The sequence below is a fragment of the Hermetia illucens genome, chromosome 1, assembly GCF_905115235.1.
Source record: "Hermetia illucens chromosome 1, iHerIll2.2.curated.20191125, whole genome shotgun sequence".
Classification (NCBI taxonomy): Eukaryota; Metazoa; Arthropoda; class Insecta; order Diptera; family Stratiomyidae; genus Hermetia; species Hermetia illucens.
This window is the reverse complement of record NC_051849.1, coordinates 102,779,346-102,851,434: the sequence shown is the minus strand read 5'-3', so window position 1 is coordinate 102,851,434 and position 72,089 is coordinate 102,779,346. Positions and strand designations below refer to the sequence as shown.

The window sequence follows — 72,089 nt, the reverse complement described above, 5'->3', positions numbered from 1 at the left end:
GTTTCAGTACGTGTTGACGGAAAAACTACCTGCGCGTAGCTGTGAATGACGATATTATAGGTTTTTTCGCGAATAAGGACACAAAAGAAAAAATAATCAAGTTTTGTTTGAAACACAATAAAGTGGGATTGTCTTTGTCGTAGATGCACTTGGTTCTTTAGGTTTAACAATAATGACTCGTAGATAAACCCTAATTTTGACGAAAAATTCAAATATCTGGAGAATCTCATGCTGTCCTGTTATTGTGCTAATCCAGGTAATTGAAGGTGTTTGAAACAATGATTTGCCTATTCTAAAGCGTCTATAAAAGAAAATCGTCCAAAGCCTATAGAGACAAGTCGGGAAACCGGAAGCTGGGCGCTTCAGGTATGAAAGGTTTTGTTTGCTTCTTCTGTGAGTATATTTAAGTGTAAAACTATTCCATTTTTATGTAGCCCGTCATGTATTTGCATATAGCATATCTGACTACCCTCTTCAATATTATATTGATATTTAGTTGCATCCACATGATGGTGGACCGGACTAAATGAGAGCAACTTACTCCCGCGTTTTTTAGTCCATGGATCCCTAGTTTGGAGCGTAGCACCCCAAGCATTAAAAATTGAAAAAATCAAAAATGACTGACGGTTTCATCTAGGGCAGAGGCAACTCATCAGACGCTGCCTCACCTCTGCCCTGGGAGCAGCGTGACCGAAAGTGCCAACAGGTGGAAAGACGGAGCGTCTTTTATCAAAAAAAATTAAAAAATTACCAGCATATAGAAAAGAGGTTAACGTTCTAAATCACTTAAAGATTCTAGTGAGAGGATCAAAATAAGGAAAACATAAGAGATCTGTTTTTTACTTGGCGATGAGTAAACCGTTTATGCAGTTTAAACAACACTGCAGGCTCGAAAAATAGAATTTTTGTGAGAGCAACCTCGTTTCATTTGCGGTCCATATTATTACTTTCGACGACGTATGTCGTATGTAAGATTGTCTTTCAACTTTAACTTAAAAAATAGAAGCTGTAAAAATATTACAAGAATTAAGTAGCACTCCAAAGCGTACAGAAACGGCAATATTAAACAATAGGATAGCGCAAATGATGATAACACTAGTGGAAGATTCCGTGAAAATCCTCAATTAGTTACCAACATAACAAAAATAAATTCCTATTTAATACAGAGATTAAATGTTATACTGGAAACCATCTCCAACAATTCAATGAATATGCCATGGCGACTGCGAAACTATATGTAGATCTATATGGACGGCAACCAATAAGTCCTACCATGCATAAAGTATTCATTCACGGTTCAACTATAATATAAACGAATTGGGGACGTTTGCCCGAAAAGGTAGCAGAAGCTAAAAATAAACACTCTCGTGTATACCAAGGACTGCATTCTTGATTACACAATACATTATGATGAAGTTCAGATCCTCAATCAAACAAAGAAAAGGACCAAATCAAGATCATTTTGCTCTGAAGCAATCAAAATATTACTACTAACGGAACCAAATACCAAATTCGATATTTTAGACATGGACCAGGATTTATAGTGATTTTTGTTGCTTAAAACTGTAATCACTCTTTTAATTTATTTTGTTATTTTTTTCATTTTTTGGCTGGAAATATTATACATGGTAATTTTACAAGCAACAACATATATATATATACATTACGAAATAATTTTGACCAGCTAAATCGGGCAAATTGACCAATGTGCCCTTATCAAAAGCAAAGGCTGGTGAGAATTTCAGCCACCGAAAACCGACAAAGAAGCGGAGATCCACTGCAGTCCTACCAAAGACCCAGTAAGCGAAGGCCATACATACTCGGAGTGAGATTGCGAACAATAAGGAGGTCGGTGCTTTCGACGAGCGGAATGAAAAGAACCTTGTTAAATACCAGACGATTGTTAAAGGAGATATCAACAAACGCCTTCCAGGTAAGCAGAAGCCGAACCCCGCCGCGATCAAATGCAATCAATCTAAAAACGAGGTCGTACAAAAGTACAAGTGAAGCAGAGTGTGTGAGGACTCGGACGCCAAGCTCCCTCGGAAAACACATCGATAACAGCCAGCCGACCAGCTACGAACTGCGAAACCCTTCAACGAAGTGTTGAGGACAAGCTGTCGCAAATTGCCATCGAGCATCTCCTGGACGACAAAGATGAACACAAGAAATTCATCCCCTGCTTCGATTCCTTTCAGGTGGTCCGTATATTACACGCTAAAGCGTGTAAGACCAATTCTCCAAGGGCTATCTCGGTTCGTGCATCGCTAAGATGAATGACGCCTGACAGGAGCCCGGTCGATCGCATATGATTGCCGAAGATCCGCATGGATAAGGACAAGCTCATCCAATCCATACGCCTTGAAAACCCCAGGATTCCTATGGACAAGCAGGTAGTTATCAAGGTGGAGGAACTGCAGGCAAACAGCTGACCTTTTCTATTCCGTATAAACGGAGACTGATTATAGTCCTTATTACCTTGTTGAAAAATTAGTAAAATTACGCCTTCAAAAGAGAGCCAGATGCTGCTGTAGCACTTCAACATATTTAGTGCTGGCCATTCTTGATAATATGAAGGCTAATTATATCCACCAAAGTTTCGCTTTCTGAAGAATTTTAATTCTCTCCCCAAGTCGCACCAGTACCAATTGAAAGCATCCCGGCCATAGAAATTAAATTTCTTTTAGTCGCCAAAAACTACTACCATGAAATATCTTCTTAATTTTCGTGTGAGAAACCTCCTTCCATTTGCAGTCCATACATATTTTTATATTTTGTTACGACGACGAATGTCGTATGTAACATTTTCTTCCAACTTTAACTTAAGTCGGGCATCATTTTGAATTTTCCAAGGTGCGGTGAACTCTTTATGTCTGACAAATGTCTGTCTGATGTGTGAGACAGACAGAGACATTTGTCTGCTGCTGAAAAGGGTTTTGTCTGAAGCAGACATTTATCTGTCTGATGTCTAAAACATGCGCAGACATTTGACTGTATTTTGTCTAAGGCAGACGAAAGCATTTTCATATACCAAACATAAGTTAATAATAGTGTTTTCAATATGTTTACCTTGCAAGTACTCTAGGCAATACTCTGTCGTATAGTGTCTGTCCCAATGGACGTGTTTCTTTGGAGTGCAATCAATTTACGTGCAATGCGGTGTCGTTCCCAGTGGGCGTTAGCAAAACTTTCGCGTTGTGTCGGTCCCAATGGGCAGGCTCCTTTAGAGTCCAAAAAATTTGCGGGAAATGAAAAATGTTGACCTTCTATAACTTTGGTAATAGTCGTTGAATTTCATTCAAACTTCCCAAAGTTAAGCCTTATATTATCCCTTATACCAATGACATCCAAACCTTATACTGCTACGATAAACTTAATGTTGGTTTTCTGGTAAATTTCTAAAATAAAGTAATATACTATAATATTATTGCTTTTATTTGTGCAGATATCGGAATGGGATGTATTTTGAGGCCTAAATTTCGTATATATGCACTGTGATTTTCTTCACATTTTGTCGCCCGAATAGGTTCTATTTCTTTTTTACTCAAAAATTAACCCCCGCGAAGCGAAGCGAGTAAATCGGGTGTAATAGACAAACAGGCCTTAAATCGATTTGAATAAAGTTCTTTCTCATACAAAACCTTAAAAATATTATTGGCAGTTTTTGATATTTCAACAAAGTATTTAGATAGAATAGAGATACTAGATAGAGAAAAGAGAATGGATTTTCTCGTCAGCCCGTCGCAGGACAAACAGGCGCACAGTTATTTACATACTGCGACATCGCAGATACTTCAATGCGTATCCAACGAGACATCCTGACTTCTACTGTAAAAACTATGTATTTAGTTGCATATACTCGCCTGTATATGTCTTTAATGGGATTCGATTTCAGAAAAACTCCTTGCAGGAACACTCAAGTGTAACATTTTGTTGATTTTATGAAAATACACAGTAGCATCTCACACAAAACAATTTAAAACTCTCACTTTACCCACCAAGAAAAAAAAGATAGGTAAACATGTAAATGCACGGTATACGATGCACATTCAAAATATGTAATTGTTCATAAAAATGAATACATTGTTTTCACTGAAATTTTACTCAAGCAGTGAACAGACGAAAAACCCTAGAATGTCGCCCCATCCGTACAAACTCTGCACCACATGAGGCCATCATTTAACATCCTCCAGGAGGTAATTTTTTGCACACTGTCATAAATTTGCAGACAATCCGCAGCAGTTCAGTCGCAGTCAAGTCTTTTAAACTTCATTCAAATACACAAAGCAGAGATATGAATATTTGGCAAAAAAATATTCAAATATCGCTACATCCAAGTCCTCGCATTTCACTTGCATATCCTCCGCTACGGTAAATTGCACGACACTTCAATAAGGGTGGGATTCCACCGAATCACGTCTGTTTTCTCTGTCAAGGGGATTTCAATATGGAAATGCAATGGAAAATGAAATCACCTCAACCCCATATGTGGCCCAAGTGGCAGTCAATTTTATTTACTCCTGTACTGAGATTTCCACGTTCCTGTATAATTTTCCAATTTATCTGATTCCCAGAAAACAAAATGGAAAACGACAGTCACTTCCACGGGTAAATTTCGATTCGCTTCCGTGAAAATTCCCTTAATCGAACAATTCGATTGAAAGGAAAACTTCTTTCGTGCTAAGGATAAGAAAATCAACAAAGTCCTCGACGAAGCGTTTACAAAGTTTTGTCACGTCGTCCTGTTTATGAGTTTGAAATGACCTCATCTCGTTTCCCAGCACATTACCCGGGGAGAAATTTTGGAACGCGTATTATCCTAAATCCATAGTCCTTTCCCAGACGAGATCTAATCAAGTTTCGCCCTTCTTTAAGCAACTTTAATGCACAATTTAAAATTCCGTTTAGATCGAAATTCCCAGAGATATATCACCGATAATAATGCCATGAGCGTTAACTCACGGGACTTCGTCTTGAAACCCTCGCAAAGTGATACCAGCTGATAACAATGGAACAGTTGTGCTGCCCAAAAATGCTTACAAATTCAGGAAACTGTGGAGGCTTCACAATAAAGGTTTGAACATATTCTCCAGTTTCAAATAAAAAACTAAAAACTCATAAAAAAAATATTATCAAAAACAATGGATCCTGTAATTGTGCTCACCGCTCACTCAATGTGTAAGAACTATTGGATATCTTTGAAATTCTAAGTTATTGGCAACACAAGCAAGAAAGGAGGTAAGGTAAATCTAATGAAGGGAAAATGTACGAGCAATTTACTGGGGAGGGTAGTTCGAATTCTACCTACGGTGAACTGCTCTCATGGAACCCATCCTGAATGCTAAATAGATACCGGATAATCTACGGCTCAGAATATTTCCTCACAAATTTTATTTATTGCCAATATTTTCCTGACATTATTAACTATTTTCGCAATATACATGTAAGTGGTTTTCTAATACTACGGCCACACAATCACAGAATTTTTGGCAAAGCCAGAATGGTAAAAAATTCTTCCCGAGCTTACCATTTTACTGGTTAATTAGATTTTAAAAATACGAAAATCCTGCAAGAATTGGGCCCTATCATGTTTCCAATGCAAACTCACCCTCTGGATAAAAGATGAGGTGGTTGTCGGCCTGGCCCTTACAAAACTTTTTCTTGGAAATTGCTAAGTTAGATAAAACTGCATTAAATTTTCCAAAAACTGTATATGTGATTGCCATAAATGTCCATCGTAAAGCATCCCCTTTCGTGTTGGGAGATAATATGGCACCATTTCCAGTATCTGAAAGAATACCTTTAGGTTAAAATTTTATTGAAAATTACGTTCAATTAAACCATAATGTATTATTGAAATTTCTTAAGAAAAGAATTTAACAGTCCCCGAAACCATAATTAGCGTTAGCATCCATACTGTCAATAAAATATTCCACAATATTCCAATATAATTCCACAATATACTCCGCCTCGAGGAACGTCGGAGCGGGTACGTATGGGATTTCCACTCTTTAAAAATCACCCCCGTCATCGTTCTGCTCCTTTCTGCTTTCCTCCTTTTTAAGGTTTTATGTCAAACAAAACCTAATTAGAATCGAGTCGATGTCTCTCTGTCCGTCTGTCTGTCTTTTTTTTTCATCGTTGGAAGGTGGAAAGGTTCAAAACCTACTCCTTACTCCTGCCATGCAGTTATGTGAGACTCCTACTCATTAAAACCACCTCCTTCTTCCTCTCTCCCCAAGGGACTCCTATAAGCATTGAATCGCGGGGCTGGATCAATTCTTAACTGCGGCGCATTTTTGTTCTCTCCCTTTCGTGCTTTCTTCGCAGTTCTCCATGCCTTACCTGTTGATGAATCATTTTCAGCTCAATTACCACTTGATTCCAAGCCTCCGTTGATTCCAACATAAACTCCACTATATTCCCAGGTGTTAAGAGCCTGGTTGCAATCGCCTCCAGCCTAGTTCGGTGTGCTGTAAACCTTGGGCACTCAAATACAACACGCTCCGCATTCTCAGCCACGCTACCACATCTTGGGCAGCATGGTGACTCGTCGTGTCCAAATCGATATAGATAAGCCCGGTGACCTCCATGTCCACTTAAAAACTGTGTTAGCCCGTAGCTTAATTCCCCGTGGCTCCTTTCAACCCATCTTCGAATGTGTGAATGATACAGTAGGTCCAACGGCCAGTTTGTGCCTCGTTCCATCTCTTTTGCCATTTTGCGATGGATTCCCGCCGTGCTAGTTGCCGTCGAAACACAATAGACTCCCCGATTGCATACATTTTGTCGTAGAGACGCCGTTTGATTTATTTTCCAGAATGGTTGCCCAAACTGGAACTGCGTAGAGTAGCACGGAACTAACTACCCTTGAAATAAGACGACGTCGACTTTGTCTTAGTCCACCAATGTTCGGTAGTATCCTCAAAATCGTTACAGCGATGAAAGTTGCAGCGCACTCAATGTGTTCTTTAAAGTTGAGTCTTTTGTCAATCATTACTCCTAAATATTTAAGCGACTCTTGGGAGTAAATTGTTTTTTTCGCCAACTTTAATTTTCACGGTCATGTCTTTCCTTCTTTTGCTAATCAGCACTAGTTCCGTTTTATGTTCAGCAAATGATGGACCGGACTTTTTCAACCAGGAATTGATCTGCCATATCGCTTCATTTGCAACGATTTCGATCTCGTCTAAGCGTTTTGCCACTATTGTTACCCCGACATCCTCCGCAAAGCCAATGATTGTCACGCCATTAGGAAGGCGTAGTGTCAGCACTTCATTGTACATAATTAACCACAGTAAGGGACCTAAGACAGACCCCTGTAGTACGCCGCACGTCAATGGGAATAATTTCTGTCCATCGTCTGAGTCGGAATGTAATCTTCTTCCAAGAAGAAATGCAACAACGATGCGTACAATGTACTTCGAAGCTTGTAGTTTGGTTAGCGCCTCTACGATTTTCGTCCACTTTGCAGTGTTGAATGCATTTTTTACATCGAGTGTCACCACTGCGCATCATTTGTCATCTTGTATTGGAGTGCGAGCCAGGCCAGTCAGTTTATAGTTTAGTGTCCGTCTATCTGTCTGTCTGCCTGTCTGTCAGATCCGATTTATTCGGAAACAGCTGGACCGAAAATTGGTAGGAGCGTGTGATCTTTTGTTCGCTTTACATGCAGCAAGTGGTGCCATTTGGTGTTAAAGAGGTCATCCCGTGCGTCGGGTCCGAAGAATCGAATTTTTTTTGCGTTAATTGTATCTAGATATAGTGTAGAATATATGGAGAAGAAAATTTTTTGATATTCGGAGTCGTTCGGAAATTATAGTGTTAAATACGTAATAAATTACATGCCAGATTTATGTCGATCGCCGTAATAAAGCGCGTATTTATCGTTCCGAATGACTTTCGAATGACTTCGCTAAACAGAGAAGAATTGAAGCCAAAGCCCTGCATCTGTTTCTTGAAGACACCTAAGATTTATGGACTAGGTATACCAGATTAATGATCAGATAAGATTTTATTGCTAAAAATCACATTCTACTTTTTAAATGCGTTTTTCTCGAAACTGCATATTGAAAATCGGCTGCCACCATAGCTCAAAATCTACCAAACGAAATTCTTTGATAATTGGGATTCATTCAGTAGTTTTTTTTTAAATTTTGTTTGTAAAACAAAACCTTATTAAAATCGGTCTTTTTTTTTTTTTTTTTTTGAGGAGGTAGAAATCTTCAAAAGACACTGGCCTGGACACGCCAGCGTGTGGGATTCTTACCCACTAAAACCACCCCCGACTCCCTCCAAGCCCCGTGGAACCACCGTACGGTATTATATCACAGGGCGGAGTCAGCTCATTTTAGCTTCGTCCCCTTTCGTCTCTACGCGGCGTACGAAACCGCGCTTTTCTGATCTCCTCTGCCTTTCGCAGTTTGCTCTGGATAGATACCACCATGGAGTTAATCGCATCCCAGTCTTCTTGACCACCAGATTCTCTGGTACAAGCACCTCTGCTAGAGTCTCCTCTAGGCTCTTCCTTTCCTCCACAAACCTTGGACAGTGGAAGAATACATGCTCTGGGTCCTCTGGGACTCCATCGCAGTTTGGACAGTCGGGTGAGGTAACCAGTTTAAACCTGAACAGGTACTGGCGATATCCTCCATGCCCCGAGAAACTGAGTAAGATTATAATTAATCTCACCGTGCCGTCTCTCCAACCACTCCTTGATGGCAGGGATGAGCCTGTGTGTCCACCGACCCTTTCCCGAGCGTTCCCAACGCTCTTGCCATCTATTTAGCGATCTCTCTCTTTCGGCGTTCTTCGTCTGCGATAAAGGAGAGATAGACTTCGCATTATATATATTCGTCATCTCATCTGCCAAGATGTCAATGGGCATCATTCCAGAAATGCCGAATGCTGCATCATCTGAGACAGTCCAGAATGCCGAGCACACTCTTCGGGCTGTTCTTCTGTAGACTGAACTCAGTTTGTTACCGTTATATGTAACCTGCAATGCCTTTCCCCAAACTGGAGCTGCATGGAGCAAGATCGAACTCACTACCCTAGCTATAAGCAACCTGGAAGCATGCCGTGGCCCTCCCACGTTCGGCATCATTCTTGCCAGGGCCACACTCGCAGTGGATGCTTTGTCATAGACATATTGCACGTGTCACTTATAGCTAAGCTTCCCATCTATCATCACTCCCAAGTATTTGATCGCAGGTTTAGAAGTGATGATATGATTCCCAATTTGAATATGAGCGAAATTTCTTTTACGGCGCTTGGTGATAAGGACCGCTTCCGTTTTTTCCTCCGCAAGTGTCAGACCAGAACTCTGAAGCCAACCCTTAACAGCACTGATCGCTTCGCATGAGTATAACTCAGCATCTTCGAGATGCTTTGCGACAACAACCAGCGCTATATCATCGGCGTAGCCCACCACCGTGGCTTCCTCCGGAAGAAAAAAATTAAGAACATCGTTGTACATGATGTTCCACAGCAGTGGGCCCAGTGCGGAGCCCTGTGGGACACCCGCGGAGACAACGTACTCTTGGGGTCCGTCATCGGTGCCATACCAAAGCCTCCGTTCTTGTAAATAGCTGTTGACAATAGCTACAAAATAAGCGGGAACACCAATCTTCGCCAGAGATTCCCGTATTAGGTTCCAATTGGCCGAATTGAATGCATTTCTCACATCCAGGATCACTACTATGCAATATTTGCTAGTACTGCCCTTTCCGTGGATTGCATCTTCGGCCAAGCCAGTAACCATTTTGATGGCATCAATGGTTGATCTGGCTTTACGGAACCCATACTGTCGATCTGAGAGACCTCCCTGGCTCTCAACAACCGGGAGTAATCTATTATAGATTACTCGCTCTAGCATTTTGCCCACAGTGTCCAAAAGACAAATAGGTCTGTAGGAGGTTGGCTCACCTGGTGGTTTGCCAGCCTTAGGCAGTAGCACCAACATCTGTCGTTTCCATGATGCAGGAAATATCCCCTCGGACATGCACGCCTCGAACAACTTAGCGAACATGTCCGGTCTGGATTTCACGGCAAGCTTAAGGGCCTTATTCGGCACGCCATCCAGACCCGGAGCTTTATTATCTCCTATCCTAGTGCAGATCTCCAGCAGCTCGTCACTGGTGACTGGCGGTATTGCCGTGTCGTTCAGAGGTCGCTGGAAGCTGTCTATGCCCTCCTCTTGCTGAGGGAATAACCCCTGGGTAATTTTTAACAAGAGTGTGGGACACGTGATCCGCGGAAATGATCGGCCTCTGAATCGCCCCATCACGATTCTTCAGGCGTTCCCCCACGGGTTTACGTCCGCTTCTAAACAGAGTTCCTTAAAGCATTCCCTCTTGCTCCGTTGGATGGCGAGCTTGAGGGTTTTGCGGGCTTCCTTATAGGCGCGCTCTTTTTGCCCTTGGTCGATTCTGCCTACCGCTCTTTGAGCCGCTCTTCTGGCTCGATGACAGGCTGATCAAAGGCTGGCCAGTTCAGCATTCCACCAGTAGTTTGGTCTTCTACTGGGGAATGAGCACTTCCTCGGCATGGACGCGTCACACGCTTCGGCGATGCATTGGACCACATGGGCAGCTCTTTCCGTAGAGGCGCCTGCTTTATTAGGTTGGTCCAACCACACCTTCATGAAGATCTGCTCATCCAGAGCTTTAGCGGACCAGCCTGACATCTTTCTCGGTTTCGGGCATGATGACCTTATGCCCGGTGACTCCACCGATAGCCCAAAGAAGATCGCCTGGTGATCGCTGCGGGTGTAGTGGTTGCTGACGCACCAAGACTTACTACGTGCCAGTGCAGGGCTGGCAAAAGTTAGGTCTACGATTGAGGTAGACCCCCCTTTCTGAAAGGTGTTTACATATTCTTCGCTGGCCAGAACGACATCCAACTGTGCGAAACTGTCTAATAGACTGCGGCCCCTTGCATTTGTCTCTCTGCTACCCCACTCACGGGCCCAAGCATTGAAGTCACCAGCAATCACCCTTGGACTACGACCCCTTGCGTCGAGAACAAGGCTGTCAAGCGTTTCCCCGAATTCGGGCAGTGTGAGGCTTGGTGGGGTGTAACAGCTGTACACATATACCCCGTTTATTTTCGCCCACACAAAGCCGCTGTATGTCTGATTCCCAGTACATTGGATGGCTTGTCGACCGCATGCCCATATCGCCGCTCCACCAGACGAATCTATAACCCACACGCCACCGTGACGGTTTCTATAGGGTTCGCTAATGATGACAATTTCCACCTCGGATTCGTAGATGGTCTGCTCGAGTAAATCTTGAGCGACCCTACAATGATTGAGGTTTATTTGAATAAACCTCATTTTTTCATTGAAATCAGCGCCTTCCTAAATTCTGGGCATTTAGCACTTCCGACAATATGCCGGTAATCCCGTCCCTCACTTCCTTCGCATAATAAGCATTTGGGCTTTGACAATATGGCCTTTCTCCTCACACCTTCTGCATCGATCGGATCGATCAATGCCGCTGGTGTATGCCTTCGCGAAATGACCAAACGCGAAGCACTTGAAACACCTCTTTAGAGAAATCTGCTCTCTCAGACGGCAAACAAACCATCCGATTCGAACCTTCCCGGCCGCCAATCACTTCTGCGCGGCGTCCACTGGCAATCGCAATGTGGCCGTCTGAGTATTGCCATAAGCTTTCCACAAACACAATGGACTCTTCGGCAAGTTCCTCCAACTTGAACTGTTCCATCAAGGCAGTGCAAATTTCGCCTTTCTGTCAGTTCAAAGTCTGTCTGTCTGTCCGTCTGTCTGTCTGTCTTTTTATTTTTTTTTTTTTTTGAGGAGGTGGAAATCTTCAAAAGACACTGGTCTGGACACACCAGCGTGTGGGATTTTTACCCACTAAAACCACCCCCGACTCCCTCCCTGCCCCGCGGAACCACCATAAGGTATTACATCACGGGGCGGAGTCAGCTCACTAGCTTAATCCCATTTCTTCTATACGCGGCGCACGTGACCGCGTTTTTCTCCTTTCCTCTGCCTTTCGCAATTTATCTTGAATTGATGCGATCATGGAGTTGACCGCATCCCAATTCTCTTGATGTGCTAGCATTTTCGGCACCAGATTTTCTGGTACCAGCACCTCTCCTAGAGTCTCCTCTAGGTTCCTCCTTTCTTCCACAAATCTCGGACAGTGGAAGAATACATGCTCTGGGTCCTCTGGGACTCCATCGCAATTTGGACAGTCGGGTGAGGTCTCCAATTTAAACCTGTGAAGGTATTGGAGATATCCTCCATGTCCCGTGAGAAACTGGGTGAGATTATAATTAACCTCACCGTGTCGTCTCTCCAACCACTCCTTGATGGCAGGAATGAGCCTGTGAGTCCACCGACCCTTTCCCGAGCGTTCCCACCGCTCTTGCCATCTATTTATGGATCTCTCCCTCTCAGCGTTCTTCGTCTGCAATAAGGGAGAGATTGGCTTCGCATGGTATATATTCGCCATCTCATCTGCCAAGATGTCAATGGGCATCATTCCAGAGATGACGAATGCTGCATCATCTGAGACAGTCCTGAAGGCAGAGCATACCCTCAGAGCTGTCCTCCTGTAGACTGCATTCAGTTTGCTAGTATTAACTGACATCCGCAACGCCTCGCTCCAAACTGGGGTCGCATAGAGCATGATTGAGGTCACCACCCTGGCTATAAGCAACCTAGAGGTATGCCGTGGCCCTCCCACGTTCGGCATCATCCTGGCCAGGGCCATACTGGCAGTGGATGATTTATCACAAACATACTGTACGTGTTGCTTATAGCTGAGCTTCCTGTCTATCACCACCCCCAAGTATTTGATGGCCGGCTTGGAAGTGATGATATGATTCCCGACTCTAACACAGGCGTAATTTCTCTTCCGGCGCTTCGTGATGAGGACCGCTTCCGTTTTTTCCTCCGCAAGCGTCAGACCAGAGCTCTCCAACCAGCATTTGACAGCACCGATTGCCTCGCTTGAGTATAACTCAGCATCTTCGAGATGCTTTGCGACAACAACCAGTGCAATGTCGTCAGCGTAACCCACCACTGTGGCTTCCTCCGGAAGGGGAAGATTAAGTACATCGTTGTACATGATGTTCCACAGTAGTGGGCCCAATACGGAGCCCTGCGGGACACCCGCGGAGACGACGTACTCCTGCGGTCCGTCATCAGTGTCGTACCAGAGCCTCCTTTCAGTTAAATAACTGTCGACAATTGCGGCGAGGTAGGCGGGAATACCAACCTTCGCTAGGGATTTCCGGATTAGATTCCAATTGGCCGAATTGAATGCATTTTTCACGTCCAGGGTTACTACCACGCAATATTTGCTGGTACTACCCTTTCCGTGGATTGCATCTTCGGCCAAGCCAGTAACCAATTTGATGGCATCAATGGTTGATCTGGCTTTACGGAATCCATACTGCCGATCTGAAAGGCCGCCTTGGCTCTCAACTACTGGGAGTAATCCATTATAGATTACCCGCTCTAACATTTTCCCCACCGTGTCCAAAAGACATATGGGTCGGTATGAGGATGGTTCACCTGGTGCTTTACCAGGCTTAGGCAGAAGCACCAACTTCTGCCGCTTCCATACCGCTGGAAATATTCCCTCGGACATGCACGCTTCGAACAACCCAGCAAACATGTCCGGCCTGGATTTGACGGCAAGCTTAAGGGCCTTATTCGGTATTCCGTCCAGACCCGGTGCTTTGTTGTCTCCTATTCTGCCGCAGATCTCCAGGAGCTCGTCTCTGGTGACTGGCGGGATTGCCATCACATTCAGAGGTGGTTGGAATGTGTCGGTGTTCTCCTCTTGCTGGGGGAATAACCTCTGGATGATTTTCAACAAGAGGGCGGGGCACGTGATCTGCGGAGACGAACGGCCTCTAAATCGTCCCATCACGATTCCATAAGCTCTCCCCCACGAATTTACATCCGCTTCTGAGCAGAGCTCCCTAAAGCATTTCCTCTTGCTTCGCTGGATGGCCAGCTTGAGGGTTTTGCGGGCTGCCTTGTAGGCGCACTCTTTCTGCCCTTGATCGACTCTACCTACCGCCCTCTGAGCCGCTCTTCTCGCTCGGTGGCAGGCCGATCGAAGGCCGGTCAGTTCATCATTCCACCAGTAGTTTGGTCTTCTACGGGGGAATGCGCACCTCCTAGGCATGGACGCGTCACATGCTTTGGCGATGCATTGAGCCAGATGGACAGCTCTTTCCGTAGAGGCGCCTGCTATATCAGGTTGATCCAACCACACCTCTAAGAAGCTCTGCTCATCCAAAGATTTTGCAGACCAGCCTGAAATCCTTTTCGGTTTCGGGCATGATAGCTCTTTGCCCTGAGGTTCGATACATGTCTCAAAGAAAACTGCCTGGTGATCGCTGTGGGTGTAGCGTTCGCTGACGCACCAGGACATACCACGCGCCAGCGAAGGGCTGACAAAGGTCAGGTCTACAACCGAGCCTGATCCCCCTTTCTGGAAGGTGTTTACAGCACCTTCGTTAGCCAAAACTATGTCCATCTGCGCAAAAGCTTCTAATAAACTGCGCCCCCTAGAATTTGATTCCCTACTACCCCACTCTAGGGCCCAAGCATTGAAATCACCAGCAATCACCTTTGGACTTCGTCCCTTCGCGTCGAGAACAAGATTATCAAGCATTTGCTCGAATTCAGACAGTGTCAAACTTGGCGGGGCGTAGCAGCTGTATACATATACACCACTTATTTTCGCCCACGCGGAGCCACTGCCTGCCTGACTTGCAGTACATTGTATGGCTTGTCGACCGCAAGCCCATATCGCCGCTCCACCAGTCGAATCTTTGACCCATATGCCACCGTGACGGTGTCTATACAGTTCGCTTATGATGGAGATTTCCATCTCAGATTCGAACGTGGTCTGCTCAAGTAAATCCTGAGCGACCCTGCAATGATTCAGGTTTATTTGAATAAACCTCATTTTCTCATTGCAGTGAGCGCCTTCCTAAATTCTGGACATTTACCACTCCCGGCAATATGCCGGTTATCCTGTCCCTCTTTTACTTCGCACAATAGGCACTTGGGGTCCCTATTGCACTCTCTGGCAATATGGCCTTTCTCCCCACACCTTCTGCATCGATCGGATCGATCAATGCTGCTGGTGCATGCCTTCGCGAAGTGTCCAAACATGAGGCATTTAAAGCACCTCTTCAGTGAAATTTGTTCCCTTAAACGGCAGACAACCCATCCAATCCGAACCCTTCCGGCAGCCAATAACATCTGTGCTGCCTCCGCTGGTACTCGTATTGTGGCTGTTTGAGTACCACCATAAGCTTTTCGTAAGCCCACAATAGACTCCTCGGTGAGTTCTTTCAACTTGAATTGCTCCTTCAGAGCAATACAAATTTCTTCTTTCGATGTTACTTCATCGAGATCCTTACATTGAAGGTAGATCTCATGTTTTAGGGCACGCACTGCGGCATTCTCCCCAAGTGAGTTTTTCACTTGAGTGCGAAAGTCATCAGTTTTGGCCACGCTGGATCTTTTCAGCTCGAACATGAGATCCCCTTTCTGGGTTCTTCGGATTCGGTTTACATTTCCGCTCAGATCTTTTAGGTCGGGATCCGCTTTGACCTTTTTGAGTATCTCCGCGTAGGACAGATTGCCCTTACTGGAGATAACAATTACATCTGGACGAGTTCGCACTTTTGCCTTTCGTTCCGCTTTTTTGTTGGTAACTTTAGTCCATCCATCGTTTTCGCTGGTCTTAGGCTTCGCAACGCTGGTCGAGTTTCCTAGATTCTCTGTACGGTTTCCTCCTTCTGACCTGTTGGTGTTGGTTTTCCGGATGTCCTGTCCGCCTTTTTTTCTCTTAGCCGCCTGCTGATTACTTAAAGGATCCCCCTCTTTTTCACGTACTCGCTTATTTCGCTGGGATTCGATGGTAGTACGGTTAGGCGTCACTTGGGTCGCTTGTGATACTGTTGGCACAGCGGGGTTCGGCGTGTTCTTATTATTCTTTTCCTCCATCTGTGATCTATTATAGAGAACTCTAATAGCCCTCACCATATTCTTTATGGCTTGGTGCACGTTGTGCTTGTCCTTGATAAACTCGGACAGCTCAACTATTTTTGCCCCAAGCTGGGTGAAGGGTAATTCCTTCGGATCGGGACTCTGCTCCCTATAAGTCCCGGCAGGGTTACTCCTTTTACATGGTCCTTCACTTTTGGCCTGTACTTTATCCTTCATCGTCTTTGGCATTGGTGGAGATCTCAAAGTTGATGAGCTTCTTTTGAATGGATCTCTTCCTTGTTCCTGGAGCACCTCCTGCTGTCGAGCATCTTGAACATGTGCGGTGGGTGTTGTCACGGTTTTTGTTGTCCAAAAAGCTACTTTTAGTTCATCTTTGTTTGGTCTTGTTATTGGTGTTCTCGGTAAAGTCGTACTTCGCTTGAATACTTCCTTCTCCAGATCCAAATCACTTGTAGCATTATATGCCAAGGTGGCCAAGTTGTCCACCACCGAGGTACTGCGGTCGAGGGATATCGACGACCGGGAGCCCGCTTGCTCACTCCCAAAAGCCGCCGGTACTGGGGTTCCGAGCCCCTGCACCGTAAGTTTCCTCCTTCTCTCGTCTTCCATGGTGGTTTTATGTTCTGGGTATCCTTCCCATAGCCATTTTGGTCCGCGCACCAGAGATGAGCAAACACTAGCCCATGCACAATCAAAAAAGAAAAGTGCATGAACACATATTTACACATCAATAGGTATGCCCCTATCCGCCAGCTGGGGTCGCGCCTGATGGGAGATCTGGCCACTCCTCACAGGTCTGTCTGTCTGTCTGTCTGTCCATCCGTCTGTCTGTCTGTCTGTCACAGGCACTTTTCTCAGAAACGACTATACCGATTGACACAAAATTTGGTGAGAAGGTGGAAACTGTGGACCCCCAGACATGCAGTGAGTAATATCCACTTACGTTGAGATTTAGGGGGGGTTCCCATACATGTAAAAGGGGGGCGTAAAAATTTCTTCCACCAAATATAGTCATAGGTATGAAATGAAAGGTCTCGATTAGTACTTTTCGAAGCTGGTCTTAGTTTTGAGATTTGTTAAAAAGGCGGGGAGTGGGAGGGGTGCAAAGTGATGATTTCTTTAACGGAGCCATTCTCAGAAACTACAGAACCGAAAAATCTGAAAAAATCACGAAGATGCCTCTATACGGTACCCAGGCCTCAAAATACTCTCCATATCGATATCTGTTCAAATTAATTTAATAATAGCATATTACCATATTTTTGGAAAATTGAGTAAAACCCCATTATGTCTATCTCAGAGTTATAAAAGTTGGTAGTAGTATAAAATATAATATGAAGCATATTATCTCGAAGTTTGATCAAAATCATACTATTATTAAGAAAGTTACAGTAGCTCAAAGTTGCCTTACCGTGTAAATTTACAACCCGAAGTACTAAATCTGATATGCTAAATGCTATGTACAAATGGGATAGTTTGCGTGTAGTGTCTAACTGAGATAGATATAAGAAGTAAATCGGAAATATGGGTACGATCAATTTATATACGTATATATATATATATATGTACAGTATTCGGAAATAGGCAGTTTGTTTGTTTAGGGTAAGGATAATATCTATGTCTGTAATATGTACGTATGTCTTGTAGTTTGAAAAAATATGAATTGTATCCGAAGCGCGAGCTTCCGGTATTCCGATTTGTTTCCGTATTGCGGAGGAAACCGTAAGCCATCGACATCAGCATCTCCGCAACTGAATTCTCCGGACTCGCGCTTCTCCCCAACCTTGGGCAGTGAAATATCGCATGCTCTGGATCTTTCGGTATGCCACCGCATCTAGGACAATTTGATGGATCATCCAACCCAAAGTGGTGCAGATACTGCCTGTAGTACCCACCGTATACCGTGAAGAACTGGGCAATGTAATCTCCGCTCAGCAGGTAAACGAATTCACCTACTTCCATCTCTAAGAGTTTGGAAGTGCTACTGCAAGTGACATAGGTGACAAGTAAAACAATGAATCACACCACTTCGGCTAGAAGCATCCTCCGACAGTGCTTAAATCCGCCAGTATTCGGTAACATTTTTGCAAATTCCGTGATGGCACTGGCTACTTTTGGGCATGTATACTCTAGGTGCTCCCTAAAGCTCAGTTTCGTGTCAATTATCACTCCCCGGAATTTTCTTTCTTGATTTGACGAGACCTTATATCCACCGACTTCCAGTTTCACATTGTTCTTGTTTCTACGGTTTGTTATTAAGACCGCTTCCGTTTTCTCGTCCGCCTAGGTCAGCCTTGATCTTTCTAGCCAGGATGTTAACGCTTTGCGTATTCTGAGCAAGATTGCGAAGAAGAAGGAGGTCGGTACTGTCAACGAATGGGATGAAAAGGATCGTTAAATACCAGGCGATTGCTGGAAAATCAAACGCAAAAGCAAACGTCTATTGTTGGAGAAGATGAGGATCGACGGTCCGACGAGGGCTGCAGAACCCCCGACATAAGCAGATCATGTTGGGGGTAGCGCAGATAAATCTACAGCATTAAAGTGCAGGCATGGGACGAATATCCATTCAAATATTTTTATAAAAAAAATACACAAAACCTGTAATATCTGAAGGATGCAGCGTCCGACTGCCCTTGACTTGTTTTCACATTATAGAAGAAGAACCGTGGTGTAGTCCACACGTTATACTGCCGTTTATTTTGTTTCTCTAAGAGCAGACCGCCATTTAGTTTGGCACCCCAAAAACACCTTTTTTGCAGATGGATATACTTCAATTATGAGCGATGATATCGGTCTTAAAAAATTACTTCGTATGATCTAGATATTAATCATATTTGGTGGAAAATTCATGTTTGTATCTTTTTCAGTACTTCATAAAAAAAAAACCAAGAACAGCAAAAAACCGCCCTCACACGAGATGACCCCCTTAAGATAAAGAATTAAACTTTGTAAAGTTTGTCACTAATCGATCCAAATAAAGTTAACTTGTAAAATTAAACTCACAGTGTCTCAATCAATATATATCTACAAACGGCGCTCGATCGAATCGTTATTTTTTTATTTTTGTTTTAATTTTAATTTACAGCTTTAGTTCGCGTATCATATTCCCATTGATGTTGTTTGTTGTTTGATTTCAGGTCCCGGTGCAAACCCACGCATCGGTATAAGGACACGTGAAACTTTGTTAAATGGCACGTGAAGGATTGAAGTGTTCAAGGGACAGTTTACAGTTTTCAGGATAACTCTCCTCTCTTGGTCGGCTTCAGACTCATTGACCATCGATCAATACCCTTTTGTCATTACAAAATTGAGAACCATTTGGCGGAATCCTGATATTTATTTTGTTAATTCATATAATGAAAAATCAGATGAAAGGACGAAGTTGTTTTCGAAGATTAATCAAGAATTTCTGAAAACTGGTCCTAATATAATAAAAATTTAAGCACAAACAGTTCATTACTCTAAATTAAAAATGTCCATTATTTTTGAAAAGAGAAATAGGACTAAAACAAATATTTTTAGAAAACACAAAAAATTAATTCCAACTGTTAAAATAAATGTGCTCCCCAATAATTTATCATTGTCAAATAAAGTTCAGTCACAATAGCTTCTAATCCTCCGAAATTATCCCCTGACTTCAGATTAAACGTAAGTCAATTGCAAACATCCTTAGCGACGTATGCAAAATCAGCAGAAAGCAAAAGAAAGCCAATCAGGCTTCGGTCCAATAATTTTCCGAGAATAAATTTATGTGAGAAATGTTTTTCTCTGAATCAGGAATGATATACGCAAGTGTATAAATCCGACCCACACGAAAGTCGATGTGTAAGAGGTTTTCCCCTAAAGTATTTTTTGGAATGCTGTGATCCTGACAAAAACAGAAGCAAAAATAATATATACATACGTATCCCTATAATCTATAAAGACTCCCCAAAGCAACTTGTATAGATATATGCAGGCCTATACCTATTGTACATACAAATGATATTCGTGCAGGATAAAAGGATAAGAGACGTATCGTATGCAATTTAGAATTTTCGGAAAAAGGGGCTGACACAACGATAAATTATAGGATTGTGCTTACGGTATCATATCAGGAACCAGCATATGTTGCCAATGAGGTGAAATATTCAACAGTCTGGTTGTGCCACTGCAGTGGACGCAAAGTATTTATGCAGGGACAAACACACGCTAATCCATACTAACCATAATGCAAGCCACAGCATTCTGGTACCGAACAAACCCTTTTAATCCACGCCATGCATAGTGAATTGAATCCACACCGTAATTGCCAAAACCGAAATGGAATATTTAATTGGTGGCCAAGCTTTCATTTACAGTAAACAGTATTCATCGTATTTTGAAACTTTAAGGTGAACTTAAGGGCGGACAAATTGGAATAAATTATAAGATTAATAAAGCTACACAGAGAATATTTGATAAATTGAATTAATTTACTTACACATCCGCAATGCCACTTTCATGCTAATACAGATGAAAATGAAAATATATATATGTACGACAAGTTCAGTAGTTTCAAATGCGATTGAATAGTATTTTCTTTGTTATGTCAACTAAAATGAAAAAAAGAAAATGGTGTGTTCGGATTTCTCAGTGGGTAGCAGAGGGACTTGCATCCTGACTGGTGTCGGATCCGAGTCGACTCCTGTGAGTGATAACCTGAGTTACATCAAGGTAATAATCACGAGCAAGCGCAATACTGACCACATTGCCTCCTACTGTGTATTATAGTGCACCGCTGCAGTCTTGAATAGCCTTAACTATAATGAACGTAAGGCAGCGTTTAAGATTCCGCCTAACTTCCAAACGTGTTTTTCACAAAACACGATTTTTTCAAACTGCTGCCATGATATCTCAAAAACTATTTGATTAATCCTGCTCAAATTCATGGAACCTCTTTAGTAGATATATAACTAAAAGTTGAACTAAAATAATTAAGATTTCTTCATTATTTGTTTGAAAGATTTTGTTTACAAAGCAAAACCTTATTAAAATCAGTTCAATGTCTGTCTGTCACAAGCACTTTTCTCAGAAACGGCTATACCGATTGACACGAAATTTGGTGAGATGGTGGGAACTGTGGATCCCCATGCAACACGTTGAATTTAGGGGGGGGGGGGGGGGGGCTGATTAATATAAAATATATTATGAAGCATATTATCCCCCGCCTAAAAACAGGACAAATTGAACCAACCGGTCCTCCAAGTTCGGGGTTGGGTAGGGTTGACAACCCTACACGGAAAACTACTTGTTACGAAGCCACAACAGAAGCCTCGGACTGGACGGCAACGACAACGGAATAACGATTTGCGCATTTTCTCATGGAACGTGCGCTCCCTGTATAGAGATGAAGCTGATGAGCAGCTAGCCGATACCCTGTCCCAATATAGGGCTGATGTAACAACGTTACAGGAGATGCGTTGGACAGGGACCGGTTTCCTGGAGAAGAGCCGCTACACCACATATTATGGTGGCCATCCAGTAAACCATGTGCTCGGAGTAGGTTTCTTAGTCAGCCAAAAAATGAAACCTGCTGTTATCGGCTTTGAAAACATAAGCGAACGGCTATGCACTCTGCGCTTGCGAGGGAAGTTTAGAAATATAAGCCTCATTAACGTTCACGCCCCTACAGAGGAGACTGCAGAGTCGGAGAAGGATACCTTCTACGAGGCAGTAGAACGAACCCTCGAAGCCTGTCCCAGATATGATATTAAAATCATACTTGGGGATTTTAACAGCCAAGTAAGGAAGGAGCCCATATTCAGGTGATACGTTGGCTCCCATAGCTCACACCAAAATACAAATGATAACGGATTGCGGATTATTCAATTAGCAGTGTCACACGAAATGATTGTTGGAAGTACCTGATTTGCGCGGAATGCGGTTCATAAACATGCATGGACCTCTCCAGACGGGACCACTTTCAACCAAATTGACCACGTGCTGATCGAACGCCGCCACCTCTCTGCCTTGATGAATGTCCGAACATATAGGACGACCAATATAGACTCGGATCACTATCTCGTTGGCATGGTGCTCCGAGCTCAAATAACAATACCGCCTAGAATCCCCTCTGACAAACAGGTGAGAGTGAATACTGAAGCCATCCACAACACAACCCTCCGCGACACCTATAAGAGGGAAATGGATGCCGCAATAACCGCAGTCAACAGAGGACCTGGAGATGAAGCATCAACAAATGATTTTCACAACCACCTCAAGAACGTTATCATTGATACGCCAACAAACATACTTGGCTTCAGCCGCAAAAGTAGTCGGACCGGCTGGTTTGACGATGAATGTAAGCTAGCAACGGAACGAAAAAATGCCCAATACCGAGTAATGTTGCATTCTCAAAAAACGCGGGTACCCGCAGAAACTTGTCACGAACTCCGTCGAGCGGAGAAGCGACTTCACAGACGGTAAAGGGAAGCCTGGGATAACCAACAAGTCTGTGAACTCGGAAAGTACAGGGAGCAACCGCACCCGGCGCGGAAGTTTTACCAATAAGTCAACAGGATGAAGCCTTATACACCTTGATGCTCATCCTGCCGAGACAAAGAGGGAAATTTGATTTCCGACAGAATGGGCATATTAGAGCCATGGGTTGAGTACTTTGATGAGCTACTGAACAACCAGAACATCGGCCACCAAGTTTAGGAGAAACAGTCCGTGCAGTTCATCGGCTAAAAAATCATAAGTCGCCAGGAGCCGATGGAATTATAGCCGAATTGGTTAAATATGGAGGTGACCAGTTACACCAAGTGGTTCATCAACTTGTGCTCAAGGTATGGGACAACGAATCAATGCCTGACGATTGACAATGAGGCATTATATGTGTCATACATAAAAAGGGAGATATCACACAGTGCAGCAATTATAGAGGTATCACGTTGCTGAGTACCATCTATAAGATATTGTCCTCTATCTTGCTAGGCCGGATAGCCCCATACGCCCAGAACATCATTGGCCCATACCAAAGAGACTTCACTCCAGGCAAATCAGCAACAGATCAGATTTTCTCTCTGCGCCAAGCGATCGAAAAACTGTTGGAATATGGACAACAGTTGCACCATCTGTTCATCGATTTTAAAGCCGCCTATGATAGCATGGCCAGGGTAAAACTGTACATGGCCATGAGAGAATTCAGTATCCCGACGAAATGAATAAGACAGACTAGGCTGACCCTGACCAATTTGCGAAGCCAGATAAAAGCAGCAGGATCACTCTCAAGACCATTCGACATCAATAACGGTCTACGACAAGGGGATGCCCTATCATTCGTCCTCTTTAATCTGGTCCTTGAAAAAGTGATCCATGATGCTGAGGTAAATGCAAGAGGTACGATCCTCCTTAAGTCCACCCAACTACTGGCCTATGCTAACGATATCGATATCATGGGAAGAACCACCCGAAACGTACAAACTGCCTTCATCCAGATCGAACAGGCGACGCGAGATCTTGGGCTGCACATCAATGAAGGCAAGACAAAATATATGGTGGCAACGTCAGCACCGAAGACAAATCAACCAACAATTTCAAACCGCACTGGTCAAACGGGAAGAATAAGGAGAGGAGAATATAACTTTGAGACCGTTGATAATTTTTCCTATCTAGGGTCGAAAATCACAATCGATAACAGCTACGATGATGAAATCCGCCCACGGTTGTTGTCAGCCAACAGAGCCTATTTGGCTTACAAAAACTGTTCCGCTCGAAACGTCTCACCATAGTGTCAAAGCTCTTACTGTACAAGACTATAATCTTGCCAGTCCTCATGTATTCTTGGGTTCTTAACAAGAAAAATTGCGAATTCCGAAGAATTTTTGGCCCCCTACATGAGAATGGACGATTCCGTAGCCTACATAATGACGAAATCTATGAGCGATACCATGACCGTCCGGTTGTGGATAAAATCCGGCTCAATAGGTTACGGTGGGCGGGTCACTTAATCCATATGGACGAGGATGATCGAGGAAGGCAATATCTATGGTAGAAAAAGAAGACGAGGCAGACTTTGCCTAAGATGAAGCGATGACGTAGGTGATGACGCTAGACAGCTTTTAAAGATATCGAATTGGTGGACCTCGGCGCAAAACCGGGATGTCTGGAGTTCTTCATTAAAGTAGGCCCTAGACCGGATACCGGTGGTTGCGCCGTTGATGATGATGATATTGACCCGAAGTTTGATCAAAATCATACTATTAATAACAAAGTTACAGTAGCTCAAAGTTGACTCTCCCCTGTAAATTTACTGCAACTAAATAGCAATATCACATTGAAGTAGGTAGTCAGACATGCTATATGCAAATACATAACGGGCTACGTATAAATGGAATAGTTCTTCACTTAAATATACTCACAGAAGAAGCAAACAAAGCCTATCATACCTGAAGCGCCCAGCTTCCGGTTTCCCGACTTGTTTACCAGCTAAATAGGTCACAAAAAAGTGCGAAAAAGCCTATATAAAAATTATTTTTTGGAACTTAACTTAATTCTAGTTCCATGAAGAGTATGAAGTCGCACGATTAAAATGGCATTTGGATTTTTGTTTTCAGATAATCAAAACGGCCGGAATCATAACAGCAGTGGAACATATCTTTTTTATGTAGGGTGTGTATCTCCGTTTATGTTCTATAAAATGGCCAAAATTCCCAAAGTTTACTTAAATGCTACTAAAAAGTTATAAAATTAATAGATTGGTTTGCAATGAAAAACCCCGAAAAACTCTCAGAAAAAATGAAATAAAGCATCTGTAATCGATCAGGAAAATCTTAAAAAGTCTAATTCAATGTATTAAGTGATCGGGATGAAAACGTCCGTATGAACAAAAAACTGAATTCTTTATAAAGCAAGTCAAGAGACCAGGATATGAAAGGTTTTATGTTTTTCTGATGTGAGGTTCTTTATTTGCAATTATTTTATTTATGCATAGCTTAAAATACAATTTCGTTCGGATTAGCTATCTACATATAACTTACTTAATAGCAGTAGACCTTCCACGAAACTTTGGTCCCAAGTGCAGATAAAGGAGATCAAAGAAAGAGATAAAATATGCTTGGAGTTATTCCACTGTGTTAATTCTCTCTATTCTACGCTCCACGAATTCGTCTGAGCAAAGCGCAATGTTCACCGTTATATATATTAAATCGGCTTTACAAATGAAATCCCAGAAAATGGAGCAAATGCTTGGACAACTGTGAAACAGGTAAAGCAAAACAAACTCCGTCCGGATACGATTGTTATCGAGAGGCAAAGGTGCCTTTCTGACACGGAACGTCAAGTTAGGTCCGACGCTAAACGGCTTTAGTGACAGTGTCACAAAAATCAGGAGAACGCAGCGAGAACTGCTCCTGAAACGTCGAAAGACGCAAGTCGACTGTACACTCAACAACCAGAGCTTGGTTGGTAAATCCTTGAACGAGGAAATTGCGGTGACGCAATCGACTGACGATACAACTGTAGAGTGCAGAGATCTCGACAAGATTTCGGTGGAGGAAGGAACTGCTGCGACAATTTCAAATTCCAAAGATGCAGATGCTGGTGCTCCAAGAGTGGTAAACTACCTGCTGATCCATCGTGGCATCGTCCCATTTGTTTACTGGACAGTATAGAAAAGCTGTTTGAGCGCGTTATATGCAGGGGGCTGCTGCCAATTTTAAAGGAAGTAGCAGCAGGATGCATGACCACACAACAGTAAGGTTTTCGCGTTTGTCGATTAACGGTAGATTCAATCACAGGTATAAGATAGTAAGACGGTACTAAAAAATACTGTGATGTCATCACCCTTGATGTGTGGAATGCTGCAAGGGCAGCATATAATAAGAACACTAAGCCAGCAGAATGTGCCCAGCTAATCATCAGGGAATTTTTCGTGGATAGAAAGCTCTTCTATGATACCGACTTAGGCCCAATTGGATATTTGATAACCGCCAGAATGTCTCAAGGATCGGTGCTCGGCCCACTACTCTGGAACGTGATATATGGCCATACACTCCGCATCAATCGCCCGCGACAAACTACCCTAATGGCTATGCTGACCGCAGTAAGCTCTAAGGGTTGGTGTGGTGCAGCATGTGGTATAATCCAAGACTTTAATCAAACACCTCGTTGTCATGCTTGATCATTAACCTTGAAGGAATACTTGAGCTTCTCGAATGAAAAAGTAGGGAAAGTTATAGCTGCTCTCACTGGAACGGTCTAATATTGGAAAGCCAGGCTGTTGTTTGTCAACGTGTGCTCATTCATTCTGATGTACGCAACACCAGTTTTGGCAAGACCCTTAATATCTACATGTATTGAAGGAAATGGTCTAAGCGCGATTAAAGCTGCTAGCGCATTCCGAACAACATCAGATGAAACAGCTTTCGTAGTTTTGGTGGTGATATACTGGCAGAGAAGATGGAAAGTTTGCACGGCTTTAAGGTAGGAGGTAATCACAATACAAAACAGATCAGGGCGTCACAGAAACATTGGGATAATTCTCCCATAGGGAGATAGACGCATAGTCTGATTCCAGGTGAAAGAGCAAGAAGGTTTATTTACAGAAAACAAGTGTAAAAATATATTATTAGATACACAAAATAAATTATATGTAATTATAACCATTGTCCGGATGACTCGGGGGTTAAAGTGCTGGGTTGTCGTTACGGAAGGTCGCGATTCAAATCTCATTGGCGGCAGAGGGGATTTGTTATCTTAACTGGAGGTCGAAAACCAACGACTCAACTGTGAATGAGTATCTGAGTCAAATCAGGGTATTAATCTCGGGCAAGCCCAACTGTGACCGTCTTCAGTGAAGTACTCTAACACACTTCAAGGCCCTGGTCCAATATGAATTGTTAAGCCAACGATTATTATGAACCTAATTATAGTATAATAGTATATATGCAGTTTAATTTTTCGCAAAGAAATGTATCGCTTTGTTCCTTGTCTTTCTGTTCGTCTGTCTGTCTGTCTGTCTATCTATCTGTCTGTCACATGCACTTTTCTCAGAAATGACTGTACCGACTGCCACCAAATTTGCTGGGAAGGTAGGAGCTATGAACGCTCACGCATGCAGTGAGTTACATGGCTCTATGTGGAGCTTCAGGGGTAGCTTCATACGTGCAAAATTGTGAAGTATCAAATTATCAAATATCTCAGTTCTGAGATTCAATACGACAGGAGTGGAGGGCGAGGACTGGAAAGTGGTCACATTTTTCGCCGATCCATTCTCGGAACCTACCCAACCGAAAAATGAAAAGAAAAGCACGACGCCGCCACAATATGGTGACTAGGCTCCGAAGTACCTTCCGTTCTGATATCCTTTCCATACAGTTAATAATAGTATCATACTATCATTTATCGTAATCGACTGTAAACCCCCCCCCCCCCCTAAGATTCATCCTAGAATCATGAAATTTCGCAATATAAGCTGTAATGTAAAGCATGATCCTACTGACATAAGATATACATACACATTACGTGCTAGGTGCAAATGGGACAAATGTCCACTGAAATATTTTTATATAAAAAATACACAAAACCTTTCATACCTAAAACGTCCAGCTTCCGATTTCCCGACTTGTTTTATTCTTCATCCTGTCCTTTGCATTTTCTTCAATCTCCTCAGAAACCGCGCCTGATGCCCTATGAGAAATTGATTCTCCTCATTGGCGTTACAATTAATCCATTTAACAATGTTTCCATCGTCAACGACACTTCCTCCAATAATGGATTTCACTAAATTAGGTAGGACAAAAGCAGAAACCTCTTCTCCATCTTTTTTCCGCTTAAGGCTCTCCCAAAGTATTCTTCACATCTGGTGGAATTTTTCTCCAAGACTTTGCTAACGTAGATTGCTTTATCGTTTTTCTCACCATTTGGCCTCAAAAGGCAAGCTTATTTCTGGGAATTTCTTTAATGAATTGTATACTAATTTAATTCAGTTTCCATTTACATCTTGAAATAAAATTTTAAAAAATTATTAATTTTACACTGTCGATAAATTACTATGTATGTATAATGTTATAAGAAAATGTTTTAAGATTGTGACGATTTTAGAAAATCTACTTTTACTTAACATATTTCGAAAGTATAGTATATTAAAAACGTACTGTCAAAATCTCCGATTGAAATTCGTAGTAAATATAACAAAGCTAGGATAGAGGTGTTTTCGATCGTGTGGTCACGTAATTCACGCTAACGAGAATTCACTTACCAAAATTGTCTGAACATCGAAGTTAATGGTAAGCAACCAAAAAGCCGTCCGAAACAATGGTGGCTTGATACGCTGGATGGAGATTTCAAGGCCTCGCGATTACATCCTGATCATGCATTTGATAAAATAAAATGACGAAAACGGTCACGACGAGCCGACCCCCCTTGTGAACGGGACAAAGGCTGAAGAAAAAGATGCGAGGAGCACGACAGCTCTGTGTCACATAGCTACAAATTCCGTTGCCCTCTACTTTTTAGAAAGCGATTTAAATAAACCATTTGATAGAAACCCCTGTATTGATAATAGTCAACCTCATGCGGTTCACACTCCGAGTTTAATATTATTAGAAAATGCCAAGAATGTAACCTACATCAAATATAAACAAGTCGGGAAACCGGAAGCTTGACGCTTCAGGTATAAAAGGTTTTGTGTTTCCCTATGTGAGGAGCATAACGCAGTTCTCCATTGGCTTATAACATTGACCCGAGATATTGAAATCGTTCAGTTCTGGGCAGGTTACTGCCATTGCCAGAACTGAGCGATTTAAGTATCTCGAAGGGCAGGTTACTTCCATTGCCAGAACTCAGCGATTTAAATATCTCGAGTCAACGCTATCAGCCAATGGAGAACTGCGTAATGAAATTGTTTCACGCATTAATGCAACCTGGATGAAATGGCATTCCCCAACTGGTGTTCTTTGTGATTGACGTATCAGCGCACGTCCCAAATCTAAAATTTACTGCAATGTCGTCCGTCTGCCACTCTCTATAGTTCTGAGTGTTGGCCGACTATAAAGGACAATGAACGGCATCTTGCAGTAATGGGGACGAAGATGTTGCATTGCACTGGTGGCGTGACACGTTTTGATTATGTTTGAAATGAGAATATCCGCAATCGATATGGGTTTGCATCGATCGTGGGAAAACTGCAAGAGAGGCGTTTTCGATGGTGTGGTCACGTAATTCACGCTAACGAGAATTCAACAACCAGCATTGATCAGAACATCGAAAGCGATGGTAAGCAACCAAAAAACCGGCCAAAACAATGGTGGCTTGATACGCTGGATGGGGATTTAAAGATCTCGCGATCACATCCTGATGAGGCATTTGATAAAATAAAATGACGAAACCGATCATCAAAAGATGTGAGGAGCGACGAGTGCACGACATGTCCGTGTAATATAGCTAAAAATTCCATTGCCCTCTATTTTCTAGGAAGCAATTTAAATAAATCTTTTGATGGAAAGCCCTGTGTTGATAATGGTCAACTTCATGCGCTTCACGCTCTTAGTTTAATATTATTAGCAAATGCCAACAATTTAACCAACATCAAATATAAACAAGTCGGAATACCGGAAGCTCGCGCTTCGGGTATAAAGGTTCTGTGTTCATCTTATCTAAGAAATTTCAGCGCATATTTTTCTATCCGTATATAGTTACAAATCCAACATACTCTTTCATATTTTTCCAAACTACGAGACATACGTACATATTGCAGCCATAGATATCACGCTCACCCTAAACAAACAAACTGCCTATTACCGAATACTGTACACATATATGCACGTATAAAAATTGATCGTACCCATATTTCCGATTTACTTCTTGTATCCATTTGAATTAGGCACTACCCGCAAAGTTCATTAGCACGCATATATTATATACCTACATGCACACATGTCTCGTTGGAATAATTGATATTCATATACAAATGATTAAAGAACTAAAACAAAATAATTCTTTTCCACCCAATTCATACGAACCTACTTCGTTGTGGTATTGACAAATTTATATGTGATGATGACGTCATGCAGGTTGTAGAGTGCACGAAATTCACGAAAAATTGTAAAGTTTCACCCCCTATAACTTTGTTAATAATAGTTGGATTTTTTCAAACTTGACCAAATTGTGCATTATGTTCTTCATTATACGTATGCCAAATTTTGTACTTCTGGGATGAACATAAGGGGGGGTGCCGGGTAAATCTCTAAAATGTGGAAATATACTATTATTAACTTTATTTGTGCAGATATCGGAACCGGATATATTTTGAGGCCTAGATTTCGTAGAGATGCACTACTGAGATTTTTTTCAGATTTTTCGGTTGGATAGGTTCTGAGAACGACACCTGTTACACTTTTTGGGGGTCATATTTTGAGCCCTCACTCCCCTATGTTTCACCCAATGTCAAATATTGAACCAGTTTCGAAAGGTACTAATTGAGACCTTTCATTTGATAGCCCACATGGCTACATTTTATGAAAAAAAATTTTGCACCCTCCTTTCACATGTATGGGGAGCCCCCCTTAAACTTAACATAAAATGGCGTCAGTTGCTGCATGTAAAGGGAACGGCAGATCACATACTCCTACCAATTTTCGTGGCAATCGGTTCAGCCGTTTCCGAATAAATCGGCTGTGACAGACAGACAGACAGACAGACAGACGGACAGACAGACAGACAGACAGACAGACAGACAGACGGACAGACAGACATCGAATCGATTCTAATAAGGTTTTGTTTCACACAAAACCTTAAAAAAGGGCTAGGGAGAATTAGATTCTTCTTGAATGGAATTTTAATATTTCACTGGAATTTCAATTATTCTCGTTAATTATGACGTCAGCATCTTATTTGTATGGCTTAGGATGCTGTTAATTAGCACGAAATTGATAAGTTTGAACTGCTATAACTTTCCCACTAATAGTTGGATTTTCATGAAACCTGGCACGTGTATGCAAAATTTAATACACTTAGGATGAACTTAAGGGGAGTTTTTTAGTCTATTTCTAAAAGTTGGTAATATACTATTAGTAATTTTTTGAGCAGATACCGGAATGGGACGCCTCTCGAAGGTTAGCTGTCAAATAAGTGTTTTACACAAAACCTTAAAAAGGGCTGCAGATAAATAGATTCTTCATAAATGTGACTTTAATATTCCACGCGAATGTCAATTACTCCGGGTAATTATGACGTCAGCATCTGATTTGCCAAAACTAATGTCAGTTTCGGAAAGTACAAATCGATACCTTTCATTTGATACCCTGCACAACTATATCCGGTGAAAAAAATGTTTGAATCCCCCCTTGTATGCATGTATGGGGAGCCCCCCTTAAAAATCCACCTAAATTTATGCCACTCGCTGTATGCGTGGGATTTCAAAGCTCAGACATTGAATCGATTTTAATAAGGTTTTGTTTTACATAAAACCTTAAAAATGAAAATTAGCGGGCAACAGCAGCAGCTATTTCAATCGTCCCTCCTATATAATATCCCATATTGTTGAAATTAGCTGTCTAAGGTCTAGGCATTATGTAAAAAACATATACTACCAAAAAATAAGAAATCGACGCAGTATACGAAAAAGAACTTTGGAATATGCCATTAGTAAGTTCTGGAACGAAAAATCTATTGACGAAACTTTAAACACGTTTTAATCGAAACCACGAAACTACTCATAAACAATGGAATACCGGAAGCTCCCGCTTCGGGTATAAAGGTTTTGTGTTCATCTTATGTAAGATCCAACATAATCCTTCATATTTTTCCAAACTACGAGACATACGTACATATTACAGCCATAGATATCACGCTCACCCTAAACAAACAAACTGCTTATTACCGTGCACATATATATGCACGTATATAAATTGATCGTACCCATATTTCCGATTTACTTCTTATATCTATTTGAATTAGGCACTACCCGCAAAGTTCATTAGCACGCATATATTATATACCTACATACACACATGTCTGGCTGACAAAAAACTATAAAACTAAAACAAAATAATTCTCTGGGACCCAATTCATAAGAACTCATTTCGTTGTGGTATTGACGAATTGATATGTGATGATGACGTCATACAGGTTGTAGAATGCACGAAATTCACAAAAAATTGTAAAGTTTCACCCCCTATAACTTTGTTAATAATTGTTGGATTTTCTTCAAACTTGACCAAACTGTGCATTATGTACTTCATTACACGCATGCCAAATTTTGTACTTCTGGGATGAACATAAGGGGGGGTGCCGGGTCAATTTCTAAAATGTGGAAATATACGATTATTAACTTTATTTGTGCAGATATCGGAACCGGATATTATTATTATTATTTTGTTAAGGGAAAGTCGCACCGCGTCCTTGAAGAACTATTGTGCCCCTTTTACTGGTTATAGTGTACCTGTTGATCATAGTATCTCAAGTAGGCCAGTAACCGTTAGGAACTTTAGTATGTTCCCCACTTCCAGAAGTTTCAGCTTTGCATCTGGTATTAAGTGTTCTCCCAGATGTATCGACCTATTTTGCACAAGTGCTGGACACTGTCCCAGGACGTGCATAGAGGTTTCGTCCTCCTCCTCACAGAACCTGCAGGCAGTGTCCGCAGATATCCCTAGCTTCCCTAGGTGGTAGTTCAGCCGACAATGACCAGTGAGAATTCCCACTATGATTCGGAGGTTCTTTTTGGTGAGGTTTAAGCAATCCTTTGTGCGCATGGGTTCGTATCCCCCAATAAGCACCCTGGACTGCTCCATCCCTGGTAGGCCCACCCAATATAGTTCCCTCAACCGTTTTCCTTCGTTTCTTAGATTCATAGCCATGAAACCGTTTCCGATTCCACAGAAGGGTTCTGGCCCGTATAAAGGCATCCCTGCTCCCTTCTTGGCTAGTTCATCCGCTGCCTCATTGCCTTCCAACCCAGCATGGCCTGGAACCCAAAGTATCCAGACCTTGTTGGACGAGCCGAGTGTATTCAGTCTCTCAAGGCATTCCCATACCAGTTTAGAGTTCACCTGGTTGGACCTAAGTGCCTTGATCGCTGCTTGGCTATCGGTGAGAATAGCTATGTTCTGCCCCCTGTAGTTCCTTTGCAGATTAAAGGAGGCACATTTGTCTATGGCGTAAATTTCCGCCTGGAATATGCTAGTGTACCTGCCCATTGGCTCAAAGTACATTTTCCTTGGACCAATGACACCGGCACCCGCTCCCTCTGCTGTGAGGGATCCGTCAGTATACCAAGTAATCAGTTGCTGGTTTAAGCCGTATGTCACAGCCATGCTTTCCCAGTTTGTCTTGTTACTCCAACGTGTTTCAAACTTCTTATCGAAGTGAAACCTCGTTGTCATGTTGTCCCTCGGTATCAGTAATTCGGGATATCGCCTAGAAAGGATATCAATCTTCCTTCGATTTAGGCAGCTCCCCGCCTCACTCATGCTACCGGCCATCCTGAATATTGATCTCCTTGCCTGCATCTGTATGTGCAGATGGAGAGGGGTTAATCCCAGAAGGACCTCCAGGGATGCCGTTGGGCATGTCCTCATTGCCCCACTGATACACACGCAAGCCAGCCTTTGGAGCTTATGTAATTCCCTGGCTTGTGTGCTGAGTTGGGTTCTTTCTGCCCAGATTACCGCTCCATAGGTAATCATTGGTCTTACTATTGCAGTATATATCCAAAGTAGTATCTTCGGGCTACAACCCCATTTTTTTCCTGCTATGGATCTGCAAGTCATCAGAGCCCTCGTGGCTTTCCGACAAGTGTTTCCGACATGTGTCTTCCAGAGTAATTTTTGGTCTAGCGTGATTCCCAAGTATTTGACCTCTGTTTCTCGTTTCACCTCCATATCATGTAATGTTATGGCTTTCAGGTGATCCAGCTTACGCCTCCTAGTGAATGGTACTATGGTGGTTTTGGTTGGGTTGATCCGCAGTCCCACCTTCCTGCACCAGGCACTAGTAACCCTTAATCCAGTTTGGATTCTATCACATAGGGTATCTTCATATTTGCCCCTACAGATTAGAACAATGTCGTCCGCGTAGCCCTGGACTTGTATTCCAGTATTAGTTAACACGTCCAGGAGTTCATCCACTACCATACTCCACATCAGCGGCGATAGTACTCCGCCCTGTGGACAGCCTTGAGTGGTGTTCATGATAATAGAATTTGTACCTGTTTGTACCTCTATTTGTCTGCTTTCTAGCATTTTGCCCATCCAGAGTGCCAGGGTGTTTCCCACTCCTTTGCGGCTCAGGGCATCCTGTATCTCTGTGTGCGATGTGTTGTCGAATGCTCCTTCGATATCCAAAAACGCGCACAGTGCAATTTCTTTTGTTTCAATGGCGTCCCGTAGTACCTCTGTCAGCTGATACAGAGCAGTTTCAGTTGACCTTCCTGCCCGGTAAGCGTGTTGACAGTGATGTAAGGGATTACGCTTTAGAACGTTAGTTCTAATATAGTTGTCTATTACCTTCTCCACCGTTTTGAGTACGAACGATGTTAGGCAGATTGGTCTGAAAGATTTAGGGTGAAAAGGATCCTTTTTACCCGCCTTCGGAATAAAGACCACTTTTGCCCGTCTCCATGCCCTTGGTATGTAACCCAGTGCTATGCTCCCCCTTACCACCCTCAGAAGAGACTCTAGGATAATTCCTAGGCCTCTCTGGATAAGTGCAGGGAAAATGCCATCTGCTCCGGGAGATTTCATTGGTTGAAAGGTTCCCACTGCCCATCTTAGCCTAGCTTCTGAGCATACCTCTTTTGCTAGTTTCCAGCTCTCTTTCCTTCCCCTTTTATTCGTTGTTGGGGTGTCAGGCAGATTATTGTCGCCTGCCGCCGAGGGGTAGGACCCCGGGAAATGAGTTCTGAGAAGCAGGTGTACCCTGTCCTCCTCATTCTCGGTGAATGTCCCATCTTCCTTTTTCAAGCAGACAGAGGATATTCTCCCGTCTTTGGCTACAGCCTTGTACAGCCTAGTTGCTTCTGTGATCTGTTCAATCCCTTCACAGAATTCCCTAAAGCTGTTCCGTTTCGCTTCCCTGATGGCGTTGCTATACGCAGTCAGTGCATTTTTATACCTCCGCCAGTCCCCGGTTCGTTTTACCCGGTTAAAGAGTTTTCGTACCTCCGTTCTCATTCTGGCTAAGTTTCTGTTCCACCATGGTACATCCCTTGATGACTTGACTGTCTTGGCCGGACAGCTGGCCTCATATGCGTCAATGACGATTGTGTTGAGGTCTTCCACCACCGTTTCTAATTCCAATTCGCTCCTGATGTCACCGCTCCCTTGAAGGTGGGCAATGTTGTTGCTCAGGTGCATTGTGTAGGATTCCCAATCCGTTCTCTTGGGATTCCTTATTATTCTTTTTATTTCGGAGTTACCCTCAATGTCGAATCTGATTATCCTGTGATCAGACATTGAGGGTTCATCCGACACCCTCCAATTCCTGACCATCCCGTTCATTAGGGTATTTCCTAGAGTTATATCTAGTACCTCTTGTCTGGTGCTGGTCACAAATGTTGGAGTGTTCCCTACGTTGTATATTTCTAACTTATTACTAAGAATAAATTCGAGAAGGTACTCACCTCTACGATTAGTGTCACTGCTTCCCCACACTACGTGGTGGGCGTTGGCATCGCAGCCGAGAAGAAGTGGTAACGCCCTCTCCTCGCAATACTCCGTCAGCTTTGCGACTTGTTCCGGTGGAGCCCGGCTCTCGTCTCCTGGGAAGTATCCCGATGCTACCACTACCTTTCGAGTGCTCCTCCCGGCTTCCAATGAGACTTGGATAGCCACAAGGTCCCCGGTTAAGAACTCTGAAAGACATATGTATTTTAGATTACGTTTGAGAATTATGCAAGCTCTTGGTTTTTCACAAGACGAGTCCCAAATTACCTGCATGTCTCCTACTTGCAGACCGCGAATCTGCCCCGGTACACCCAGGGCTCCTGAGCCAGCACTATTCCAATGTTGTCCTTGGAATTTGCCCTTGCAATCACTGCAGATGCAGCTCTCGCATGGTGGAGGTTTATCTGGGCTATCCTAGTGCTGGCCATTGGCTCCGTTATTGTTTGGAGCTCTTCTCCACTGTCGGAGTGTCACCCTCCTCCTCCGACATGGCGCTTTCCTGCGCGTCGCTGTCCACCCCGAGCCCTAGCAGTCCTAGGTCTAGGTCGTCCAGCTTCTGCTCTTCACTGGGCAGCAGGTCTATTTCCCTGGTTGATCCCGTTCTTTCCGCCTCTATGGCTTCCGCGACTTCTTCAGGGACCTCGGTAAGTTTTCCACCCGATGCCTCCTCCGAGGTCTCTTTCCTTGGCTTTTCCTTGTGCACATGCACGGGTATGTTGCCAAATCGGTAGTTGATATGACAACTCCGACGTTTAATTGCCTCTAGGGATCGGTCATCTACCCCGATCGTGAGGAGTTTACCCTTTCCCTCCATCTTGCTTCTGAAGACTCTCCATAGTCGAGTATGGAGATCTTCGTTCTGAGCAATTAGGAGTCTCATGAGGTCTTCTGTTTCTATTGCCGCGGCCTTTGGGAGAAAAACTGTCACCATGTGGGCTCCTGGTATATCATCTCCAGCACATGTTGACAGTTCCACCCCTTCCCAGCCTGGCAATCTAGGAATTATGGTTCTGACCCATTCTGCGGTACCTTCCGTCGCGCAGTCCACCAGTATAAGGCCTGGTCGAAAGCGTATCCCGGTGAACACCAGTTTCGACGTCCATCCCTTGATCATCTGCTTGACGACAAGTTCTTCAATGGTTTCCTGTTCCTCCCGAGTGAGTATTTGCTCGGGAAACCTTTTTGGCAGTATGGCCAGTCGAATGCCCTTGACCGCACTAGCATAGCTAATGCCGGGCTTCCTGGGTCCTGCCTTCACTCCTGACCTGCCCGGGTTTTCTCCTCCCGTGGGTTCAGGTCTGGGTTTTTTGGGGGCATTCCCTTCATGCGGGCTGATCTCTGCTGCTCCCCGCTTTCTCGGCTCCGGTAGAGATGGCTTAGGTCTGTCCTGAGCCTTCTTAAGGGCCTCTTCTGGTTTCAGGCCTTCCTTCAGATAGCGCAGGTACCATTTAACCCCGGCGCCACTGAGACCTGTCTCCTTCCTGACGTCTGTTATATTTATCTCAGACGTGCTTTTGCTGGTCCCTGCTCTTTGAGCAGTGGTGTTCGTTGGCTGTAGTCCATGCAGTATACCAATGCTCACCTTGGATCCACTGCTTGACGTTCCAACTTCTCCCTTCTTGGGTGTAGTCACCTGGCTTTCAGTAATTCGGAGACGTGCCTCCACCTGATTAACCAGTTTTGGTGCGGTACGGGGCCCCGCTTTTTTGGTTTTTGTTTTTTTTTCCAATTTAGTACTCATTTAATTCCCACGAGTATGGGGGTTAAGAGGTCCGCCGTGCCATAGCCCCCCGTAGCACGGTAAGATCTAACTTACTCACTGAGGCGACCAGGTATCAGTGAGGCTCCGTTCGAATACAGTCAGTTACCCCCGACTGCAAACTATCCAATGGGCACGGTTCGCATGACACCCTGGATTGGGGGAGGTGTTTTTCGACTCCCCAGTCTAGATCCGTAGCGTTTTGTTAATAGTAGGGTCACCTCGTACAGGGTGTGGCTATCACCACTCACTAACGGTCTTGGTAGACGAGAGGCTTGGCCCCTGAAAAGGCACACACCGTCCCAGAGGAGAGACAACTCATCCTTAGACAAAGATAGGTTCGCCTCAGGGAGCTATGTTCCGCATCAGTCTATCCTGCAGTACACTGCTTGACCCCGGAACCGGATATATTTTGAGGCCTAGATTTCGTAGAGATGCACCACTGTGATTTTTTTCAGATTTTTCGGTTGGATAGGTTCTGAGAACGAGACCTGTTACACTTTTTGTAGGTCATATTTTGAACCCTCACTCCCCTATGTTTCATCTAATATCAAATATTGAACCAGATTCGAAAAGTACTAATTGAGACCTTTCATTTGATACCCTACATGGCTACATTCTGTGAAAAAAAAATTCGCACCCTCCATTCACATGTATGGGGAGCCCCCCCTTAAACTTAACACAAGATGGCGCCACTTACTGCATGTAAAGGGATCACCAGATTACATACTCTCACCAATTTTCGTGACAATCGGTCAAGTCGTTTCCGAATAAATCAGGTGTGACAGACAGACAGACAGACAGACGGGGCCATGCGTCGATACGTGTTCCCATGAGGCTGGAAACCGGGGCTGGTCCGTGAAGGGGCTTGAGGAGGATGCATTCATAGAGATGCTATTGGGAGGCCAAAATCCCGGTGGTGCGGCTACGGAAAAGGTAGAGCAAATGATGGGACGCATAACAAGAGCATGCGACGCTGCTATGCCGAGGCGACGAGCTCTCGCAAAAAGGCGCTCAAACTATTGGTGGAATGAAGAGATCGCGGTGCTAAGGAATGCATGTTTTCGTGCTAGAAGGATCTGCCAACGAGCTAGAGCAAGACCAGACTTCGACGAGAAACGGCTAGCATATGTGAACCTTCGAGGTAGGCTTAAGCAGGCTATACGGACCAGCAAGCGAGAATGCTTCAAGGAGCTTTGCACAGAGGCAGACCAAAGCCCCTGGGGAACAGCGTACAGGATAGTTATGAAGAAGATGAGAGGGCGAACACCACAATTGACCTGTCCGCATCTTCTGCTCGATATCGTGACGGCGCTCTTCCCCCCGGATAAAGGGGAGCGCAAACAACACAAGCGAGCACTCGACGTCTACACCATACCTGCGGTAACTGAGGAGGAACTTATGCAAATTTGCCGGAGAATTGGTGATAACAAAGCACCCGGTCTGGATGCTGTTCCCAATAGAGCCCTTAAACTCGCTGTTAAGACCAGACCCGACTGATTTATCAGCGTGTTTGACACATGCATGATAGAAGGAATTTTCCCCGATCGGTGGAAGAGGCAAAAACTAGTTTTGCTCCCGAAGCCGAATAAACACCCAGGCCACCCTTCATCATACCGACCGATTTGCCTTATCGACACGGCAGGAAAGATGCTCGAAAGGGTCATCTACAACAGACTGCTCCCTATCATCGAATACAAGGATGGACTATCGGAGCGACAATTTGGATTTCGTCAAGCCCACTCAACCATCGACGCCGTAGACGTTGTTTTGAAGCTGGCTCGAGACGCGATGTCGTCTAAAAAATGCTGTGCCGTAGTGACATTGGACATCAAAAATGCGTTCAATTCCGCAAGCTGGGAGTGGATGAAAAGTTCACTGGCTAACACGGGTGTCCCTAGTTACTTGACTAAGCTCCTCAACAGTTACCTTTCGGAGAGGACACTTTGGTACGACACGGATGAGGGATCCAAGCAGTACACCGTCACCGCAGGAGCACCACAGGGCTCAGTGTTGGGTCCTCTCCTGTGGAACGTCATGTACAATGGGGTCCTTGTCCTTCCCGTGCCAAAGGAGGCCACGATAATCGGTTTCGCAGATGATCTAGCTGTGGTTGTCGTCGAGAAAGAACCTGAAGACGTCGAAATGTACGCTAACGAAACCATTAGCGCCATAAAAGCGTGGCTGGAGATGGTTCAGCTTGACCTTGCGGAACAAAAGACGGAGGCGGTCTTGATTACCAATCGTAGGAAGAGAAATACGATTAATATTCGCGTTGGTGGTCACGTCATCACTTCGAAGCCGGTTATCAAATACCTGGGGGTGATGATTGACGCTAAGATCAATTTCAGGGGACATCTGGACTATGCCTGTGAGAAAGCGGCAAATACCAGCGTATCATTAGCGCGGATGATGCCTAACATTGGAGGTCCAAGGTATAGTCGCAGATTACTTGTGGCCGGAGTGGTTCGCTCCACACTATTATACGCGGCACCAGTTTGGGAGGAAGCATTAGCGTGTGAGAGTAATCGTAGGAGAGTAAATATGACTTACCGCTTAGTGGCGCTAAGGGTGTGCAGCGCCTTCAGAACAATATCAGGCGAGGCAGCGTGTGTTATTGCGGGAATGATCCCGATAGACATTCTGGCAAATGAGACACGCTGCCTGTACGAGACAAGGAAAATGAATCCTCTTGAAAAGGATGCAGAACGCCGAAAGGCGGCAAGGCGAGAGTCGCTGGAAAAGTGGCAGAAACGGTGGGATGACTCGCAGAGGGGTCGCTGGACCCACACTTTGATTCCCCGTGTTGAAGAGTGGATCCAGCGACGACACGGTGAGATTAACTACCATCTGACGCAATTCCTGTCAGGACATGGCGGTTACAGGAAGTACCTGCACCAATTCAGGCTGGATGATTCTCCCTTGTGTCCTGAATGTGGTTGCACACCTGAGGACCCGGAGCATGTTATGTTCCACTGTCCACGATTTCTCTCAGAAAGGAGGAGTCTGGAAGACTCCCTGAAAACCACTCTAAGCCCGCAGAACATCGTCGGGGAAATGTTGAAATCGGAGGAAAACTGATGTGCGGTGAACACCGCCATCAAACGAATACAAGAGGAACTGGCAAGAGCGGAGCGCGCAAGGAGGACGCGAAGAACGGAAGGCGTGGTCGCGTAAAGCACAGTCCACCCCGCGAAGTAATGCTTTGCGGCGGTCCCGCGGGGAAAGAAAAAGGAGAAAGTGGGGGTGGTTTTAGTGGGTGAGAATCCCACACGCTGCTGCAACCTGGCGCGGCAGTGTCTTTCTAAGATTTCCACCTCCATCCATAAAAAAAAAAAAAAAAGACAGACAGACGGACAGCCAGACACCATCTCGATTCTAATAAGGTTTTGTTTCACACAAAACCTTAAAAAATCGGGAAACCGCAAGCTAGACGGCTCAGGTATGAACGGTTTTGTGTATTTCTTTTATAAACAGATTTGAGTGTGCATTTGTCCCATTAGTATGTAGCACGTAATATATGCATATATTATGTAAGAATTTCAACTTTCAAGTGATATTGACATTCAAAGTCTTGAATTTGCACAGAAACGACAGTTTTGACCTATAATAACTTTGTTAGTAATAGTCCGCTTTTCACCAAATTTGGTAGGATCGTGCTCTATGCCTACCTTACTGCAAAATTTCGTGACTCTAAGAGGAATTTAAAGGGGGTTTTGCTGCCAATTACTAAAAATTATGGTAATGTACTATTCTTAACTTTATTTGAATAGGTATCGGTTTGGAGGGTATTTTGGGGCCTAGGCACCAAACAGTGGCAGCCTATTGACTTTTTCAGATTTTTCGGTTAAGTAATTTCTAAGAATGAATCCGTTAGAGAAAGGACAATTTGAACCCCCCGAACACCCCACTTTTCTAACAAATGTCAAAACTAAGACCGGCTTCGAAAAGTACGAACTGAGACCCTTCCATTTGATACCCCACATGACACAGTAAACCGATTTTAATAAGATTTTGTGTTTACACAAAGCTTTAAAAAAAAGCCCATTTAATCAAAATTTTAATCCCTTATTCTACACATCTATGCCGATATACGAAACTTCGAAGGTATTTAATTTTCTATTAATAAATATTTATTTTTAACAATTTAACATAAAAAAATACAACTATTTTCAATTTCTTCCGCAAATCCGCCATTATGGTTTTTTTTAATGATATTTGCATATTTGAGGGCCTGCATATTTCGACAAGTCTGCAGAATAGGAGGAAATTGATTTTTTTTTTAATTCAGTTTACCGCAGAAGGTTGTGTGCTTCCCCGAGTGAGATCATATTTTTTCAAGAACTCTAATTTATTCACAAAAAATACACAAATTAAGTAAAAATAATTTTGTTGTATATTTTAAGCTTCCGACAAATTAAAATTAAAATTTCAGAACGATCATCTATCATTTTTTTGTTCAAAAGAAAATAATGAAATAACCTGGAAATTTCAAGCGCCTGTAGTACTACCTTAAAACAGAACAGAACAATTTGCGCTGTAAAAGTTCCAGTTTCGACACATAACGTGGTTAAAATATCAATCAGTTTTGAAAAATTTTGAACGCAATGTATTGATAAAACTAAATGATGTTTTGGGAAACGCATTCAATTTTTTTATGGGAAAATCATCCCTAATTACACCATACAGCTAATCGACAATGCTTGAACCATAAAACAAACCTTTTGATTTGCGTGAATTTCTGCTTTGTCCAACTTAGTCCTTCTACGTTGAACCTTGCTTCTTTTGGGGAGCCAAGGCCAACTAGCTCGGAAAAGAAGGTACTCGAAGTGTGACCTTCGGCTAATATAGACGGTCGCGCGGCAACTCTCTCTGATAAATAATTAGACTTTAACTGCTTTTTAAACAAACAAAATTTGCTGGCCTGATGGCTTGATTGGGGTGTGAAAATTTATAAAATCTATATTTTACTAAAAAGAGTCAAATTTCCACAAGACATCAATATTTTGCCTAAATCAATTAACGATTAGCACTACATCAAGTATTTTGAAAAAAAAACTACTGAATAAAAATCCAAGATAAATGATTTCAATTTAGTACCTTAAAAGCCCTTTATTTCATTCTTTGTGGATCATAAATACTGTCGCCACTATATAATATGTTGCCCGTTCATATGTGAAATTGGAAAAATTGTCGCAACGCGCATCCAAGAGAAACTGCAGTTTGTAGTCTATCCCTTGTTGCTGTTTTTCCACTATGGACACAATGCAAATTACTCTGTAGCTAAAAGAAAAATAAATTAATCTGAGTAATATCTGAAAGTATTATTAAATGTAAAGCATTTTTAGTTAACATGATATAATTCAAAAAAGTGACTGACAGTTTAGTCCAGGGTAGAGGTAACTCATCACCTCTGCCCTGGGAACACCCTGCCCGAAAGTGGCCATAGGTAAATTTTTGAATTTTTGGGTATTTAACTCCAAAAGGAGAGGTCCCTGGATCTGGAAGAAAATTTCTTCCCAATTGGTCCTATTCCACATTAACTGGATGCGGACTTAAGACTCAATCCTCAAAACGAAAATGTTATACCTGTTATGTTTCAGCCTTTTCACACGATCCTTTATGTCTGTTGCTAAGCTCTCAGCAAATTTCACAGACCGCCATGGGTCATACATTCGATTGAATCGATCCCATTGCAAACGTTCTTCTATCACACGTTCCGCAATTTTATATATGTGGTCCATGTTGAAATTGGTTCTTAGAAACTTGACATCGGTTCTGCAAGTTTTTTCCTCCGGCTCCTCCTGGTCAAAAGATTTTTCGTGGACTCTAAAAATAGCTTTCTTCTTTCCAGTCTGCAGAAGGGTCAGAGACTCATTAAGGAGTGCATTGATGCGGTTTGTTGTGCGCACGGAAGCTGCAATTCTGTAAATAAATTGTTATTTTCGAAAATTGATACGAAGGTAAGTTGATTATCCAAATATTTCCTATAAAATAAATAGCGAATTGTTAAATTGCATCCCATACGGAGCACTGTAAAATACTTCATAACTGCTTATTACCAATTAATGTACAATATTAAATTACACTCACTGTAACTAAGAAGTGGTAAATACTGATTTGCACCTAGTGTACTCGTACTTCATTTGAAACTTACAGGGTGTTTCAATAGACAGAATACCACGTTACCTATGAGTGACGCCAGTCCTTACCGGGGTCAAAACTCCCAATATAAACATCCGATTGTTTAATTAATCCTACTAAGAAATTAAAGGTACATAATCAAAACACTTGTTGCTAATATAATATTATTTTCCGAGTTGTCACAATCTCGGCGAGAGGGGATAAGGATGATCCCACCCGGAAAGTCTATAAGGGCAATATCTATGGTAGAAAAAGAAGACGAGGCAGACCCTGCCTAAGATGGAGCGAAGGCGTAGGCCAGGACGCCAGACAGCTTTTAGGGATATCGAATTGGACCTCGGCGCAAAACCGGGATGTCTGGAGTTCCTTATTAAGATAGGCCTAGACCGGATACCGGTTGTTGCGCCGTTGATGATGATGAAGGATTAAATCAACAAGCGACCGTAGTGTTTTACAAACATTTTCCTTCTACTCGGAATATTCCATAAACTGTAGCCAAGAATTTCGTCAATATCATCAACCTCTTCAAAAAAAATAAACAAGTCGGAATACCGGAAGCTCGCGCTTGGGGTATAAAGGTTTTGTGTTCATCTTATGTAAGAAATTTCAACGCACATATTTCTATCCGTATATAGCTACAAATCCAACATATTCCTTCATATTTTTCCACACTACGAGACATACGTACATATTACAGCCATAGATATTACGCTCACCCTGAACAAACAAACTGCCTATTTCCGAATACTGTACACATATAGGCACGTATATAAATTGATCATACCCATATTTTCAATCTACTTCTTATATCTATCTGAATTAGGCACTACCCGCAAAGTTCATTAGCACGAATATACTATATACCTATATACACACATGTCTGGTTGGAGTAATTGATATTCATATGAAAATGACTAAAAAACTAAAACAAAATAATTCCTAGCGACCCCATTCATAAGAACTCATTTCGTTGTGGTATTGACGAATTGATATGTGATGATGACGTTATACACATTGTGCATTATGTTATCCCTTATGTTATCCCCATGCCAAATTTTGTACTTCTGGGATGAACATAAGGGGGGTGTCGGGTAAACTTCTAAAATGTGTAAATATGCTATTATTAACTTTATTTGCGCAGATATCGGAACTAGGGGACTAGATTTCGTAGAGATGCATCACTGTGATTTTTCAGATTTTTCGGTAGGATAGGTTCTGAGAACGAGACCTGTTACACTTGGGGGTCATATTTTGAGCCCTCCCTCCCCTAGGTTTCACCCAATATCAAATATTGAACCAGTTTTGAAAAAGTACTAATTGAGGCCTTTCATTTGATACCCCACATGGCTGGATTCTGTGAAAAAAAATTTGCACCCTCCATTCACATGTATGGGGAGCCCCCTTCAACTTGACACAAAATGGTGCCACATACTGCATGTAAAGGGAACATCAGATTACATACTCTCACCAATTTTCATGAAAATCGGTCTAGTCGTTTCCGAATTAATCAAGTGTGACAGACAGACAGACAGACAGACACCGTCTCGATTCTGATAAGGTTTTGTTTCACACAAAACCTTAAAAAACAAGCTGGAATACCTGAAGCTCGGAGACTCATGTATAAAGGTTTTGTGTATATCTTATGTGAACTCTCAATGCACGTTTTCCCACTCGTGCATAGCTGAGAATTCAAAATATTCCGACATATATTTCGCATCTACGACCTCCATAATAGCGTCCACTGTGGATCTCCCTCTTCTGAACCCAAACTGCCTGGGGATAAGTCCAGGGCAGCACGGATCACTTGAGCGAGTCTACTCCTGATGAGCTTGTCTAGCACTTTTCCAGCCGTGTCAAGCATACACAGCCGGCAGTATGTAAACGGGAGCTCAGGGTCTCCTTTACCCTTACTGATCAGCGCGAGTCTGGCCACTTTCCAACGACAAGGAAAAATGCCCTCCTTCAAGCAAGCGTTGAACGCCTCAAGCAGCAATTCTGGCCGTTGGCGGAACACTAGTTTGTAAACTTCTGCCAGGATGCCATCAGGGGCGCCTTCTTGTTTTTCATAATAAGAATCGCTTCTTCGAACTCTCCCATTGTGAAAAGGAGGGCAATCCTTGACGCTTCCCGCGCAATTGACATCAACCTGTACTGGGTGTCTGGGGAACAATGCCCGCACAATGCGTTAGATCTGGTCGGTTCTTAGTATGCAGGGCCTCCGCAGAGCCATGATTCTCCGGGTGACAAGCTTATAGCCAAGTTCCTCATTCACCTCGTTGACAAGGTTCTGCCAGCCGCGAGCTTTGCTTTTATTTATAGCGCTGCGGAGTCTCATTTTTGATAATCTATACTGTGCCTTTATGGCACATGCCTCCTCGTTGGCGGCGAAGCTTATGACACTCCCTCCATAGGTCGGCAATTTCTGCCATCCATCAGTGCATAGAAGGCTTGTCCGACCGGGGCCCCTCCGGGGCATGGCAGCCTCACATGCCGTCGTTATCAGATTCATCACTGAATTTGCGACGGTGCCCTCCCTGCTCCAAGAGCTTCGACGAACTTCCCGATGTTCACCCTCGCGACATTCTACAGGCAGGGGGAGCGTTGCTTTAGTGCTCGCCGGCAAGTAGCGGCAACCACTTCGAACGCGATGTACTGGTGATTACTTGCTGATGATGCCAAAGATTCCGACGCAAAAGTGATGTCAGGAATACTTCCTTCACAACCTGTGCGCCGAAACGTTGGCGTGGATCCGGTGTTTAAAACTACGAGCCCGGTTCTGGCCGCCATTTTCAAAATCCGTTTCTCTCTGGTTGTAATACTGATGTTAGTGTGTGGGATCCAAAGGTTTCAACTAGGGATTCTAGCTCTCTAGCTGCTTACTTTGCGATGTCAGTATGAATATCTACTGGGTTGAAACACTGCTAGATACTGTTAATGCAGATAATGTTCCAACGGTAGGATCTGTCTTTGATCTTGTCGTTAAGCATTTAAGAGCTTGATGCTTTAATGTACACTGATTGGTAATTTATGGGCTGTTATGCCACTCTTTTCTAGGCAGATGACGAATTCTTACAGATTCTCTCCTAAGGCTATGTTAATTAATTGGTTTAGAGACCGCCAAGGCTGCTGGTTTCACTCCATTTGAGTGTGTTTAGAATATAATCAGAATAAGTCTTTTTAAGAAATATAACACATACTTTATATAGAATATAATGTTAACTCGCAATAATTGCATGCAAGGTATTAGGTTCGATTGTCAACAACGATGGTACTGAACTCGCGGTAAAATGTATTGAACAAAATCAGCTAAAAATGAATTGCATGAGAAATTGGTTGACATAGCGTTTTTTTTGTAATATTCGCACCTGTAGTTTTTTAGTCTACTAAGAATTTTCCCTGTAAGCAAAAATTGTGTATGTAATAAGTGTTCAAATGCAATAAAATTTCAATATGGTTCAGGCACACAAGCCTTTAATTTGTTTAAAGCTTAGGTGAGACTGCCTAAGCACTTGGCCATATTCAGTTTGATTTTTTTAGGAAAGTCAACATTTTCTGGTCCGTCGAGCCGGATACTGAACGAGTTGGAGAAATTGTTCTCTACCGCAATCTTTGCGCTCAATATTTTCCACCGTGTAAATTGAACAAATCAATTTGGTGCAAAAGAGTGGCAAGACTCCGGTGCTAGAGAGCTTAAAAGTACCCATCCGTCAGTATCGTTGTAGATCCGTGACGTCACAAGATGACCAAGGAGGTGATCTTAGTACAGCGGGATAATTTCGCTAGTCTGAACAGACTGAGCCGAAATCATTTGAAAGACAGCAAGGAGAGGCATTCCCTTGGCTATTTCCAAGCCAGAACACAACGTCTGGAGGAACTGTGGCAGGCTTGCCAGGAACGACATGGAGCAGTCCTGGATGATCTTTCAGGAGATTCCAGTAAACAGAAGTCCTACTTGGAAGAGTATGAGAGCGCCGAAGAAACGTATTTGGATTTACTTACTCGTTTCAAGTCGGGCTTGGCGGCATACCAGCCAATCACGCAACATATGAACAGCAGCGGTTCAGCGGCGACGAACCGGGTGCAATTGGAAAGATTGACTATCCCGAAGTTTGATGGGAAATGCAGCCAGTGGCGCATGTTCAATGACATGTTCAATTCGTTAATTCACTGCAACGAGACACTGTCTGCGGTTGAAAGGATGCAGTACTTAAAAACTCATGTTCAAGGTGATGCTGCAAGAGTCATTCAATATCTGGATGTGAACAACGAAAATTACGAGGCAGCAAGGCACATGCTGCGAGAACGGTATGACAACAAGCGAGCCATGGCATGGAATTACTTGCACAAGTTCCACAACTTGCCAATGGCAAAGGAAGATTCTGATTCCTCTATCAAACGAGTAATGGACGCCACCGCAGAGTTCATCGCTAATATGAATAGCATCGGCGTCAACACTGAGCATTGGGACTTATTGGTCATTTTCGAAACAACTCAGACATTGGACCAACAATCTCGACGATTATGGGAGGCATCACTGGGTGCTAACGCAGAGTTACCCACCTTCAAATCGTTTTTGGAGTTCCTGACGAGTCGGTTCAGGACACTCGAGGCGTTGAACATTCCTTGGAAAACTTCTAAGGTTGACTCACTGACGACTACAACGACAAAGGCATGCAGCATTTGTACCAAGGACCACTACGTGAATCAGTGCGACAAGTTCAGAGAGATGAACGAGCAACAACGGAAAAATGAAGCAAGGAAACAAAACTTGTGCTTTAACTGCTTGAGGAAGGGACATGGCATCAACCAATGCCCCTCGAGTAGCAGGTGCCGGACATGTTCGAAGAAGCACCATTCGTTACTACATAACAGTGAAATCACAAGCATTTCAAAAAAATTGACAGTCGATGCTAAACCATTCATCCCGACTACCCAAGCGTTGTTGGCTGGGGATGGAACGCAGGATCAAACAGTACTACTCGGAACCGCTCGAGTTGATGTACAGAGTGTTTCAGGCGAATTTGTGACTTTGAGAGCTTTGCTAGAATCTGGATCGCAAAGGAGTTTCATCACGGAATCAGCGGTTCAATTGCTTGGTCTACGAAGGCGGTTCTCAAAGATACATATATGCGGAGTCGGAGCAGGTACAAGACTGCAGAGTAGAGGCAGTGTGGAGTTAGTGATCAAGGCAAAGTATGGAGACTTCACAACCAACGTGTCCACTTTAGTACTACCGACCATAACGAACTTGCATTCGTCAACATAAACCCCAGTCAAGCTACCAGCGGGACTATCAGTCAAAAAATTAGCTGTTCCCCAATACGGAACTCCAGGGCGAATCGACATTCTGCTTGGAGCAGACACCTACAACGAGATCGTGTTAGCAGGGTTCAAAAGGGGATCTCCTTGTGCAGTGAATACCAGATTTGGCTGGATTTTACTCGGTCCGACTTCTGCTCGAAACAATCAAGAGGGCATATTGACATTTATCGCTACTGAAGACAGCACGGATAGGCTGGTCAAGAGGTTTTGGGAAATCAACTAGATACCGAGCGAACAGCCGTTAACAAGGGACGAGCAGGCAGCTATGGAATAGTATCAGCAGACCACTAGGAGGGACGAGTCTGGCAGATACATTGTTCGGCTCCCGTTTAAGCAAAATGTGGATCCCGGAAAACCTGTGTGCAACTCGCAGCAAAAGGCGTATATTAGCTTCTCGCAATTGGAAAAACGATTGAACAACGACGATGACTTAAGGTACCAATATGTAGCATTCATGAAGGAATACCTTGAGCTAGGTCACATGGTGGAAGTGCCAGTCGCAGATAAGTTTACAAAACAGACATATTACTTGCCTCACCATGCCGTACGCAAGGATGACATCATCATCAACGGCGCAACAACCGGTATCCGGTCTAGGCCTGCCTTAATAAGGAACTCCAGACATCCCGGTTTTGCGCCGAGGTCCACCAATTCGATATCCCTAAAAGCTGTCTGGCGTCCTGGCCCACGCCATCGCTCCATCTTAGGCAGGGTCTGCCTCGTCTTCTTTTCCTACCATAGATATTGCCCTTATAGACTTTCCGGGTGGGATCATCTTCATCCATACGGATTAAGTGACCCGCCCACCGTAACCTATTGAGCCGGATTTTATCCACAACCGGACGGTCATGGTATCGCTCATAGATTTCGTCATTGTGTAGGCTACGGAATCGTCCATCCTCATGTAGGGGGCCAAAAATTCTTCGGAGGATTCTTCTCTCGAACGCGGCCAAGAGTTCGCAATTTTTCTTGCTAAGAACCCAAGTTTCCGAGGAATACATGAGGACTGGCAAGATCATAGTCTTGTACAGTAAGAGCTTTGACCCTATGGTGAGACGTTTCGAGCGGAACAGTCTTTGTAAGCTGAAGTAGGCTCTGTTGGCTGACAACAACCGTGCGCGGATTTCATCATCGTAGTTGTTATCGGTTGTGATTTTCGACCCTAGATAGGAGAAATTGTCAACGGTCTCAAAGTTGTATTCTCCTATCCTTATTCTTGTTCGTGTTTGTGTTTGACCAGTGCGGTTTGATGTTGTTGGTTGATTCGTCTTCGGTGCTGACGTTGCCACCATGTATTTTGTCTTGCCTTCATTGATGTGCAGCCCAAGATCTCGCGCCGCCTGCTCGATCTGGATGAAGGCAGTTTGAACGTCTCGGGTGGTTCTTCCCATGATGTCGATATCGTCAGCATAGGCCAGTAGTTGGGTGGACTTGAAGAGGATCGTACCTCTTGCATTCACTTCAGCATCACGGATCACCTTCTCGAGGGCCAGGTTAAAGAGGACGCATGATAGCGCATCCCCTTGTCGTAGACCGTTGTTGATGTCGAATGGTCTTGAGAGTGATCCTGCTGCTTTTATCTGGCCTCGCACATTGGTCAGGGTCAGCCTAGTCAGTCTTATTAATTTCGTCGGGATACCAAATTCCCTCATGGCCGTGTACAGTTTTACCCTGGCTATGCTATCATAGGCGGCTTTAAAGTCGATGAACAGATGGTGCAACTGTTGTCCATATTCCAACAGTTTTTCCATCGCCTGCCGCAGAGAGAAAATCTGATCTGTTGCTGATTTGCCTGGAGTGAAGCCTCTTTGGTATGGGCCAATGATGTTCTGGGCGTATGGGGCTAGCAAGATAGTGGAGAATATCTTATAGATGGTACTCAGCAACGTGATACCTCTATAATTGCTGCACTGTGTGATATCTCCCTTTTTATGTATGAGACAGATTATGCCTCGCTGCCAATCGTCAGGCATTGATTCGCTGTCCCATACCTTGAGCACAAGTTGATGAACCACTTGGTGTAACTGGTCGCCTCCATATTTAACCAATTCGGCTGTAATTCCATCGGCTCCTGGCGACTTATGATTTTTTAGCCGATGAATTGCACGGACTGTTTCTCCTAAACTTGGTGGTGGCAGTATTTGTCCGTCGTCTTCAGTTGGCGGGACCTCCAACTCGCCGATGTTCTGGTTGTTCAGTAGCTCATCAAAGTACTCAACCCATCGCTCTAATATCCCCATTCTGTCGGAAATCAGATTTCCCTCTTTGTCTCGGCAGGATGAGCATCGAGGTGTATAAGGCTTCATCCTGCTGACTTGTTGGTAAAACTTCCGCGCCTGGTGCGGTTGCTCCCTGTACTTTTCTAGTTCACAGACTTGTTGGTTCTCCCAGGCTTCCTTTTTCCGTCTGTGAAGTCGCTTCTCCGCTCGACGGAGTTCGTGATAAGTTTCTGCGCGTGCCCGCGTTCTTTGAGAATGCAACATTACTCGGTATGCGGCATTCTTCCGTTCCGTTGCTAGCTTACATTCATCGTCAAACCAGCCGTTCCGACTCCTTTTGCGGCTGGGGCCAAGTATATTTGTGGCCGTATCCATGATAACGTTCTTCAGGTGGTTGTGAAGATCATTAGTTGATGCTTCATCTCCAGGTCCTCTATTGACTGCGGTTATTGCGGCATCCATTTCCCTCTTATAGGTGTCGCGGAGGGTTGTGTTGTGGATGGCTTCAGTGTTCACTCTCACCTGATTGTCAGAGGGGATTCTAGGTGGTATTGTTATTCGAGCTCGGAGCACCATGCCAACGAGATAGTGATCCGAGTCTATATTGGCCCCCCTATATGTTCTGACATTCATCAAGGCTGAGAGGTGGCGGCGTTCGATCAACACGTGGTCAATTTGGTTGAAAGTGGTCCCGTCTGGAGAGGCCCACGTATGTTTGTGGACCGCTTTCCGCGCAAACCAGGTACTTCCAACAACCATTTCGTGTGACCCTGCTAATTGAATAGTCCGCAGTCCGTTATCATTTGTTTTTTCGTGTAAGCTATGGGAGCCAACGTATCGCCTGAATACGGGCTCCTTCCCTACTTGGCTGTTAAAATCCCCAAGTATGATTTTGATATCATATCTGGGACAGGCTTCGAGGGTTCTTTCTACTGCCTCGTAGAAGGTATCCTTCTCCGACTCTGCAGTCTCCTCTGTAGGGGCGTGAACGTTTATGAGGCTTATATTTCTAAACTTGCCTCGCAAGCGCAGAGTGCATAGCCGTTCGCTTATACTTTCAAAGCCGATAACAGCAGGTTTCATTTTTTGGCTGACTAAGAAACCTACTCCGAGCACATGGTTTACTGGATGGCCGCTATAATATATGGTGTAGTGGCTCTTCTCCAGGAAACCGGTCCCTGTCCATCGCATCTCTTGCAACGCAGTTACATCAGCCCTGTATTGGGACAGGGTATCGGCTAGCTGCTTATCAGCTTCATCTCTGTACAGGGAGCGCACGTTCCATGAGAAAATGCGCAAATCGTTGTTCCTTTGTCGTTGCCGGGTCCGTCGTTTTAATATCCGTCCTATCCGAGGCTCCTGTTGTGGCTTCGTAACGGTTGTTTTCCGTGTAGGGTTGTCAGCCCTACCCAACCCCCAACCTGGAGGACCAGTTGGTACAATTTGTCCCGTTTTTAGGCGCGGGAGACTCGCCTTCATCCTTCTCCGTCTGCAGCTTTTCGTCAAGAAAGAGCTCCCAGCGGTCACCACGTGGAGGTGGAGATAGGGTTTGGTAGTAGAGCTGTTGGTGTTGGTTCAGCAGGCATTTCCCAGGTTTTATGCTCCATCGTGGGTACCAATCCACGTTTCGCCCCGGGACCTATACTACCCTTTGACCAGGAGGATGACAGTACCACCACAAAGCTTCGAGTCGTTTTCAATGCGTCTCAAGCAACACCAACAGGCAAGTCACTCAACGATATCTTGCTCATCGGTCCCAACATTCAGAATAGCATCACTCATGTATTGATGAGATGGAGGACGCATCGATACGTGATAGCAGCTGACATAGAAAAGATGTACCGACAGATAAGTATACATCCTCAGGATCAGGACTATCAACGAATCCTGTGGCGAAGTCATCCATCCGAACCGATTAAACATTTTAAGTTAACAACAGTTACATATGGCACGGCCAGCGCCCCGTACTTGGCGATGCGCACTTTGCATCAGCTATCGGATGACGAAAGGGTGCACTATCCAAAAGCGTGTCGAGCCATTAAAGAAGACTTTTATGTGGATGATGTACTAACAGGCGGAGATATAATCAAGGAAGCGCAGACCTTACAGCAAGACCTTATCAAAGTACTACAAAAGGGAGGGTTTAAATTACGGAAATGGGCAGCAAATCACGATAGTCTGTTGGAGTCAATTCCTGTTTCCGATAGAGAAGCGAACCCACCGTTAAGCATCGACGAGGAAGATCACATCAAGACTCTAGGGCTAGGATGGCATCCAGCAAGGGATTGCTTCTTCTTCAAGGTTACCTTAGAGAAGATCACAGGTACTGTGCTCACGAAACGACAATTGCTTTCTGAGGTAGCAAAATTATTCGATCCAATGGGATGGTTGCAGCCGTGTATTGTCGTAGGTAAAATAATGATGCAGCAGCTGTGGTTACAACATAGAACCTGGGATGAACCAATCACAGAAGAACTTGATGCGAAATGGCGAAACTTCCGTTCACAGTTGCCGGTTCTCCAGGAAATTACTATTCCAAGGTGGCTACACTGTAGTGATACTGTAACTATTCAAGTCCATGGATATTGTGACGCCTCAGAAGCAGCATATGCGGCAGTCATCTATATACGCATTGAGGAACGTGACGGTTCCACAACTGTTCAACTCATAACGTCGAAGTCCAAACTCGCACCGTTAAAGGTCCAATCAATTCCACGGTTGGAGCTGTGCAGCACTGCGCTCTTGTGCGACCTGATGTCAACTACGTTAGAAGCCCATGGTTGGAAGGATATCATTCCCTATTATTCGACAGATTCGATGATCGTACTACAATGGCTCCAAAGTCCAGCAGCTAAATGGAAAGTGTTTATCGCCAATAGTGTCAGCCACATTCATTCTTCCTCCGATTCCAAACAATGGCGACATATAAATAGCAAAGCAAACCCGGCAGATGTCGCATCCCGTGGAATTTTCCCAAACTTTTTGAAGAATCATGTACAGTGGTGGAACGGCCCGGACTGGTTAAAGTAACATCAAGACAAATGGCCGAAATCCAGATTCATTTGCAACAAAGCAGTCACCAATTCAGAAGTACGACAAAAGGCAGCATGCTTCACAACTATAAAGGCAGAAGAAAAGGAGAATTTAACGCAACGATTCTCATCATTCACGAAACTCGTAAGAGTCATCGCTTACTGCAGAAGATGGAGGTCTAACCCTCACCACCCATTTTTAAAGTCAGATGAGCTGGAAACCGATTCGATACAAAACACCCTATACTACTACCCCGAGGACATATGGCTAATCTGGTCATAAAACATTACCATCATCTAATGCTGCATGGTCCCGCTCAGCTAGTACACTCGACGATTCGTACGAAGTACTGGATCATTGACGGGCTCGCGGCCGTGAAACATTTCGGGAGGAAATGTACCCATTGTTTCAGAATAAACGCCAAACCGAGTCAACAACTGATAGGAATACTGCCTCAGGAACGAGTACGGCCAGGAAAACCTTTTGCTCGGACAGGAATTCATTACGCTGGGCCAATCTAAATTAAATGGAGTAACGGTAGAGGGACCAATTTTGGGTCAGGTCCGACTAATAAAGGGACAATTCCGGTTGGACGTCAATATCTCTAGTGAAGAGATCATGTCTGACCTAGAGCACACTCGACAGAGATATCAGAATATGTCCAATATCTGTAAAGAAGGCCTACGATTACACCCAGATATACGGTGTGCGGAGCTTGTGACTCAACTTGAACAAGAAGTCAACATAACAATAGACGCTATCAGTCCATGGGTTAAAGTGAGGGGTCAACGCGGCCTCCTAGGAAATCTACTGCAAGGAATTTTCGGAGTGAACGACGAAGTCTACGCAGACATCGATAAACTGGATGAAAATCAAAGGCAGGTCATCAAGACTTTGGAACACCACGGCAACCTATTGTTAAGCACTACCGCACTTGTGAAAGAGACACGGCAAGCTCTTACCACTAAATTACACCTCATCGCTAGGAAAGTAGATCACGCCTATAAGACAATGGCAGAAATGGCCACCTGGTACACCAATCACAACAGAATCAATATTCAACTCTTGGCAGCGTATCAGGCAGCATTCACTTGGCTGGAGCACACTCAGAAGCATTATGAAGCGATTTACAAAATTAAATCAGGAACAGGAAGCTTTTCGGAAATACTACCAGCATTAACCATAGTGACTACCCTCTCTCGGATGCAAGACATTCAGAAGCATTATGAAGCGATTTACACAATTAAATCAGGAACAGGAAGCTTTTCGGAAATACTACCAGCATGAACCATAGTGATTACCCTCTCTCGGATGCAAGAAAAGCTAAGAGGTGAACTAATCATAGTTTCACAAAAAGTAGGCAAACCTGGCATTTCTACCCAGGGAAACGGAATTACGATTTCCGGCTGGTTCCACATCGTTGAACGAAAGAAATTCGAGCTCACGCATTTCACCGGAATTCCACACAATTTAGGAAATGGAAATTTTTCAGTTTCCGATATCGCTCAAAATTTTCTCGGAGTGAGGTATGACGACCAAACGTACTTCACGCTGACTCCGGAATAATTTAACCAATGCAAAAAACAGCAAGTAACTGAATTTCATTGTTCAGTCACCATATTGTCGAGCATCAATGACCACCCGAATTGCATCTTGGACGAGATCTACAACAGATTCAAGACACCATGCCCGCAACACATCATTCATGTGAAGAACATGTTGTGGAAACAGTTAATACGACCCAACACATGGTTGTTTCTTGCTTCCATCACGAATCCTGTCGTCCTCACTTGCAAGGGACAAAGATAAGACCTGCAACTCGAAGGCGTAGGCATCTTAGAAATGGACCCAAGTTGCAGTCTGAAGAGTTCTACAGTTATTCTTCGAACCACTCCCACCGATATCAACAAACAAAAACAACATGGCCCAGTACCCCTACGTGAAACCCGTCATCATCCAACCACTTGACACAATCAACACGACAGTTGTGTACGTACCATCAAAGACAATTCTCGAACGAGACGACAACTTCATTGAGGAGACTCAACATCAAGAAGCCCAACTTCGAGCCGATATGAAGACTACTACTTGACACCACCTTAGGCATCAGACCATCGTATTAGGATCCGGGCTCGGGTTCGGGTTCCTGATTACCAGCATCATCATCACGGCGCTCCTTTGCAAATTCTGCAAGTCACAAAGCTTTCAGTCAACTTCATCACCCAGAACATCTCCTGAATCCACGGTCCAGTGGTACGACCACGATAAATAGAAGAACCAGTGGTTCTTGGCTGGGCAGAATGTTTAGAATATAATCAGAATAAGTCTTTTTAAGAAATATAACACATCTTTATCTAGAATATAATGTTAACTCGCAATAATTGCATGCAAGGTATTAGGTTCGATTGTCAACAACGATGGTAATGAACTTGCGGTAAAATGTATTGAACAAAATCAGCTAAAAATGCATTGCATGAGAAATTGGTTGACATAGCGTTTTTTTTTGTAATATTCGCACCTGTAGTTTTTTAGTCTACTAAGAATTTTACCTGTAAGCAAAAATTGTGTATATAATAAGTGTTCAAATGCAATAAAATTTCAATATGGTTCAAGCACACAAGCCTTTAATTTGTTTAAAGCTTAGGTGAGACTGCCTAAGCACTTGGCCATATTCAGTTTGATTTTTTTAGAAAAGTCAACAGAGTGCATTGATGGCAAAGATAACTTCACTCCTACCTGGAGCACCTGTTACGGTGGCTTGTCATATCATTCACAAGAGATGTAACTTCGCCACAGTAGGAAAGTTTTCTCATTAACGAACGTAGACGAATCGCAGAAACGTTCCGAATTGAATTTCGAACCGATGACTCTGTTTCTTTGGGAGTAAACCAAGTAGTGACAATCCAAGATAAATAACCATCGGATGATAGTTATTTTGAAGATCGATATCAGTGCTCTTTATACAGAGTGCGGCAGCATAACTTCCTTTTTTCAAAACTCAATAAAAACTATTGTATGCATCGAAAAATATTTATTTATTTTTTATAATGTAGATACATGTCTAAAGTTTTTATTTACATTGTTTTGAAGATCAAATCTGTTAGGTGACGTCCCCCATTCTCCATACATTGCGTAAACCGATTTCTGGCGTTTGTCATGACTCTTATCTATGGTCTGGGTATATTATGGTCTTCAAATCTTGTAGGGTTCTTGGACGGTTCACATAAACACGGGATTTCAAAAAACCCCACAGAAAAAAATCACAAGGGGACAGATCGGAAGAGCGGTCTGGGACGGGAGCCAACGGGGCTAAATTAAAGCGATTCCGAAATGCACGCTGTGTTGCAATAACCGAAAATCCGCTTGAAAAGTAAACATCAACGGCAAAGGCACGCTCCCCACTATTCCAACGCATGATGGCGACTGAACCGTGTCGGAACAAAACTTTACAGTATCCCCTCTTGAACGAGACCACTAGCGCTCCGCTATGACATCAACTAACTGAGTGGTGCGCATTTTAAAAAAGGAAGTTATGCTGCCGCACCTTGTATTACTCACATTTAGAAGACCATTACTGAATTAAATGTTGATCACAATATGGTGGATTTGTTTCTATTTTTGTAGTCAGTCAGTCGAATTTCAAGTAACTTCGTGGCAAAACCTGTACTAGAATAATGTGCCGCCGATAATGAGGCGTTGAAAATGACAAAAGTTCATAAACCTTTCATAGTTGCTGTTACGCTCAAAAAGCCCATGCTCCCCCATCATACACAGGATGAAAGTGATGTCACGGCCGACCTTGATATTCAGATAACTGATCATGATCACAATGTCACCTTTGATAAGCTTCTTCTAAACTGCACACAGCTGCCCATCAGTCTATATCAGAAATCTCTGTTGGTGCGTAGCACTGCACAATTCTGATGTTCCTTATCCTTCACCATAGTATAGCCCTCAAGATCAGAAGCCAATTGCCAGGTCATGAGAATACGCCTAATTCTAGCGGTCAGTAACAATCCGAAGCGTGTCTACTACCCCTAAGCCAGAGCATTTTCTGGGGTCCTCGGTATCATTAGCGAGAAGCGTGCAAACATTCCAGAAATCACCAATAAACTACCAAAGTAGCAATAGCCAAAAACTGTAGCTATGAAGTCACTCCCTTTCCGAGGCATTGTCGAATCTCCGGTGTCAATAGAGTTTCGAATCTAGCACGTCGCTATCCCTTGAGTTCTTGAGTTAACTTAAAATTAATGCTACCTTCCTTGTTTTAGGATGTAACTTAATTTTCTGCGAAGGATGTCTCAAAAATCTTAAAGCCCATCCACTTTTAATCAGTAGTATTGATCAATTGAACAAATATGATTGATTTTAATGAATCCGCAGTGAAAACATTTTAATAACACACTTGCTTATGATTCGATTTCAGTTCTGAATTTCTCCATATCTTTTAAAATTCATAGATTCAGCATCTTTCTAACACTGAAACCTGCACCACACTATGCCAGTCCGTTAAAAATATTTTAGATCATTAGATTGCAGAACAAGCTATTGTAATTAGTAGTTTTGTTTAAACTATTGTTGAAGTGAACCTATTTTACGAAGTACTATAAAAATATCACTTATCTCAGATTTTCTTGCCTTGACTTCCAATTACTCCAGCCCGCCATTCAGTTCTCTAACTTTATTCCTTCACTCACCAAAAACGGAAATGCAACTGAATTCAAATTATTTAAAAACCCCTGGCGTATGCCCTCTAACTTTTATAAATTCCTTTTGTGGATGAATGCAACACGAAATTTCATCGATCCAAATAAGTTTTCGGAAGTTTAAAGAATAAATATTTCTATGTACTCAGCTTTATATGAAGTGAGGGAGTATTTATTACAATTTCGCTATAATACTCGTACACATGCAAAAGCACTTACATTTTAAATTTGTCCACAGGCTGCATTATTCTGGGAACAATCTAAAATTTGAAACTTTCACGACACGTACACATCACTTCATCCCCATAGCAGTCACTTGGAATTTCGGCACAAGCATGGACTTTAAAGTTCTCACTCACTTCTAAGCCATATCTATGAATGGTTTCCATCGAGGACAACTTATCAATGGAGGACTTCTTTTATTAAGAGCATGGTCATATAAACAGTCACATGTGTGCAATAAAATACCATCACGGTACTATGAAAAACGAGGAAAGGTAAAGCCAAGTGAATTTGATTTTGTCATGCAATGGAGTGTTACTACTAGCGCACAGTCTGAGTAGTTGATATAAGGACATTATACTAGATCGAGATAGCAACCCCTCGTACAGTATGTAACTAGAGGAATAAAACCACAGCAAAACTACATACAACAGGCCGATTTCTTTGGCAAACCTTGCTGTACATTTTGTATACAAATTTAAATGATCCAATTCGGTATAATTTTTAATGGCAGTAATCCACTGTCCACTCCACAAAGTTTATGCAAAAACTGGAAACCTGGATTGTAACAAGAAATCCCTCCTAAAAAAGTAAGCCAAACTACAGTAGGCCTATATTGCTAAAATCAAGAATATTCGCAATTGTTGAAATGGAAAATGGTTTGAAAATATTTAAGTTGCCAGAATCACTAGTTACGCGCAAATCAAACTCTAAAATGCACCCTAGAACGTAATTTTTAACGCGGTAAAACACTACATTCAGAACAACTCACATTACAAAATATGCCAAAAAGCCAGATGAATTTTTTTTTAGGGGGTAGGGTAGGTGATGCATTTACGCGCACAGTGTTGGACTCCCGGTTCGGTACGTCGTTCGACTACCAACTAAACACCTCCCCATCGTCAGAGAGCTAGCCTGGAACCGTTTGTCACATTACATTGGGCCAGCCCCCGAACTCTCCCGCCTTGCGGAACCTTCAAATCAGGGAGCTGCTTTCATCAACGGGAAGGGAGAGGAGGAGGGCAACACGGCGCCACCTGTCAGCACTCCTCAGCATCTCTTCGACAATGTTGTCTGAGGAGAGATCCCTTGTGTTTAAATAGAGCTGCTGACGAACCCCATCCCACCTTCCACAAGTGTGGTAAGCGTCGTCCACAACTCCATTGCAAAACACACAATTCGGAGATCGCGCCTTTCCAATCTTCTGCAGGTAAGACTGAAAACTTCCATGCCCCCTTAAAAATTGGGTAAAGAAATAGTCAGTCTCAAAATGCTTCCGATTCAGCCACGCACCTAAGTTGCCGATGAGCCGCGCAGCCCATCTGTCTCTGGTTTCATTTTGCCACGAGAGCTGCCACTCGTCTAGAGCGCGTTGCCGTTCTTCGCAAGCAACCACCTCCCTTGGCTCATCTCCTTTGCGCTTGTATATGGCCTGACGCCCCTTAGCAAGAAAGGCAACGGGGATCACCCACGCGTTCACCATCACGGCTGGTTCAGAGACAGTGCGGTACGCAGACGCCACCCGCAAAGTTCCTCGTCTCTGTACTTGCGCGAGACGTTTACAATACACCCTCTTGTTAAGAGCATCAGCCCATACCTTTGCGCCGTAGAGCAGGACAGACTGCATTAAATTCATCAAGACACGTCGCCTGCTAGACGTAGGACCCCCAATGTTTGCCATTAGCCTACTTAACGCCGAAACTCCAGCTGCAGCCTTGTTCGCTGCTGCTTTGATTTGCTTGTATGTATTTTACCGCTGATTTTGACTCGATTGTCGACTCGCCGAATGATATGGGACGCAAGATCGGAATTCTCTTTTTAGTCAGGATGACTACTTCGGTTTTTTCCAGTGCAAGGTTGCAACCATGAGTAGTCATCCATCCGCTTACCCGTCGCATCAATATGCCGAGTCTGCTTTGCGCCTGTTCGACAGTGCGTCCAGCAATAAGTGCTGCGACATCATCTGCATAGCCGACCAGGCGCGATTCTTTTGGGATGTCGAGTTTAAGTAGACTGTCTTAGGTAGCAATCCAGAGGTCTGGCCATAGGATGAATCCCTGTGCTACCCCCGACGTGACCTCCATCCTCCTTTGACCCTCTAATGTTTCATAGAGCAGGGAGCGGTTCCCCTGACATTCCCTCAATATCCGTAAGGAATAGTTCGGCACGTTGAAAGTATTGTCTAGTGTGCCTAGAATGTCTTTCCATCTTACGGAATTAAAGGCGTTTCTGACGTCAAGTGTTACGAGGAGCACCACCCGTCGAGTTCGGCGGCTAAGTGCCTTTGCTCGTTGAACGGCGTGCATGACTTGCATGACAGCATCAATTGTCGATCTCCCTGCTCTAAAACCAAACTACCGGGGAGATAAATCTTCTGATGAGCTTTTCGAGCACTTTCCCAACAGTGTCAAGCATACATAGTGGGCAGTATGAAGACGGCAATTCGGGGTCGCCTTTCCCTTTATGGATCTGCGCAAGCCTCGCCACGAGCAGGGAAAATGCCCTCTTTCAGGCAAGCGTTGAATGCGCCGAGCAGTGGGTCCGCCCGGTGTTGGAATACCAATTTGTATACTTCTACTGGAATACCATCGGGTCTGGCGCCTTCTTGCTTTTCATAGAGAGGACTGCCTGTTCCAACTCTTTTATAGAGAAAAGTGGACCGACCTCTGCGCTCTCCGCGCCGACGACATCATCCCATACGGAGTGCGCAGGGAAGAGTGCCCCTACAATGCGGTCCATCTGCTCGGTCTTAAGTGAACAGGATTTCCGCAGAGCCCCGATTTTTCGGGTTACCAGTTTGTAACCGAGTCCCCATGGATCCCCATTCACCTCGTCGATCAGATCTTGCCAGTAGCGAGCTTTGCTCTTGTTTATTGCGCTGCGGAGTCTCCTTTTGGCTGATTTGTACTGCGTCATTATGGTACATGCCTCCTTCCGGTCGCCTAGACGTTGCGTTTAGCGGCGGAGCCTGTGACATTCCTTCCGGAGCTCTGCGATTTCCTCTGTCCACCAATACATGGAAGGTTTGCCGCGCCTTGATGCCTTTCTGGGCATGGAGGCTCCGCAGACCGTGGTTATCAGGTTCATAACTGAATTTACGACAGTGTCAGCTGCGGCGCCACCGCCCCCAGGAGTGCCCTCCAGCGTGGCCTCACCTGTTCCCACAGTTTCGACAAACTTTCCGGTGTTTACTTTCGCGACGTTACATGCACAGAAAGATCGCCGGGGTGGGTTTGTGTCCACCACTTCGAAAGCAATGTATTGGTGGTCACTTACCGAGATGAATTTGTGCAACACAAGGTCGAATGGCTTCTCAAGATAATATCACATCCAATTTTTTTTAAAACTCATGGAAGACGTAAGATGGAGTAAACTTACAGTGCAGGGGCTTGGAGCTCCAGTACCGGCAGCTTTTGGGAGAGAGCCAGCAGTCTCGCGGTGGTAGATATTCCTCGATCGCAGTGGCTCGTTGGTGAACAACTTGGCCACGGTGGCATATAATAGTACAAATGATTTCGATTTGGAGAAGGAGTTGTTGTTACCACTTTACAGAGACCACCAGTAAAAACAGTAACAACATCCACCGCATATGTTCAAGAGAGGCGACAGCAGGAAATACTCCAGAACCTAGAAACAGACCCATCCTGAAGAAGCTCCTCAACTCTGAGATCTCCCCCAATGTCAAAGATGGTAAAAGATAAGGTACAGGGAAGGTCAACACATGCTAAAAGTGAAGGAGCGTATAAAAGGAGTAACCCCGTCGGAACTCATAGAGAACAGAGCCATGATCCGTAGGAATTACCCTTCACTTTCGTAACTCTGGGCAAAAATAGCTGGGCTATCCAAGTTTATCAAGGACAAGCACAACGTGCATCGAGCCATACAAAATATCGTAAGGGCTATTAGAGTCCTTTATAATTAATCGAAGAAGGTGGAAAGGAATTCTGAGGAGGTACCAAAACCTGCTGTCTTACGTACTGCAATCGAATTACATCCGAATAATAGAGTACTATAAAAAAGCGCACAAGCGATTCCGAAACCCGACACTAAAAGTCCAGAAGGGAAAAGCATGCCAAAGTAGTAATGTCGGCCAGTGCTGTGAATTCCAAGGTGAATGAAATACAAATCAAGAAACCGGAAGCTGGGCACTTCAGGTATGTAAGATTTTGTGTATTTCTTTAATTTGCACGGAAGCGACAAATTTGACATATTATAACTTCGTTAATAATAGTGCGATTTCCACCAAACTTAATAGGGTCATATTTCATGTTATAGTCTACAGTGCTGATTCTAAGATGAACGTAAGGTGGGGGGGGGGGTTTGCAATCAATTACTAAAAATTACAGTAATTAACTATTATTAACTTTATTTGAACAGATATCGGTATGGAGGGAGGTAGCAACCTCTTGATTTTTTTTAAATTTTTCGGTAAGATAGTTTCTGGGAATGAGTCCGTGAAAGAAATGATCTCTTTCGACCCCCGAACTTCCAACCTTTTCAAGAAATGTCAAAACTAAGACCGGCTTCGGAAAGTTCTAATTGAGACTTTTAATTTGATACCCCTCTTGACTGTAGAATGTAGAACGATGTAACTCATTGTATTCGTGAGCATTCACACTTTCGACCTTTCCACCAAATTAGTTGTCAATCGGTGTAACCATTTCCAAGAAAAACGAGTGTGACAAACAGGTAGACAGACATTCAGTAAACCGATTTTAATAAGATTTTGTTTTACACATTTGTTGATCTTCCACATTTTGAAAAGGGTTTGAGAATACTTTCGATTATTTTTGATATGGCTTTGTAACGTGTACACAACAACGATATTTGCTATATTGCCCACACCGGAATTTACCTTTTAGTGTACCATCTACACAGGACGCTTCGTGATTTCTCAGATAGTGGAACAGATACCTGTACGGCCTCTGTTTCTTTGATATGCATTTGGTTGTGAAACTGCTAAGTTCTCGAAATATTGATCCATGGATATTTTATGTTTCATGTTTCCCTGATTCTCTTATCCTAAATTATTCCCCTTCAAGTTATCGTTCAATCTGCAGATCTCGTCATTTATATAGTAGTAGTCATAGTCGCAATTTACCCGCAGTATAAGCGTACTCCAAGGATGCTAGATGCAGCTCGTTTCACAATGACGACGTGTGTGAACCTTGCCCCATCTGATGAGGCCTATATTCTTTAAGTAAGTTGATGAGATTATCATGTTTCTGCTTCTAGCTCTGCGTTGTTTTCGTTAGTTATAAGTTTACAACATATATAGTCACCAGCATCCCTTAACAACACCCAGGTGCCACCGTCATCGGCCCAGGATTACCTAAAAAGCGTGCAACTCCTTTATCGTTTGGTGCCATATGTTTCTAGGGCGGCATTCTGGAATAGTGGATTGCATTGCGCAGATAACTATGCAGTTGTCGCTCTTTCCCAATTTGTAATCTATCTACTACCACATTCGCTTCTTATCAGCACGTAAAAAGGGGATCTAACCCGTACGCCGAAGAAATTCTTCATTTGTTATTGTGTCAGGTTAGAGTGTGGCGCGGCAGGATTCGCAGCATTCGAAATTTATTTCGAATGTTGCGAGTGCGAGCGAATAGATGGCGCGGATCTATCCACTTTGCGTAGCACGCCACGGGAGTGGAGGACCGGCGAGAAAAGTGTGCCATGAGTTAGGGGCAGAAAAGAAACAGATGAAGCGAGACTTCTCTTCTGCCTCTAACGTTTGGGAAATGAGGTATCCAACTCTGAACTCGTGACTTAAAACTAAAAATATCGTTTGTAATTATTCTCTGCAGTTTTAGTACGACTACCCCACTACAATGTCAATTAACAAAGTGTTTAATTAATAAAGTTAAATTCAAAAATAAAATTGGTTAAATACTTAATTGGTGACCCCGATATTAAAAAAGTGACAAATTGTCCGCCATCGCCGCCATTGGTGAAGTTCTATTAACGACAAAATTCGTCCGAGCAAGACGGCAGAAATAGAACTTCCAAAGACTGAGAAATCCATCAAAAACATCAGTAGACCGTACGGCAAGCGATTTTCACGCGTTCGCATCTACAGTTGAGTGTCGAGTGCCGTTGTAAACATCACGAAAACGTGTCGCATCTCCACATCCCGAGTCGGAGCAGAGGCAAGAAAAAACGCGAGAAAACTTTCTCTACACAGTGTACTGCGCGACACACGACGGACCCTCACCAGAAGTAGATTTTCACGCGACTTCCCGTACGCGCGCCCTCCTGCACAACACCTTTCACGCACCGGACCAGTCATCATTGCCACGACCTTCCGACAATCTTTGCAGGAAATACTATCCGCGCTTCAAAAGTGTTCCCAATGTGTGTGGTCGGATTAATGACGTAAAAATAATAAATCCGGAAAATCAGAATTGTGCAGAGTCCAGCCAGCGAGCAGGTTCAGAGCAATTTGGCGCTGCAGCGTTCGGAAAGGATAAGTTGAACAACCGCCCGGTCTCCTCGCAGTCAGTGGCCGCGTCATTGCCGTCGTCATTTTGGTGAGCGTTTCTGCTGCACATTTTCCTTGAGAATTTAGGAGTAGTCGCCACAACGATCAACAACAGCAGCAAACGGACGTCCCCAGCACCGCCAACGCCGCAGCTACAGCCGACAAATTCGACCAGCGCCGCCGTCGAGGAGGACCCCAGCTCGGCTTGAAAGTTATACTTAAGTGAAATTATTGTTATCTCATCTCTGTAATCATTTTATATCCGAATCAAATTCAATTGTTAGCATTAGTTGTGCGCTATTCGCACTAATTGTTCAATATATTAAAAGTTAAAAAGTGGTAATAAAAATTGAAACCGCTGCAAGAGACGGCGTGGAGGTGTTTAGCATCGCGAGTTCTCCATTTCATTGGTGGTGTTTTTGGTCTGCGCTGGAGAGCGTCCGCTTCGGTCGTCGTTTTTTTCTCGTTTCGTGCGTGCATTTGTGGGTGCGGCCTGCCGTGTCGGTGTAAAGTTCACCGCGTTTCAGTATAAACTCACCGCGTTTGCATCTCAATCTCGTACTTCTCGGTAAGAAAAATGTCGTTTGACAATAAAGACGCGGCAGGCCCATCGGACCCGCAAGTGACCGCCCTCGCCGTACGCGTTCCTCCGTTTTGGCGGCGGAACCCCGAGCTGTGGTTCGTGCATTTGGAAGCACAGTTCCAAATGTCCGGCATCACATCGGACGCGACCCGTTTCAACTACGCGGTGGTCGGCCTGGACGAAGAGTCCATACTTCTGGTGTCCGACGTAATGAAGTCGGCATCGTACGTGCAGCTCAAGAGCGAGTTGATCAGGCGCCTGTCGGCAAGCGAGTCGGCAAAATTAGACCACTTGCTGGCGGGTTTAACGTTGGGTGATCGAACTCCCAGCCAATTGCTTCGTGAAATGAGGCAATTGGGTGGGAGCAAGATCGGCGACGACCTCATCAAGTCGCTCTGGCTGCGTCGGCTCCCGGAGGGCACCCAGGCGATCCTCGCTTGCGTCTCCGGTTCCTTGGAGGAACTGGCAGCGACGGCCGACCAGGTGCAGGAGGTGTACGTACGCCCAACCTTGGCGGCCGTTCAACCACCGTCGGATGAGGTGGGTGACTTGAGGCGCGAGATTGCCGCTTTAACAGCCAGTGTGGCCGAGATGCGGGCGACGTTGGACGCTCAGCGTTCGGGCGCCAGATCGCGAGCACGCTCGCGGTCTGCCATCCGAAAAGGGCGATCAGGTAGCAGGTCTTCAAGACAGTCCACGGACCAAGGGATTTGCTGGTACCACCGCAGATTCGGGGATAAAGCGACAAGATGTACGCTACCGTGTAGATTCTCTCCTACCGCAAAAAACTAGGTCCGCGGGGGGTCTTGGCGGCGGCCACCCAGAACGCAGCGCCACGTCGCCTAACTATTTTCGACCCCCTCAGCGGGCGCAGCTACCTCATCGATACTGGTGCGGAGGTTTCGGTTCTTCCCGTACCTCGGCAACATCAACTTTTCCCTCAACCGCTCAAACTTGCGGCAGCAAATTCCTCCCGCATAAACACGTACGGGTATAGGCAAGTGGACGTGAGTCTTGGCTTGCGTAGGACGTTTTCGTGGCGTTTCATCCTGACGGATGTCAGCTTCCCCATACTAGGCGCAGACTTCCTGTGTCACTATGGATTGCTGGTGGACTTGCAAAACAAGTCTCTTATAGATTCCACGACCAACCTTAATTCGTCGGGACATATGGTATCTCACCCAGGCAATAATCTTTCCGTTCTTTTAGAAGACATTACCGACTCTCGTGTTCGGGCACTTCTCCAAAAGTTCAGCCAGATTACTACCAACTGTAGTCTCTCCAAACCAGTGAAGCACAATGTGCAGCACCACATTATCATTACTGGTTCCCCCATCTTCTCGAAGGTGCGTCCTCTACCATCTCAGAAACTGGCAATTGCACGGAAAGAGTTTGAACAACTCGTTCAACAGGGTATCTGCAGGCCCTCAAACAGCTGTTGGTCTTCCCCACTGCATATGGTCCCTAAGCCAAACGGCGAATGGCGCCCATGTGGGGATTACAGAAGGCTAAACGCACAGACTGTTCCTGAGCGATATCCAATTCCACTCATCCACGACTTTGCGCATCACCTCGCGAATTGCCGCATCTTTTCGACCTTGGACTTAACCAAGGCTTATCACCAAATCCCAGTAGCTCCTGAAGACATTCCAAAGACGGCAATATGCACACCCTTTGGACTCTTCGAGTTCACCCGGATGACTTTCGGATTGTGCAATGCGGCGCAAACCTTTCAAAGGTTCATTCACTCAGTCCTGCGAAACCTCGAGTTCTGTTTCGTATATTTGGATGATGTTTTGGTCGCTTCTTCCACTGAGTCTGAGCACTTAGCCCATCTCGAGTGCATTTTTCAACGTCTCCTTGAGGCCGGTTTAGTCCTAAACGTTGAGAAATGCAAATTCCTTCAACAACAGGTGAGATTCCTCGGCCATTTCATTTCCCCTGAAGGAATACAGCCCGACCCAGACAAGGTGCAAGCGATAACAAGCTTCCCGCGTCCAAAGACAGTGAGGGAGTTGAGGAGGTTCTTGGGCATGCTGAACTTCTACCGTCGTTTCCTGCCCAAGGCCGCCCATCTCCAGTCCATTTTGAACGCGTACTTGTCTGGCCCCAAAACTAAGGACACACGAGAGATCGTGTGGTCTGAAGAGGCTATCTGCGCGTTTGACAAATCCCGTCAACAACTGGCTGACGCTACACTCTTGGCATTCCCTCTGCAAGATGCACCCCTAGCCGTTTTTGTTGATGCCTCTGACATCGCAGTAGGTGCTGCCCTTCACCAAAAGGTGGACCAAGTTTGGCAGCCGTTGAGCTTCTTCTCGAAGCAGTTGAATCCCGCTCAACGGAACTACAGCACCTACGATCGCGAACTGCTCGCCGCATACCTGTCCATCAAATACTTCCGTTTCTCCCTAGAAGGCAGGCCGTTCACAGTGTTCACGGACCATAAGCCTCTCACGTTCGCTTTGAAACAGAAGCCCGACAAAGCGTCCCCTCGTCAGCTTCGACACCTGAGCTTCATAAGCCAGTTCACGTCAGACATCCAGCACGTGTCCGGGAAGGACAACATTGTTGCTGACGCTTTGTCTCGTGTCTCCGAAGTTAACATCCCCGCCTCACTCGATTTCTCGGCTATTGCCAAGGCGCAAGTGGATGACGCAGCACTTCAGAGCCTCAAGTCCAACCCCAAATACAAATTTCGGGAGTTGCCCATCTTCGGCTCAAACCTCTCGCTCTGCTGCGAAGACTCGGAAAAGGGACCTCGGCCATACATTCCGGCCACATTTCGCAAGGAAGTGTTCCACGCAGTTCACGACTTGGCGCACCCCGGCATCAGGACAACAAACCGGTTAGTCACCGGAAAATACTTCTGGCCCTCCATGAACAAGGATATTAATTCCTGGGCCAGAGAGTGCATCGCATGCCAAAAGTGTAAAGTCTCCAGGCATGTAAGGAAAGAAGTGGGCTCATTCCCCCGCACTACCAAGCGTTTCCACACCATACACCTCGACATAATAGGGCCTTTGCGAGACTCGCACGGTTATAAGTATTGCCTCACAATCATCGACAGGTTCACGCGGTGGCCTGAGGCAATACCTTTGAAAGACATTACGGCGCAATCATGTGCTGAAGCCCTCTGTCGAGAGTGGATACCTCGCTTTGGCGTCCCTGCAGTGGTCATCACTGACCAGGGAATGCAATTTGAGTCCACCCTTTTCTCCGAGTTAGGCAAACTCCTTGGTTTTAAACGCCAGCGGACTACTGCATACCACCCGCAGTCCAATGGGATGCTAGAACGTTGGCACCGGACGCTGAAAGCCGCCATTATGGCACGCGACGACCCGTCCTGGACTCAAGTCTTGCCTCTCGTCCTACTCGGCCTTCGTACAACCCGCCGAGAGGAATTTGCTGCCAGCCCCGCGGAGCTGGTTTATGGGGAGAACCCAAGACTCCCAAGCGATCCGGTCTTCGACAAGAGATCGGGTCTCACGGAGTCGGGGTTGGTGCGTCTGCTGAGGGACAATCTCCGACGCATCAAAGCGCCACCACCCACTCGACACTCGTCCATACCTGCTTGTTCGCCCAAGGAACTGGACACATGCATGCTGATCAGGACGGATGCCGTCCGGAAGCCGCTGCAGCCTCCATATGAGGGCCCGTACCGCGTTCTCGAGCGGGGAGAACATTTCTTCCAGCTCGAGATCGGTGGACGCAGGAGGGCGGTCTCTCTGTCCAGGCTGGAACCCGTGTCCGCCCCGAAACAGCGTCGTGTCCGTTTTGTGGATTGACGGCGAACGAAGTTCCGGGATCAGTCGCCGAAACCCCTAGGTTTCATCTGGGGGCGGAGTGATGTGGCGCGGCAGGATTCGCAGCATTCGAAATTTATTTCGAATGTTGCGAGTGCGAGCGAATAGATGGCGCGGATCTATCCACTTTGCGTAGCACGCCACGGGAGTGGAGGACCGGCGAGAAAAGTGTGCCATGAGTTAGGGGCAGAAAAGAAACAGATGAAGCGAGACTTCTCTTCTGCCTCTAACGTTTGGGAAATGAGGTATCCAACTCTGAACTCGTGACTTAAAACTAAAAATATCGTTTGTAATTATTCTCTCTTAGAGATTTGAATGCAGTTTTAGTACGACTACCCCACTACAATGTCAATTAACAAAGTGTTTAATTAATAAAGTTAAATTCAAAAATAAAATTGGTTAAATACTTAAAGAGTATCCCGATGAAACAACGGAAGCAGATGTTAACGAAGACCTCGAGCTGTCGAGTGACAATAGTGATCATTTTTCATGTGCAGCTCCTATATCGTAGCGCAGAGAGAAAACTAACGCAGAACAACTTCAACTTGATGTTACGTTTCTGATAATGCGCCGGGCAATATCAAGCTTGGTGTCAGGGGCACAGTATTAACGCCGCCCAGAAGTGCAAATTGATCAACGTTTGCAAATACTATACCCATTAACGCAGATTGAATTGTGGGATGGCCCGATTTGGCTGGTATTTATCTTTAGTCTGAGTCTGCTTGCTCCTCTCTCCAATTTGACCAAGTTCATTAACTCGACTTCGATGTTCAGACCAATCTTGGCAAGTGAATTCTCGTTAGCGCGAACTATGCGCCAATATCTTCGAAGACGCCTTATGCATTTTTTCCACGATCAATGCAACCTCATATCGATCACGGATATCCTTATTATTCCTGACAAATAGGAGCACCTATATTCATTATTTACTAGAGGACTGCCTGAACGCATTCAAACTTTGAATGAATTCATTTATTCATGAATTCGTCTCAATAGTCGAATCCACACTAGCACAATGAGTGAATGCGGTTTCGTTTCATTGCGCCGTTTTGTTCGCAAACCTGTTGCCATTTAGAAGGCAGCTCTATTATCCCCCCCCCCCCCTCATTTGCAAAAAAACTCAGACAGCCAGTTTTCGCAAGCCTCTTTTGAGTTTTCGCAAGCCTCTTTTTTAACTTAGTAGCACCAAGAGCGTTTTGCGTGGATCGGAAGAGATGGTAATCCCTTTGTGCCAGGTCCGGACTATACGGTAGGTGCGATAGGATATCCCATCCGAGCTCCCGTAGCTTCTGGCGGGTCATGTAAGGCCGAGCGTTGCCCTGGTAGAATTGAACACCATTCCTATTGAACAATCCTGGTCGCTTCTGGTCAATCGCTTGCTTCAAACGGTCGAGTTGCTCACAGAAGAGGACCGAATTGAGGCTCTGACCATAGTTGAACAGCTCATAGTGGATGACTCCCTTCCAATCCCACCAAAGACACAGCACACCTTCCTGGCCGTCAATCCGGGCTTGGCGATGGTTTGGGCCTGCTCGCCGCGCTTCGACCACGATCTTTTTCGCTTAAGGTTTTTGTACTTTTCATCACCAGTCACTATCCGCTTCAAAAATGGGTCGAATTTGTTCCATTTCAGCTGTGCATCGTAGGCGTTGACTCGGTCCAAGAGATTTTTTTACGTCAACTCATGTGGCATCCAAACATCCAGTTTTTTTGGAATCTAATGTTCTGCAAATGGTTCCAAACGGTTTTATGATCCTTACCCAGTTAATGGCCAATCGAGCGAATGCTCACATGCCGGTCTACTTGGATAATTTGGATAATAATTAATCGTTGGAAACACCGCATAATTTCACTCAGATAATTTGGACGATTTTATCTGTTTCTACGACAATTGGCCTACCAGTACGAGGTGTATCTTCGACATCCACTACCCCAGAACGATATCAATCGAACCAACGCTGGGCTGTGCGAATCGTTACAGTATCGGACCCATAAACTTTACAAATTTGTTTGGCCCCTTCGTTGCATTTTTACCTCTTAGGTAGTAAAAATGTAAAATATGAGGGATTTCTTCCTTGGTGGACTCCATCTTTGACGCGCTATAACTTGAGACTGAAACGTACGATCATAAAGCTGTCACCTGTAGCCCAGATTGTCGTCTT

General features: G+C 44.2%; 1 protein-coding gene across 2 annotated transcripts; it reads right to left on the bottom strand.

The window, feature by feature from the left end:
• Positions 1–42,524: 42,524 nt before the first annotated feature.
• LOC119661787 lies at positions 42,525–59,215 on the bottom strand. Of its 2 annotated transcripts, none has more exons than XM_038071271.1 (3): positions 59,052–59,215; positions 42,998–43,333; positions 42,525–42,691 (listed from the first exon to the last, which is right to left on the bottom strand). In XM_038071271.1, the coding sequence occupies exons 1-3, from the start codon at positions 59,075–59,077 to the stop codon at positions 42,526–42,528; spliced, it is 528 nt and encodes a 175-aa protein (XP_037927199.1). In that variant the 5' UTR covers positions 59,078–59,215; the 3' UTR covers position 42,525. The 2 variants fall into 2 exon arrangements, with proteins under 2 accessions (XP_037927199.1, XP_037927198.1); XM_038071270.1 differs by lacking the exon at positions 59,052–59,215 and adding an exon at positions 58,765–58,826.
• Between the last annotated feature and the right edge of the window lie 12,874 nt (positions 59,216–72,089).

Coding starts and splice junctions, on each gene's coding strand:
- LOC119661787 (XM_038071270.1), bottom strand. CDS start 58,793: ATGGCGGGCTGGAGTAATTGGAAGTCAAG. Junction 43,334..58,764: donor TGGAGTAATTGGAAGTCAAG/GCAAGAAAATCT, acceptor ATTTATTTACAG/AATTGCAGCTTCCGTGCGCA. Junction 42,692..42,997: donor AAAAGGCTGAAACATAACAG/GTATAACATTTT, acceptor TTTTTCTTTTAG/CTACAGAGTAATTTGCATTG.